The sequence below is a fragment of the Arachis stenosperma genome, chromosome 9, assembly GCF_014773155.1.
Source record: "Arachis stenosperma cultivar V10309 chromosome 9, arast.V10309.gnm1.PFL2, whole genome shotgun sequence".
Classification (NCBI taxonomy): domain Eukaryota; kingdom Viridiplantae; phylum Streptophyta; class Magnoliopsida; order Fabales; family Fabaceae; genus Arachis; species Arachis stenosperma.
In genome coordinates, this window is record NC_080385.1 from 10,598,698 (window position 1) to 10,669,729 (window position 71,032).

Genomic DNA, 71,032 nt, shown 5'->3' on the forward strand with positions numbered 1-71,032 from the left:
CACGCGTACGCATCAGCCATGCGCGCGCGTCACCTCCAACTTCTCAAATCTTCAAATTCTTGTGTTCCTTCCACTTTAGCATCCTTCATTTTCATACTCTATGCCATTCCTACTCTATAAATTCTGTAATCACTTAACGTATATATCACGACATCAAATGGTAATAACAGAGGATTAAAATTAGCGATTTAAAGGCCAGGGAAGCATGTTTTCAATTATAGCACGAAGTTAGGAAAGAAACTTAAAAATATGCAATTTACATGAATAAGTGTGAGAATAGTTGACAAAACCCACTCAATTCAGTTCAAAATATATCATAAAATAGTGGTTTATCAAAGCTCTCGTCAAGTTATTCGATTTCATCTAAACAAAGTGTTAAAGAACTTTCAATTTCTTGCCCAGTTCTTCCTTCTAAAACATATTTGAAGTTGGCTATGGTTGATGAGCGGTTCTTGTGATTTTGATTAATTAGGTACAATCTAACACCGGGTACTTAGTGAGTATTGTCCTAATCCACTGTGGGAAGGTAAACTTGCTCTCATCCCTTGTGAATTGTGTATTTAGGAACCTTAGGTATTGATTTATGGTAAATTATGTATGTCTAGCTTGAAATTGTGATTATTGGAGCATTGGTTCTTGAATTGGTGGCTTTTGGTGATTGGAGGCTTGAGTTGGATTCAATTTGGTGATTTAGTGCATATTGGGAATCGGCCAAGGTATGGTTTCATTTTCCTCTATGCAATATATAATATTTCAGGACACTTAGGCTAGTGACGCATAGGATAGGTTGGATTGAATTGGTTGTTGGATTGGATAATGCATGATGATGTTGTTAGATTGATAATGTGTGATGATGTTAATGCTTGTGATGGTTTTGATATGTTAAGATGAGAATTATGATGATGTGTGATAAATAAAGCTTATGAGTAGTGAGTTTGGTACAAGTGTTTGAAATTGAATGTTGATGTGCAAATTATGAAATTGTGGGGTTATAGAGGTAAAATTGATTGATATAAGTGTTGAATTGGTTGACGTGTGATGGAAAGGTAAAGTGTGATATTTGGTAGTGTTGTATGGTGAGATGGAATAGGCTTTGAATTGGTTGGGTTATAAATTTTAAGGTGTTGAAGATTAAGTTAACTATGGTAAAAATAGATTTTTAGTGAGCTTTGACGGATCATATCTTGAGCTACAATTTTTGAAATTTAATAAGTTTTATATCAAATTAAAAATAATTTAAAGAGCTTTAAAACGGTATAGATTTTGTTGAAATCTTAATTTTGTAGAGAAAGATATGATCGTTAGAAGTTTGTGTCAGAAATCTGAATTATGTGATGTTACAGAAATTGTGATTTCTGGTTTGTGTGCACATGCACACTGCTGTGTGCGTGCTCTAATCAGTGGCTATTTTAGACTTGTGCATACGCACACCCTGTGTATTTTTGAAAGCGTGCGTACGTACACTCTTGTGCGCACGCACAAACAGAAAGGTGCCTACTGTTAGGAGCGCTAGCACACTCAGGTGCGCACACACACCTGCGAAGTTTGCAAGCTGTGCGCACGCACATGCTGGGATGTGCATTTTGTCGAGGGCGTTCGCACGTATTTGTGCGTGTATGCAGAATGGAAATCTTTGCTCTCTGTGCGTACACACACCTTTATGCGTACGCACACTTCATGAAAATCCTTCTGAGCGTGCGTACGCACAATCCTATGCGTATGCACACTATCCTGTTTTTCAATAAACATATTGTTTTTAACTGTTTTACCTTCCTAGCAAGCTTGTAAACTTCCGTGACACTTATATAAGACTTTTTAGCTTGTTTTTAAGAGGACTCGATGTGAAATTAATTAGTTATTTTCTTGTAAAAAGTTTAGAAAACGGACGCTTAGGTTTCTGGAGTACTGAGGACAGATTTGGTTGAGTGAGAAGGCAGAGTATTGTGTTGATGATCACTGACTATGAATTGTGGAGATTATGAACTGATGGTGGTTGAGACGAGTTTGGAACTCGGAATGGAATGATGGATCCCTGATATACTGAAAAATAATTTCTAAAAACCACTGAATTACTGTTTTATACTGAGATTGTTGAGATGCTATGTGCCTGGCAGGGACGGTAGGTTAATCTCGCCTGTCGAGGTCGCGGCAGCAGCATAAGGACGGTAGGGTTATCCCGCTTACGATGAGATATGAGGTATGTGGTAAGAGTATCCCGCTCGCATCCCTTCGGATCATTAGAGTGTGCAGGCCCTATATCTTGGACCATGTTTCGGGCACGATATCTCTGCGGTTCCCATTATGATACTGAAGGGCGACATCTGCATGGAGATATGTCAGGTTGGCAGTTGAACTGATAATGTGATATCACAGCCAAATAGGACAGACATTCATCATGTGCATATTCCATCTGTTTGTTTGCTTTGCCGACTTGTATTATTTGCCTAAGTGTTTAACATGCCTAAATGCTTATTGAATTAATTGCTATATATGTTTATACTTGTGCTTTACTTGCATTGTTATCATCTGCGTATTCTACTGGGATTGAGGAGGTTCGGAAGGCGGTGGCGATGGGATTGCATGGCGGTTAGGCTGGCGAAGGCTGTGGGACAGCGGAGAATTGTTAGATTAGAAATCCACTAAGTTAGATTACCGTTGTTTCATTGTGATTTTAAAGTTAACTTTTTAAATTTACTTATGTTCTAAGCTTGAATTTCATGATGGATATGAAGCTCTAGGATTGCCTTTGGCGTCCAGGAGTCTTATATTTTATATCACTGGGCACTGTTACCATACTGAGAACCTCTGGTTCTCATTCCATACTCTGTTATTATTTTTCAGATGCAAGTCGCAACCCACCTCGGTGAGTTATTTTGATGGTGACAGAGTAGAAGATCCTTGTTATATTTTGAAGTCTTTTGATTTATTTTGTGTAGATCTCTCACTTTTGTATTTATTTTGCCTAGAGACTTACTTTGAGAGGAAGTTTGTATAAGTTGTTTTACTTTCTAAACTCTGTGTGTCTATATATAACTAGCCGGCTTAAACTCCGCAAGCCGCGGCTAGACTCTTATGAATATCATACTTTGATATATATATATATATATATATATATGTGTGTGTGTGTGTGTGTGTGTGTGTGTGTGTGTGTGTGTGTGTGTGTGTGTGTGTGTGTGATATCTGTATGTATATCTTGTGCCTTAAGTTGTAGGTTTGTGTGAATGTTTTGCGCTTTTCAAATTCTGTTTTTGAGCTTAATCCTTCATCGGGCTTCTAGAATATATTATTTCCTTCTATATAAATATGTATAAGCTTTAGAATTGTCGTAACATTTGATTAACCTTTGCTTTACAATGCGAGGTAAGGCTTATGGTAATTAGGGTGTTACAACAAATGAACTCCTTTCTTGGCTTGTACTTTCCTCTTAACTTGTTTCGACTCTCTGACTTGTCAGACCTGTAAGGTTTTCTACTTTGACTTCTCCCCCGTGACTCTGAAACAAGTGCTTCTGATTGGGAGGAGGCATTAGTCAAACCTCGCTTTCTTCTTCTGGCTTCTTCGTTTAACATGCTCTCTTTAACCATTGCTAACGTCAACTCTTTATTTGGAGCTGAGTTAGTCAGTGTTATAATCAAAACTTCTCAACTATCAGACAAAGAGTTCAAGAACAACAAGGCTTGTAACTCATCATTCAAAGTGATTTCATTATTTGTCAGTTGGTTTACCGTCTCCTGAAAGGTGCTCAAGTGCTCTGGCATTGATTTACCTTCAGTATACTTCATATTGACAAGCTTCCTAATCAATAATGCTTTGTTTTGCACATTCTTTCTCTCATATAACTCCTTCAATTTGTTCCACATCTTCTCGGCATTCGTTTCGATGTCAACATGTGGATACATGCTAAGATCAAACCATTGCCTAATCAATGCAACTGCCTTCCGATTCAACTTCTTCCATTCAGCATCGGATTTAGTACCTTTGGATTTATCTCTTTCCACAGGATCATACAAGTCCTCGCTATACAACATATCTTCCATGAGGGTCTTCAAAATTGAAAAATTTTGAGAATTCAATTTGACCATATTTGGCCCATGTGTATTTTCCTCAATTTAATCAGCACAGAGATAAACAACCAAAGCTCTAGATACCACTTTATTGGAAAAACTCAACAAAATTTCAAACAAAAACCTGTCTAACAGCGGAAGCACCAAAAATAATTTTTCCATAACCTGTGCGATTAAATAGGCAATATCAAAGCTACTCCAAACAGCATATATAAGGCAGAAATTAAATAACCAGACACTAGAATTTTAATGTGAAAAAACTCCAAAAGAGGGACAAAAAATCTACCGGACCTAGTTTAGAAAAATCTTTCACTATCAAAATAATTGATACACAATCAATCTTCCTAGTAACATTAGGGCAACTCAACAATCAACAAAATATATCATCAAAACTGATGGAATCAACATAAATCCTTCACAAAGTGGGTATCTCAAATCAGGCAAAAAAAAGGCAATACAAATAGCAAGTTATATCCTAATGTTCATCTCTACACTAGAAATAACATATTAAAATTTTATAAGAAATAGAATAAATTTACCCATTCAATGGAATAAAAAATAACTTACTCTTTTCTCCCAAATTTTCTTCTTCTCCCTCTGACATCGAAGCCCTAATTTTTCTTTTTCATTCAAAACTGAATGAATCTTCTTTCTCTTCATAGCTTAAAAGTGAATTTCTTTTTTTTTTTTATTTTTTTGTTTTTAATATATAGGACCCATTTAGTTGAAAATCTACCAACATTTTCTTCTATTTCTTTTTTCAAAAAATAAGTCAAAATGTCTAATAATAATAAATATGTAATTATAAATGTGTATCTCAATTGTCATATAAAAAATAATAACACTAGAATTATATTTAAGTGTAATAATTTTATTCTGTTGCTCATCCAACGAGTTAGCGCTAACCATCACGAGACCTTACTCCCATCCATCTTTCCCTAAAAAAACCTTACCTATAGTGATACAATCTTCCTAACAACTGCTTTAGGCATATTAAAAATGCTCAAGTAGTACATGGGTAAATTATTAAGCATCGCTTTATTGAGTACAAGTTTACCAACCTTTGTTAGATACCTACCTTTCCATGCTTTAATCCTATCTTCCACTTTAATAATAATCGGCTTCCATGTCTCCAATCTTCTTGGATTTGCACCAAGTAGTATACCGAGATACCGAATAGATAATGTACCTCTCTTACAACGCCCAGCAACCTACATGCTACGCTAACTTCCTCTTCCTCTTCAATACTATTGTCACTATAAAATAACATGTATATGTAGCCATGCACCACCAATAGATGCATAAGATGAAATTATTTCAGATAGACCATCAGTAAAAAAAAGTATACCCAAAATACTTAACTATCTTCACCATAAAGCAATTGTCATTTCCATCGTAAAAATACTCATAATCTTTAAGTTGATAAAAAAAAGTACAATTAAAACTCCTTGGGCCTTCAAGCCTAACCTATAGAAAATTAAAGATACCAAAAAAATCAATAATATTTAATTTTAAAAATATAAAAATAAATAATTATTAAATATTTAAAATTTACTAAAAAAATATATTAAACAAAAATTAAACACCAAATTATAAATACCATAAAATTCATCAACACTACTTATGCACCATAATATTATACAGCCTAATTATACATATTCTCTCCTTTCCGTATGTTTATATAGACAATAAAACAGCTGACACAGATCAGGAACATGAAAGAAACGGGAGCGGTTAACTTAAAAATGCCAAACTAATTTTCCAAATGTCCAAATCCTTTTTAACATAGTCGATAATATGATTCCAAATTTGGGATTGTCATTGTCCATTTCATTAATACAAACGCGTAATACAAAGAATTTAGACGTGGACAAAAGTATAATGGAATAAACGACTAAAGCAATAATGACTTGTATTAGATATTTGCATATATATTTATTGTACATCTTTTCTTTTTATAAAAAAATAAATAAAATTGTAGCATCAATGCACATAATAAAATTTTATTTTAAAAAAAAAATTAAAACATATACAAAGTTATACACAAAAATTTATATAAATATCATTATTTTTGTTCTAACAGCCAATTACATTTGATTTTATTTATTCACTCAAAAAAATATTTTATCTTAAAAATAAATATCAAATTAATATTCGATCAATTCTGACGTTGATAAAATAATATCTACTTTTTGTTATTGATAAAATAATCTCTAAAAAATTTTAAAATTTGACAAAAATGACTAACTTTTAATTGAGTTATCTGAAATTAAGATTTAAGAGTGACGTGCCAGTTAACAATTATCATAATTATAAAATTTATCCACTTTTAATTTTTATAATTTTAAAAACACCGCAATTTGAATTTTCAAATAATTTTAATCTTCTTTTTTTTCTGAAACTCTCATCTTGTCTTCTATATCATCATCATTTTCTAAAAATTCTAATCTCCTTTTCTTCTTCTTTTTTTTCCTCTCAATGATGTCATTTTTAAAAATTAGCTGGTGGTTAACGAGACTCTATGGTTATAGTTGTGGTTGTGGTAGTGGTGGTGGTGATAATGATAGAAGGGTGGAACCTGCTAAAGAAACATCGCATAGAAGACCCTGTGTTCTTGAGACAATAGTTCAGTTCGTAATTGAAAAGGTGTGTGAAAAGAGGTCTTCCTCTGAAACACACGTTGCCAGTTCTGATTTGGCCAAAGAGAGAGATAACTCTCTTGAACTTCGAAACGACGACGACAGCAATGGCCTTGCAATCTCTTTCGATTGATAAAGTAGCGCCATAATTAATAGAAAAAGAAAAAGTGTTTAAGTGTTGGTGCTGAGTTTGAGAGAAACACCACTTTTTGGATGGCATTCTCTTCAATCTTAGAAATGGCGAAGACGTCGTTGTTGTCATTCCTATAACCATTAATTATGAGCTCAACAGCCATAGTAACATCATAACCACTGAATCAAGAAAAAAGTGAAAAATAAAAAAGAGGTTAAGTCTTAGGAAGAAGGGATTGAGTCTCAGAAGCATATTTCATTAGAAGAGAGAGACAAAAAAGGACGGCAACGTTGTTGTCGTGAGCTAGAGCTAGAGGTTGGTCGAAAGAAGAAAATTGAGAAAGAAGAAAATTGGTGGATGATGATAAAGAAGGAGAAGAGATGAGGGTTTCAGAGAAAAGGAATTAGAGTTTTTAGAAAATTGGAATTGCAATGCTTTTAAAATTATAAAAATTGAAAATAGGTAAATTTTGTAACGATAATATTAGGGAGACAAAAAAAAAATCATAACTTGCCTTATTTATTATTAATTATTAATGAATATTAAATAAGATAAGTTATGACTGTTTTTGGCTGATTTTTTTTTGTTACCAAACATTTTTTATTTTGTAATTATGATAATTGTTACCTAACATGTCATTTCTAAACATTAACTCTAGGTAACTTAATTGATAGTTGGTCACTTTTATCAAATTTTAAAATTTTTTAAAAATTATTTTATTAATAACAAAAATTAAATATTATTTTATTAATGTCAAAATTTTTTAAATATCGATTTAGTATTTATCTATTTTCTTTATCATATAAAGAGGGATTTAAATCTAAATAGTTTTTACTAATTTTTCTTTTTGACAAATTGTACCTTCAACGCTTTAAACTTTTGGGAAGGTTTCTTACTTAACGTTTCTAATAAAAAAAACTTGTAGTTGTTAAGTGGGTAAAACTATTCTTTGCTATTACTTTTGCCATTTGGACTAGTAGAAATAAAGCTGTTTTTGAAAACTAAACTAAACAAAAGATACAGCTGAAAATGTGAACTAAGAGTCAAGAGTATGGGATATGCCTCAGTTATAATATTACTTCTCGTAAAAATATAAATTAATAATTAAAACAATAAAATAAATAATTATATTTTTAATATTTTTTTAAACAAAAAATTTTAATTTGTTTGATTTTTTTTTATTTTTTGTGGAGAGAGAGAAAGAGAATTTCACACTTTTAATAAATTTTGAACGGTCAATGTATAATAGTAGGTACTTATATAAATGTAACTAATACATTCGGCAAAACAGAGGAAAATAGAAAAAAGAGAAAAAAAGTCAAAATAAGATAGGACAAAAGCGTGTTTTGAATTTACTTGGTTTGGATGTTATACTGTCATATTATTTGACTCTAATTGAATTAATTAAACAACTAAACTTCTGAATTTTTGCCTTATTGATATGTTTTCAATTTTACAGAACCATGTTCGTATAGACAAAATATTAATTAAGATTAAGATTTTTAAATTAAGTCTTTTATTTATCTTCTTTAAAAAACCTGTCACTTATTTTATATATATATATAGGGGAGATCTGTAATAGCTTAAATTGTGGTGGCTAAAGGTAAGTGTTTGTCGAACAACAAGTACTTTGTCAACACCTGGCGCTAGTCAATGTAAGGCGCTAGTCAATGCAAGAGAAGCACTAGTCATAAAACTAATGAACGAAACTATTATATAAATCGATAACTCTTGCGCCAAGAGTAAAAACATAAGTGTATGTCTAAAAATTACTTTGTGTTGATGTGGATCATTAATTCATTATTGGATCATGGCTCTTGTTTCGATGAATTTTTTTTATTTCTTTAAAATTGTATAAAAATATGTAATTTAATGATCATTTAAAAATAATACAAAAAATTATTTGAAATTATATTTAAATTAAATATTATTTTAAAATTTTAAATTTGTTTTAAATATAATCAGTTAGATGTAGTTTGAATATATATATTTTAAATTTTAGCATTTATATTTATAATTATATTTATTAATTTAAATTAAATAGTGTATAATTTTAAATTATAAGTTAGTATAGGTAAATTATATTAATTAATTTATTATTAATTTTAAGGGTAACTAATTAAAATTAAACTCTGAAAAATTTATTTCTATTAAGCATAAAAATTCTATTAATTTTTTATGAAATATTCAAAATGTAACCGATATTAAGTTTTCAATTTTTAGTTGTCTAAAAAAAATTTATAACATTTTTACTTATCACTTTATCGATTTTTTTTAAAAAATAAATAAGTATTGATAATTTTTTGTTACTTTTATTTTATGGCACCAATAGAAAATTAATTAATTTAAATTTTTGTTAACAAAATGTTAAATAAAGGTGAATATCAAATTTTTATTTATTTAGAAAATGTTTTAATCTAATATAGTTATAGCTTAAATAAATTAGTAGATAATTGATATTAATCATGCATTACATAAATAATAAATAAATTAAAATAGTTTAAAATTTAAAGAATTTATAAATATATATTCGAGGAAAAATAGTTAAATCTATAATATATTATTAAATATAAATTTTTAATCTATTAATTTAATAAACTTTTAAAAATAAATCTTTTGTTTGGTTTTTTAGTTTAATCATATAGAAATTATTAAAAAAAATTATTATGGTTTAGGTTACATTTTGAATATTTCATAAAATATTAATGGTAGAATTTTTATGCTTAATAGAAATAAATTTTTCAGAATTTAATTTTAACTAGTTACCCTTAAAATTAATAATAAATTCACTAATATAATTTACATATACTAACTTATAATTTAAAATTATACACTATTTAATTTAAATTAATAAATATAATTCTAAATATAAATCTTAAAATTTAAAATATATATATTCAAACCACATCTTACTAATTATATTTAAAATAAATTTTAAATTTTAAAATAATATTTAATTTAAATATAATTTTAAATAATTTTTTGTATTATTTTTAAATGAAGATAAAATTACATATTATTATAAAATTTTAAAGAAATAAACAAAACTCATCAAAACAAGGGCCATGATCCAATAATGAATTAATGACTCACATAAAAAATACAGGTTTTGAGCATTCACATATGGATTTGGATTTTTTAAATTTTGAATTTCATTTTAGAAGGTAAAGTATGATTTATTACCATTTATTTTATTGGTGGGATAAAAAAAAACATGAGAGAGAAAATATTCAATGATAAGAGATTTGACTTTATCATCTGAGATAAAAAATCTAAAATTTAGAGGATTCAAATTCTCCACTTATGCTTTTGACCTTAGCGCAAGAGTTTTTGATTTACATAATAGTTTAGTTCATTAATTTTATGACTAACGCTTCTAAATGTGAACAAAGCATTGTTGATCAATAAAAAATCACCTTTAACCACCACAATTTAAGCCACAAAAAATCTCCCATATATATATATTCGATTTACATAATAGTTTAATTCATTAATTTTATTACTAACGCTTTTAAATGTGAACAAAGCATTGTTAGTCAACAAAAAATCACTTTTAACCACCACAATTTAAGCTACCGAAAATCTCCTTTTATATATATATATATATATATATATATATATATATATATATATTCCTTTTTGTTTTTTTTTTCTTAGACAAACTAATCCTTTCACTTTCTCAAATGATTTATTGAAGAACGAAAAATAACAATTTTATACAAGAATTAAGAATTTTTTTTTTAGTTTAAGAAAACGTATTTTATTTTCATTTTCAATATTTTATAAACTTAAAATTTAATAACAATGTAAAAATTTAAAATAATTAAAATAAATTTTTTTTACTCATTTAAAACACAACAATACTGAAAATAAAAAATAAAAGGAGAAATACAAACCAAACAAATTCCAAAAATATAAATAAATCAGCAAAAGAATATTTAAATAAATAGATTGGTTTTTGAATGAAGTAAAACTAAAGTAAATAACTTTGAGGAAGGAGATTAACCAATAAATATTTATATTAAAAATAATTTATAAATAAATTATTTTGTATTTGATTTTCTAATTCTAATACTATTTATTTTAAAAAAATATAATTAAAATTTTTTATTATAAAATAAATTATTTTTTTAATTAGTTTATAAATATTTAAATAATTTTAAAAAATTATAATTTAATTTTAAAAATTACACCAATAATTAATATTATTATTTTTTATAAATTAAAAACTCAAAAAATAACTTTTAAATATTTTGAAGCGGATATTTAAGGTTGGTAGAGTAGTAGTAGTTGAGTTTGAGTATGGTTAATAAGTAGGAAGAGGCACACACAATTCATCCACGTTAAGCATTTGTGAGAGAATGAATCCATTTAAACACTCGAGACAGAAACAATCAAACAAATAAGCAGCAACATCAAAACGCGCTACGCTCTTTAAATCTTTACCGAACTTAACTGTACACTGTTGACTTACAACACAAAACGACGTCGTTTCCTGATGGGGTTCATCTCTATACTCTGCCCCTGCATGGAGACTCGTCTCAGGGGATCCGCCGCACCCTCCCACGATCCCGGCGACGGAGACGCTGCAGACACCTTCGATCTCTTCTTCGGCCTCCACACACTTCAGCTCGCCACGAATTTCTTCTCTGAGCTCAACCAGCTTGGTCATGGAGGCTTTGGCCCTGTTTACAAGGTACTCAATTTTTTCTTATTAATTTCTTCTCTCTCTTTCTTTTATTATCTCTCTCACACACACAAAATGAGGTTCCACACGTGAACGGTGAACATTTTGTTTCTGTTTTCCAATTAATTATTCGGTTTGATTATTCTTTTAAATTTGATTATTTCGATTAACAATTATTTTCTTAAAATACATGTGAAATGTACAAAAAAAAATCCATTACTAAATTAGTAATATAAAATATGAATTAAATAATGCGACTAATTTTTAATATGCACTTAATAATTTTGTTTTTTGGTTAAAAACACGTGAAATATGTATAAATACAATAGCTCAATTAGGAACTAACCATCCTTTTACTAGCCAATTTTTCGAAATTATTTTTACTTTAAGTTTTAATTTCTAAAATCTAAATTCTAAATCTTATATCTTAAATTCTGAAACTGAAATTTTAACCCCTCAATTCTAACCTTATACCCTAAACCTTTCATAAAGAAGAAAAGTTGGTTTGAAACAAATAGATAGGAACTGATTTTGGTGACATATTTTTTGAATTTAGGCAGTGTTATAAACAAAATAGATGAACAAGGCAACCTTGTGTCTTTTCCTTGCTTTGTACATGGTCTTGAATTGATATTGGTGGTTGGTTATTGCAAATTTTGTTCCGGGTCCTTGAGAGCTAAATTTCATCTACTTATGCTTTCTTGCAGGGGTTGATGCCTAATGGCCAAGTAGTAGCTGTTAAGAAGCTTTCATTAGAATCAAGACAAGGTGTCAAAGAATTTACCAACGAAGTCAAGCTGTTACTAAAAATTCAGCACAAAAACTTGGTTACTCTGCTTGGCTGCTGTATAGAAGGACCTGAAAAGATGCTTGTTTACGAGTATCTGCCCAACAAAAGTCTTGATCACTTTCTGTTTGGTAACTCAATCAATGACTACTAAGCGCCGGTGAAGATGCGCTTGTTTATCCTTGTTTTTGCTTCTTGTTTTTTGGTGGTGATTTGTAGTCATAATAATTTTCAGATAAAACAAAGTCTTCATATCTGGACTGGACAACACGGTTTAGAATAGTTACAGGAGTGGCGAGAGGACTTCTCTACCTGCACGAGGAGGCTCCGGAAAGAATAATTCACAGAGACATTAAAGCTAGCAACATATTACTTGACGAGAGGTTAAATCCAAAAATATCAGATTTTGGTTTGGCGAGGCTGTTTCCTGGAGACGATACTCACGTGCAGACATTCAGGATTTCTGGTACACAGTGAGTAGATTCTATGCTCCTCTTTGTCAGTTATTCTGGTTCAGGAATCCTTATGGCTTTTACATTTGATGAATGCAGTGGTTACATGGCTCCTGAATATGCATTGCGTGGATATCTATCCGTGAAGACAGATGTTTTCAGTTTTGGGATCTTGGTGTTGGAAATAGTTAGCGGGAGGAAAAATCACGACGTGCAATTTGGTGTAGAAAAGGCTGATCTCTTGAATTATGTAAGTTAATCATATGAAACATGAATGCAAATTTAGTGTGGACTGATTATGCTCATGAACTATGATTTTTTAACAAGTCAACAATGAGCTTCAGTAAAATGCATATGTATATCAGGATATGCAAAGGATTACCGAATTGGGAAAGCGCATATGGGTTGTGATTCTTGTTCATGATGTTCACATAGAATATAGTGACCAAGCCGGAAGTTTTCTGCATAAATTCTTTTCACAGTTCTGCAGGATGATTACAATCGCTAGTTTCAAATAGCCCAATTTAACCATAAGGCTAAGGTTATCTACTCTATAATTCTAGGATTTTAGAACAACTAGACGTCCTTTATCTCAAATTTATTTAGTGAACAGAATTAAGCAGTTCATGGGGTCCAAGGAATACACAAATTTCTTATGCTAAGGCTAGTGCTCATCTTTTATATATATATATACTCCCCTTGACAAGCCAATTTGCACATTATTTTGCCATGGAAATAGTTGACTTTAAAAGTTAAAACATTACATTTGGTGTTGATTTTTTCACAATGATTCTTGTTTTACACCATATGTACTAAGTCATGAAGGTATGCCTTTTGCAGACACGAAAAAATCATGCATTGACATGGTAGCATAAAACATTGTGTTAATGTCAACTGGTCAATAGAATTTGTGCTTTATGGAATTGATATGTATATTAGATCCTTGTTTATTGGCTTATATAGGTATTTATCTAACAACAACTTCAAAGCATAATAAATACTGTCCATCTAGCAATAATACGTTACCTTTTATTTCAAACTTTTCAAATCCTTTACTGTATCTGTAGGCATGGATACTTCATCAGGGAGGAAAAGTTATGGATTTAATTGACCAAACTCTTGGTAGATACAACCCTGATGAGGCAGCAATGTGCATTCAGCTTGGATTGTTGTGCTGTCAAGCAAGTATAGTAGATAGGCCTGACATGAATTCTGTTCATCTCATGCTCTCAAGTGATTCTTTTACATTGCCAAGGCCAGGTAGACCCGGAATCCATGGCCGTGTCGGACATTGGACAACAACCACCACCTCTGCTTTTACCAATACTAATGCTAGTAGTGGAACCAAGGCTTCAGGAGGTAGTAGGGTTTCAGGAGCTAGTAGTTATGTGGAGGATTTTTCTAGGAATTCTATCTCCACTTCTTCTTTTGATGAAGGCAGATGAGTATAGTGTAATCAGTTACTTAGAGCTTATTTTTTTGTAACATGATATTTATACTATTACTAGTATAAACACAACTAAATAAGTCTGATCTTATATAAAAGAATATGAGAATTGAGACCTTCTTATATGCTGCTTTGAGCATTTTAGTGATTCATTAATAACAAGCTTGAAGGATCTTAAGGTTGTACTTACAATGAAGGGATTATTTTCATATTTTGAACTTGCATTGCATGTTTAATTGTTTATTGAACAAAGCTATTCAATCTTAACAAGGTATCCTTAGAAACAGAGTTTATGCAGTGGATTTTATGACTAGTCACTTATCCACCGAAAACTGAACTCTGACAAAACTAGAAATTAGTTGTTGGTTTCTAACCGACAAATATCTCGAGACCATAAAACAGAAAAAAACTATTAATCTTATGGAGTTTCGAAAGCATAAAGACAGATTGGAAAATAGTTGCTAAAATTTGTCATAAAAGAATTGCAAGTTTATCAATTAAAAGCTATTCAATTTTTAGCTAGTTAACATATCTTTAAAATGACTTGTATATAGATTTTGTGGTTAACCTCTTATCCACCAAAAAGTGAATTCAGACTGATCTAGAGATTAGTTTTTAGTCCCCAACCAATAGATATCCCAACACCATAAAACAGCAAAAGCTACTGAATTTTATGGATTCTCAAAAAGCATAACATTCTATAGTGGAAGATAGTTGCTGAAATTTGTCTCAAAAGATTAAGAATGTGTTTGTGGGTTTAGTAGATGTGAGATATATTTTCAGAATATGTATGAAGAGTTACATTTTTTCGTAGAATTGTGACTTATTCAAAAATTATGCCTGTTAAAAGGTTGCAACTATTTGAATAGTTATGTCTGTTGAAAGGTTGTAACTATTTGAAAAGTTGTGTCTGTTGAGTATGTAACTGCACATTGCATGTAATCTATAAATATCCCTCATTTTTTTTATTGCAATTGGATCGATCTCAACACTTGTTTCATGCACAAAAGAAAGAATATAGAATATTATTCTGTAAATTATCATTTAGTGTAAAACTTGAGTGTGTAAGTGCATAAACAAGTCTGTGCGCTATTTGATTCACTTTCCCCTTCTCTCATAACTTACAGTAGATGTATAGTTTTTTCTCTTTTTCTTTTAGGTTCCCAAATTTTTTCCATGCATATCTTTTAAAAACATTTCGTAAATGGTTTAGGTATATATACACACACGAATTTAGTTAACAAATGTTCTTAAAGTACTAATTAAGATGAGGATTTTTTTTAATAAATAAAATAAATATTTTATTTACCAAAATATATCATTTTTAGCAATTTTATAAAAATTCATTATATCTCTTATCTCGTTTACAGTGTAAACGAAATAAATACACGTAGTGTAAATAAAATAAGCCACAATCGAAAAAAATGACGTATATATTTCGTTTATAGTGTAAACGAGATAAGGGTATTCTTATTTTGTTTATACTGTAAACAAGATATATGAATAGTTATGACGTATACAGTGTAAACAAGATACGTTACAATAAAATTTCAGCAGTTATAAAAGCATGTGCAACCCTTTATTTTCTCCACAAACATTTCATTTCTTCTTCTCTTCCATTTTTCTAACAAAAAATAAGTTAAAATGTCTCGTAATAGTAGATATGAGAAATAGTAACACGGGTGATATTTGAGTGCGATAATCCCATTCTGCGGTGCATCCAGCGAGTAAACTCTTTGTCTAAAATGGAGTCTTTCGGTTTTGGTTGTTTTGACTCCATGACCACGAGCATGTGCGCCTAATATTTGAGATCCATAGGAGAATCATGATGAAATAAGTGATTGAGCTCTCAGTGGAGGTCGGTGATGTTGGTGGCGGTGGATCTGGTCACTCGGATTTTGTGCAGGATGACCCACCTCTCGCACCATCTTCAATACACATTGCTAGTTCAAAAATCTTTTCCTCCAAAATTAGTAAACCTCTTGTCTGCCTCTTTTTTTTCTTTTTTTTTTTATTCTTTTCGCTCTATATAAAATTTATATTTTATATTTTATATTAATAATTTAACAAATCAAAATAAATTATCAGATATTTTTTTATTATAATTAAAATAAAATTTTTTCTTAACTTTTAAAATTAACAAACTCTCTCATTCTTTTTCTTTATCTTTTTCTCTCTTTTAAAACTTTCAAAACTAACAAATTCCTTCTCATTCTACAAAAAATAAAATTAACATAGTATAATTTACAAAATATATATTATTATATACATATTTTTTATTTAATTTTAAATTTTTACTATTTATATTTTTAATCCATATTTTTACTTTTTTTAAATATTTATTACGGGTAATTTAAAAAAATACTAATATTATGATTAAAAATTATAATCAAAATTTAATTATTTTTTAAAAAAATAATTTTATAACTATCTGTATAAATTTTTTTATACTAGTAGCTAATTATATTTTTATATATATAAAAAAATATTATTTTTAAATAACAAATATAAAAATTAATTATTTTTATTTGTGTAACAAATCATCTAATCAAATATAAAATTATACATGTCAAATTCTTTCAACTTTTAAATAACAAATATTAAAATTAATTATTAGTAAAAAATTAAATTCTTTTATATTAAAATAATAATTAAAAAACTTATTTAATTTTTTTTAATCTATATAAACCCTCCTCGAAAATTTTTGTCTCTTACGATATTTTTGTAAAAATAATTCAATACTATAAGTTCTTAATTCAATACTATAAATTCTTATACCATAATCTATACGGTTAGTACCGACATAGTTTTAAAAAATTTATATTCCCATATGTTATTACGAATAAAAATACTAATATAAACTAAATACACTACTTATAGTTTCAAACATTTATCTACAAAAGAAATGCATAAATGCCTAAGAGAATTTTTAAAATTAGTAACTTTAAAACGAGTTAACAAAATTATATGGTGGTTAAAGACAACGGTGTCCGACTCTGGTCACCCGAGGAAATGGTGGCTTCCCACTCGTGGTCAACAAACCGATGGTGTTCAGCGGATAGCAGCCGAAAATAGTTGTAGGTAGCAGATAAAACCTACTTACAGTTACAAGTTTGCTTTCATTCCAAGACAACTAATTAAAATTATAAATTGAAGAATTGTTTTTAAATTTATAATAGAAAAAAAGTATTCAAATCCAACATTGACGAGAAACTGGTAATAGTATCTTTCTCAACAATACTAACGGAAGCCCAGCATGAAAGGCACTTGAACAAAATTTTAACCAGTATCCACCATGTAAAATTGATGACGAAATTCAAAACTACCAACAAAGGGAGAATCTAACAAAGGGAGAATCTAGGCCTCTTGTGCAGGGTAATCAAACACCACATCTTTGCCTGAAAGTTTCCTGTATACTGCAGCAAAAGTCTCCAACTTGTACTCAGTGTTGTTTCGTTCCTTGGGATCCAAGAAAACCTATCACCAAAATAGACAATTCCATGAAAATATAGATTCGTTCTTTTTCTCAAAAGATTACATTCATTCACAAGTATTAACCGTCTGATTCCCTAACACAAACTTACCTTCATGATTGTCGACCCATCAACACGATACCTAACACGCTTCCCAACAATCTCAGCAGGCAATACAATATCCTCAAGCATTGCCTCATGCACAGCAGTGAGGGTACGGTTGCGAGGGCGCTGAACTGCAGATCCTTTCTTTGGCGGCCTCACTATCCTACGGGTGGCAATCAACACTACATCCTAAAAATTTAAGAACATTCCAGAACAAATAATTATAACCCCACCTAAAAAAGGTTAATAGATAAGGGGCTATATCACAAATAGAACTAGTGGTATTATGAATACTAGAGAAAAAAGTAAACTTAATGTATCATTAAAAAAACTAGCAAGACAAATTTTGACAACTGATGATATTCTAGCTGCAATTTGGTTAAGCATAAATACAGCTTCTTAACATTAGATGACCAGAAATCTAGAACTGTTCCATGCTAAAATAATGAATAAATAGATTGCAACAAACAGAAAATTCAACAAAATTCCAAATCATTAATATTGAGTGGAGCACAGGAGAAGGTAAAGGAATGGACAATTTCATCAAGGAACAGTGGTAACAAATATCATACATCTTCCAAAACAAAGGTGTTGACTGTGTAGTGCGTACCTTGCCACTGAACTTCTTCTCAAGCTCTCTAACAAGTCTAACATGAATCTTCCGGAAACCTTTCCTTAATCTGAAGGGAACGTGGATAACAACAGCCTTTCGACCCCCAGACACATCAACTTGACTGCATATTAAAACCAGGGATACACATCAAGACTAAAACATAAATCTACCTCACAGAAAAACTACAAATAATTCACATACTTACACAGCTGAATTTATGTATAAATCTTTCAGTTCGCTTTTCAGCTCCGTATTGGTATTTTCAAGATCAAACAAAGCCTACAACAATAGAAGTTGAACAAAAGATTAATACTTGAGAAACTAAAACTGATAAGCAGCAGCACCGACAGCATATTTGTAAGCGAAATGAAACCTGTCCAATAGACTCTTCGAATTCAGTTGGCTCAACATCCTTATCTTTGTGGATCTTCTTCCTGAAAGTGTACATCTTTGCAACTGCATAAACATACAAAATAGGAACTTTGTGAAGCTGTAGCTTATAGGTTGTTAATTCTGTTTTCAATGTAAACATCTCCCAACAAGCAAGGCATAACAAGACCGCCACACAAAAAATTGCCCAACATACATACCACAAAAAAAAAATAAATAAATAAAACATAGAACTAACACATTAATCACACCTTCCATATCTATGTCGATTACATCTCCTACCATGTTCACCGGCATAACACACAGAACACAGCACAATAAAAGAGGAATAATTCCCTAATCCAACACATATTCTGCATGTCTTCAAATCTCATTCAAAGAATAAAAATCACATGTTCCATTCCCCCTCCCAAAAAGAAAGATTATCTCAAATTACATCGCCAGTATAAAACTATAAAATCCATCGCAGAGCGACGGCATTACCGACATTTCGTTAAAGTTAATGGATTATGAAACATAAAAACAAAGAAGAATTGAGATTTATATAAATGGCAAAAATTTGATTCTCAGTTACAATGGTAAAACACACTGCATAGTTACGAATCATTCAAAGAGTGAAACTTGAATCCCCAAGCCAAACCCAATTTAACAGAATAGAACCATCGATTAAGTTCCCATTACAACATTCACACAAAAGGGCATACTTTTATTTATTACAGATAAATCCTAAAAGACACAACTTTTATCACAGTTTGCACAAATCAAAGCTAAGAGAACCACAGATTGCATCAGAGGTTAATAAGGTATCAAGGTAAAGACTCGCCTCTTCGAGGGTAGAAGCTCCTCCTGATAGATCCGCTCCAAAGAGTAAGAGTATTCACGCAGCTCAGATTGTAAACCCTAGTTTGAAGAATTTAGCTTTAACTTATAAAGGTAAACCAAGGATTGAGATTGGATTTTATAGAGATGAACTGACGGCTCAGATTTAGTGAGGAAAGTATGCTTAGCCTAAATTTGAATAATCACTTTCACTTTGTATGATTAGCCTAGTCCAATTTTACACTGTTATTAACTTATTATGCATGGATTTATAAAATATTTTAAATCAATCTCCAAAAAAAGAATATTTTTTAAATAATAAATTTAAAAATTAATTATTTTTAATAATTATATAAAATAATGAAAAGAGAAGATTTTGGAGGAGAGAACAGAAAAATAATGAAAAGACCGAGGGTTTAAAATTTAAACATCACTTGTCCGTAAATTTAAAATAGATGAAGAGAAGGGGTTTGAAAGACTTATTATCCAGTTATAATTTTAGTCTTTATTTAAATATTATAAATAAAAAGTAAATAATAGTACAATAATTTTTTAAAAATAAAAAAAAGTATTTTAAATATTATAAAGCCATCCAATTTATTAAAAGTAAAGATCTTGCATTTAGTTAGAGAAAAAAAAAAAAGATGATGTATTTTTTGTCAGAACTTTTTATTATGTTCAAATTTAAAAACATCAGTTTTTCATTCTTGCTGCTAAAGATATTTATTATTTCATAATTTTAGGAACAAATTAAAATTAAAATAAAAAAATAAAAAATAAAAATAAGAAAACTGCAATCAAGCGTAGAAGAAAATTGAGCTAAAGGTGTATCTAAAATGGTTACTGTCTCCTAATAATTTAGATATTATTATTAGAAAAAAGTGCTACTCTTTCTCTTAGATATTTTTTCTTTGTGTTATGTTCAGTCACAAAAAAAAATCTACTTACTGTATGATCATATTTTCATCAATATATCATGTTAAATGACATGATGTAATTCAATAAAATATTGATGAGAAAAAAAAGATATTTTATTTTCTCAACAAAAGAAACCCCTAGAAATTATATTTTGGAATTCCAAACATTATATTAACCAAATATATTGAAAATTTTTAAAATGGTGTTACTTAATAAACACTCCTAATTCAAGGTTTGCTTAAGCGCTATTCTAAAAAAATATTTTTTTTAAATGATATTTTTTTAAAAAATTTTTTATAAAAGTAAAAATAATTTTATGTTTGAATATCTCATGTAAAAAAAATTATTTATTAATTATATTTAAATAAAATAAGATAAAAATATTTTTTTATTTATTATGTAAAAAATATCTTTTTCTTAAAAAAATATGTAAATTATAGTTTTTTAAAAAAAAATTATTTTTTTAATATTTTTATTTTTACTATTAGAAATTTGTCAAATACATTAAAAAAATATATTTTTTTTATTAATTAAATAGAGCCTAAGCAAGCATTAGATACTGAATTCTATCATTGATTCACATTGGTTGGCCTCTCAAATTTATGAATTTGTATACAAGTTACTAGAAAAAATACTCAGTTTGATCTCTAAAGATACACTCGAATCTCAATTCAGTCCTTAAAGTTTTAATTGTCTCAATTTAATCCTTAAACTTTTTAAATTTTAATCATGTTAATCCTTGCGGTAATTTTTATCACAGAATTAATTAAAAATTTAAGAACTAAATTGAGACAATAAATTAAAACTTGAGTATAATTTCAAAAACTAAACTGAATATTTTCTCTAATTATATTGGTGGTTATCTTTAAAAAAATCTTTACTGTATACTCCTAAAGTGCCACAATTTATCCTTGTTCCCACATATCTATCATTGATCCACGTTGATTGCACTCTCTCATTATTGGGAGCTCTCGACAATCGGAGAGACCATCCAACTCAAAATCTAACTCTTCCTTATTTTTTTTAATGTGTGACTAATTTTAACATTCCTCACAGTTAACAACACTAACACTTATTATATTTATATATTACATATATTACATATATCAAGTGGTTACTGTGAAGCTTCAATAAAATATGTATGAACTTTTTTTTTTTTTTTACAAGAAAATATTTGTTGGTATTGTGGTTTTTGTGTTTTACACAGTTTACACTCAATTTTCCGATACGATAAATAGACTCATGAATATTGGCTCTTCTCAACTTTTTTTTTTCTTTCTCAACTTAACATTAGGTTACAAAAATGCACTGATCCCCGAAGCAGAAAACACAGAACAATTAATTAGTAGACAAATGCAATTGTGTACAATAAGATCGTAGAAAATCTTTATTGACATAAAAAAAATTAATCATCATATATTTATCTATATTGGTATATTTTTCTTTATATATTTTTAAATAAAATAATCAAACATTAGAATAATTACAATTTTTAAAAATAATATAATTAAATTTTTTTTATAAATATTGTTAAGTTTAAAAAAATAAAAATAATAATTTAATGGTGACTAAATATTATAATTTTGGATCATCCAAAAATATGTGTGACAAGTGTGATTTTGTGCATGCCAAAATTAAATAAAATTACAATAAATAAGATCCAATAACACATATTTCATTCTCATGTGGCCCATGATAATTGTTGCTGATTTCAAACAAAAAAAAAAAATATTTTCTTCTCTAGTTTGTAACTATATACTTTATGCTCTCCTCTGATTGCAACCCATGTGATTAATCCTAAGTTAAGGAAAAAAGAGAAATTTAACAAGTAAAAAATGAGTGTTCAATAGGGTTCAAACATTTAAGAAAAAGTAAACCATAAATCTTGACATTGAAAAGAAAAGAGAGGGAAAAAAGTCAAAATTTGGAGCTAAGAAGCAAAATCAATTTTTTTAATTCAAAAACCAAATAAAAAAAATTATATTTTTGTGCTTCCATTCTAATTTATTGAAGCTGACTTCCTTTTGCATGTACCATTCAAGTAAGAGGAGGAAAATAAACTAATAAAGGTTGTCTTTTTCTACTACAAATCAAATGTCAAAAGTAAATTTAGAGCCAAAGAATGGATGAATGGTTTTGATCTTTAAAACCAAAAGAAAAAAGAGAAGCAGCTAGGCAAAAATGCATGTCAACTCTAATTATTGCTATTGTCCCATCTTTTCTCTGCGTTATTATTATGATATTTGGGAAAGAAGAACAAGTCAAATGTGTTCAACCAAACTCAAGTTTCGGAAGTTTTACTCTTCTTTAAAAAAGGTAAATAGCCAGAAATTAAAGCAAGAAGAGTAAGAACATTGTTTGGGTCTTCATAGCTTTCAAGTTTATCCTTCTTTTTCTTCATGATTTTACATTGAATTTTCTGTGCTTTAGTTTTATCTTTCTTTATTTTTTATCAATGAAAAAAAGTATTATGTGAGGTATTAGAAAAAACGATTGAGAGAAAAGACAAAGTGAGTAATCTTAAAGAAAAGTCAGAAAATTATGTAAACTCTTTTATTTGTACTTTTATTTTATATTCATGATCACGAGGGGATTTCCTTACGTGAGCACTTAGTGGTTAAAAGTATAGGCAGTGAACCTATCCAAATCAAGCTTGGGTGGAAGTTTGATTTGTTTCAGATAGAATTGGGTAGAATCTTAAAAAAATTAGTGATTATAATCTTTGTGAAAGATAGTAGAAATTCTACCACAGTTGTAGTGAAGACTAGATATAGGTCACATTATACATAATGGTTGAACCAGGATGTATGGCTAAGTCATTTTTTCCTCTATGTTCTTCTAATTCTGATTTATTTTGATATGAGACAAAATGAAATTGTCTTCTGCACAATTAATCCAGCAGACATCATAACAACTCAGTATACTCAAAAATCTTTTGTTTGCTCTACTACTGATCAATCGTTAAGAAATAAAATAAAATTGTCTTTTACATAATTAACATTAGAGACTCAATAACAATACTAAATTAAATTCAGTTTAAAGTTAAAGTATATAAATTTAAAAAAGACCATAGATTCAATCTTCTCTTTTTAAACTATCCATAACCTTCAAATATAAATATGTATTTATGTAAGATAATTGATTATTTATATTCACCTAACACTCTTAACAACAACAAAAAAATAAAGCAAACCTTAACTTTAATTAATTACTGATTTTGTATACTGCTAAAGTGTGACAATTCATCCATGTTCATGTTCCACATGGTACATACAAAATCCTTGTCTAGCCAATTGCCTTGTGACACTTGGCATTCCATATCGATGTTGAGTGCATCCATGCCATACGCATTAGTGATGTTATCTAAAGCCTCAAACTGAACCATGTTTGCCATATTTGTTGACTCTGTGAAGGACATGCATGATGATCCATTATTGTTGTTGTTGTTTTCATAATCTGAGTAATCCACACAATTTGAACTTGCACCATTCATCATACAAGAAGGTCTCTCACATGGAATTATTTGAGTTTTTGCTGGTGTTGGTGTTGCTTCTTCAATAAGTGATGGATATTGCTGCATTTGAGTGACACAATCAAGAGACATTGTTGGAATAATTAATGCTTGGTTTTGGTTTTGCTCTTGGTATGATTCTTTTGATTCATCAACAAATCTTGTCCTCCATAATGCGTCAATCTTGAAATACTTCACTTGTTTTTGGATTCTTGTTCTCCAGAAGTTCTTGATTTCATTATCTGTCCTTCCGGGCAATTGTTGTGCAATTTTTGACCACCTAATTAACAAATAATGAGCAAAGTTTAAGTGTCCAACTACAACCAAGTGTCAATTTTAAATTTTGGATAAGATTTATTACAAATACATCACGTGTAAAATCAACTATTAAATTAGTTATTTGTATATGATACAAACTGAAATATAAAATATATATTCAAAATAATAACACATAATATATTAAAACATAAAATACATATTACAAAATACAAATAAATTAAATAATATATATTTATATATAAATACATAATAAATAATTTAATAACTGATTTCCTTTTATATAACATCTTTTGTTTGTCTTTTATTATGTGAAATAAAGAAATTTATTGTTAGGGGCTTTTCATAATGACAAAATGTATGTCTTTATTTTTATTTTTATTTTTTTGACAAAAAGACTTTTCACATAAGATTAGATGCAATAATATTCGTATCCTGATAAATCATTTTATTGTCTTTAAAACTTATATTTTACTATTTTTACTTCTATCTTAAAATAAAAAGTGTTAAAATTTGTTACATTAATGATTCAATATCTCTTTAGTATAAATTAAATTATATCCAAATACAACGAAAGAAATCTACGTATAAATAATTTTACTATAAATATGATATATAATAAAACTTAATAATATCATCTAATTTATATAGTCAATCCTATGTTCTTATACAGTGGGATAAAATTTTGTTATTGTTGTTTATCAAGCCGTAAAATTAAGTTGCCAATGAACTATAATTCAAACAGTTTTTTTATATTTACTTAGAGGTCACGAGTTTGAATCTTCCTATTTTTAGTAAAAAAAATGCCGTGAAATTAAGTAGCATATTATTAGTAGTGGCATATAAGTGAGTTTTGGTTTTGGAGGAAAAGAAAAGAAAACAGAAGGTTCTTTAAACAATGGTAAATGCACCTGTTGCCCCACTTTGAGTGGAGTTCAAAAATCAAAAGCTTTTCTTGTGGGGTTAAATTTCCTCTTTTCACATCTGGCTTTAGATAATTAAGCCACCTTAATCTGCAACTCTTCCCTGTTCTTTTTAACCCTGCTTAGAAAGAAAACAATGAAACTAATATTAATTAGAGTTAATTATTTGATTAATCTAATAATATTACCTGAAGATTTGGCCAGAAAATTCCATCTTCCTTCACCATGAATGGCAATGCACATTTTGAGAAGATCATCCTCTTCATGGGTCCAAGGTCCTCTTCTAAGTTCATTATCCTTATTATTATTATCATCTTCATTAGAGCAGCTAATAATGTTTTTATTATTGCTCTTTGAAGAAAAAGACATGGTTTGTGACTTAAATAAAGCTTAGAACACTAACATGCATATATAATATATGAATAAGAGACTTTTAGAGGAATATAGAAAGAACCTAGACAGAATTATAAAGCAAATTGGCCTCTGCAAGATTAAGATTAATATTTATAGTTTTATACTGTTGTGTATGCTGATTTTAACATCTTAGTATGTAATGTATGACGTGTGTTTTTTTATTATAATAACGCCAATAAATTTTTAATTTAAATGTCATGTATATTAATATTATAACTTTTTGCTAATAATAAGGGTCTTAAGAGATAAAGATACTATAGTTAAGGATATCATAAACAAGAAAGTTTTATGAAAAATAGAAGATAAATTTTTTATTTCATTGAAAAAATAAATTTTTTTTTCATCTACTCTTTTAATTAATTCTTTTAAAAATACTCTTGAACTAAATTCAATGGATATTTATATTGAATTTTTCAAAAGCATCCTCATCTTTTATACTGCCAATGCAAAATATGTAACATTTGTCTTGTCAGATTGAGTTGGAAACAGCAAATTTAGTTTAATGTAATGTAAATTTCACATTTCATCAATATTTAATAAAAAATAAATTAATTAAAATGACATTAGAATTTGTTTAAGGTGCGTGAAAATAACACAACTCTAATTATATACAAGGTTTTAATCTCCTATTATAGTGTTTCAGCATTTTGATGGGAATCTGGTCAAAGTGAATATATATATATAACATGAACTTTAGTACTTTAATTTTATTAAAGGTAAAAGAAAACAATATACTACTGCTTTTAGAAATTCCTTGTATATGAGACAGCTTCCTGATGCATAGATTCATTGCTCAGCATCTTACCCACTAGCTAGCTACTAGAAGAGTTATAAAAATGGAACAAATGTTAATTATAAAATAAACGTGATGCTTGAACCTTCACTAAAGTTGAATCTGTCCATTGTCAAATGACAACTCAATTAATTGAATTTGCAATTTATATTGGCCACTCAATAATCAAGAAAAGTCTCCCCCTCGCTCTAGCTTGCAATCACTTCTTAAATGTACGAGACATGAATCTTTCAAATAGGGTTGGTGGGGTTAAATTGTAATGAACTAATTAATTATAGAAGGGGTATCTTTTTTTTTTTTTATAGGAAATTTTACTCTTCTTTTTTTTTTGAGAGATGATGCTAAAATGACATTCTCTTTCTTTTTCTTATAATTTTTAAGAAATTTTTTCTTTAATCTATTAAATTTTTTGTGTTAATTAATGTTAATTTTATCCATTTAAAAAAAAATTATTTTTTACAAAAATATTCTTTAACAAAAATTTTATTTTTTGTCAATAAGTTTTGTTATCAAAATATTCTTTAATAATTTGTATTTTTATTAATTAAATGATATTTTCACTAAAATATTTTAAAAAAATTTAATAATTAAATTATTTTTTCTAAGATATCCTTCAATAATTTTTTAATTATTAAATTTTTATTTTACGAAAATTTTTGTCAATAATTATTTTTATATTTTACTATTAATTTTTCGATATCAATATATATTATTTTAACATTAAATAAAAAAAATTTTACTACTGTTAATATGTATAAGAATTAATATAAATTGATATCGAAAAATAATCTTACCTAAATTTTCTTATTTAATATTAAAATAATATATATTGATATCGAAAAATTAATAGTAAAACATAAAAATAATTGTTAACAAAAATTTTGGTAAAATTATAATTTATTAATTAAAAAATTATTGAAGGATATCTTAAAAAAAATAATTTAATTATTGAATTTTTTAAAAAACTATTTTGGTAAAATACAACTTAATCAATAAAAAATAATTTATTAAAGAGTATTTAGTAAGCAAAATTTAATGACAAAAATAAAATTTTTATTAAAGGATATTTTTGTAAAAAATAATTTATTTTTGAAAAATGGATAAAGTTAATATTAGTTAACACAAAAAATTTAAAATAAATTAAAGAGGAGGTTTCCTAAAAGTTATAAAGGAGAAAAATATATATTTTACAAATAAAAGAGAGAAGAGTGTCATTTTAGCATCTCTTAAGAGAAGGGAATGGAATTTTCTCTTTCTTTTAATCATATGGAGAGTGATGGAAGAAAAAAAAAAGAGAAAAATAGTGAGAGCAGACAAAATAAGTACATAATAAGAATAGAAATTCAAAATCCATTAAAATTAGTTTTAAACGAGAGAACCTTTTTCTAGAAAACAGACAAAAAAAAATACAGAATGTATCCAAAATATAAAGATAAGAGAAAATTTCAAAAAATTAATTAAACCAAAGATTTTTTACAATGTTTGTGGATAATATTCTACAATTGGTAAATTTATAATTGCTATAAAAAAATTAATAGAGGAACAAGTTATTGATGTATTTCTATATAAAAAAAACAAGTGTATATTCCTCATAAATTTACTTTTGTTAGATACGCGATCGAGAATCACATATAGAAGACAGTCTATAACTTTTATGGCTATGAAGTAAGTATAGTATAATTATTAGTGTCAGAAACTAAACACAGGAGAAATGAAAATAAAAAATTGGAAAAAGGAAAAATTAGTTCCTGAGCTTTTATTTCGTGGATAAATTCATTCTTAAAGATCTAAAAATACAAAAACGTTTCTTACTATTCAAAACGCATGATGGATCGATCCTTCCGTACAAAATACTCCTCCAGACATAACGGAGACAGGTGATGTGTCGCTTAATTGGTGTTGTATCTATTTATGTGGCGAGATGGGATTGTTGAGGAAAGTTTGTGTGTCCGTTGGGAAAAAAAAAGTCTTGGACAAATAGATCCTTGTGACTTAAAACGACAACGTTTGATAATGTTGACTGTAGTCCTTGCGTTTAAACATAATTTCAAACAAGCCCATATGAATCTCACATAATTACTTGATGTCCTAACACACATATGTATGATCTTTTTTCTCAAAAAAAAAAAAAAAAACAACCTTTGATCTTCTCCAGTTCTTCGTTTTCTGTTAAGGTTGCACTAGTGAAACTACGCTGGTGGAGTTAATGGTGTCATCTATACTGGTAAGTACATTTATTGCGAAAGTCATTGGGTTTGTGCTTTCGAACGTTATTTGCTATGCATGTTGTAGGTTGGGGTTTCTGTACAATGTAGTTAGTGAGGGACCTGGAAGATGGGTTATCTGGGTTTTAGGGCTTAGGTATTTCTCTGATTTGCTAATGTTTAGTGCTGATCATGGTAGACAAGTTTGATAAAGTGGTCCCTATCTGAGTATTTTGTGCTGAACAATATTGCAGATAGATGATATTTTTGTGGTTCCTGTTTTTCATTACGGGGACTACTTCATAAGGATCCTTACTGGTGAGTTAGTTTACCTACAGGGTAAAGTTGAGAGGTTCCCATCGATAGACTTGGATTTTGTAAATTTTGGTAATTTGATAACATTGTTCAAAGGACTGGAATATCAAGCATACAAGGAGGCATACTGGTATGATCTAAAGAGCAAGGATATAGAGTCAAGGTTTTACAAACATTAATAGCAATGCACAACAATCACAGTAGCAATATGACAAAGTAATATAAGTGTATGTAAATGAAGTACTTGATTGATATATAAGACAAGAATCAATTAAATAGTATACCAATACCACCCTGAGCTCAAGGGAGGTCTGCATTATCAAATAGCAACATAATACCTATCCGGATAAATACCCTATCCGGTCCCTGACCTTTTTTCCAAAGGACAAAGCGCATTTTAATCATCCTGAAACCTTAACCAGGCCCCCATTTATCTATAAAATTGTACAAATCGACTCCTGTTCCTGGTTGATAAATAGTGGCCCATATGATATGTCCAGTGAGGTGCCAGGTATCAATATCAATTTGTTAAAGGGACTAAAAACCCCCTCAACAAAACTTAAAACCCTAACTATCCTTGGCTCGTGCTGCGGCTACCTTCCTCTTCTCCCTTTCTTCCCCCTTCTCTGTTTTCCAACTCCCCCTCTACCCACAACTGCTTTGTTCGCCGCCTGCGTCCCCTTCTGTTTTCACTGCTGCTGGTTGTCTTGCTCGATTTCTCCTCTGGTGTATGGTGACTATAAGGGCATGCCGAAGTTGCAGATCATAGAGTTCATGGCAAAGGTTATGATATTGTTATTAGGGTTGATATACATGGCGTGTAGATGCTGAGAAAGGTGTTGAAAAAATCGGCAGTGCTTATTTTTCTGGTGGCAGAAAGTGAGGCAGCGATGGTGGAGAGGCTGATAGATCAAAAGACGGATACAGTGGACTTGCTACTTGTGAGGATAGCGACAGCAAAGAAGGAGGTGAAATACGTGAAGAATTTTGATTATTGTGTGGTGAATGCGCACGAGAAGCTTGAGAATGTGGTGAAGCTTATAGAGTCTATTATTAATGCTAAGAAAGCTAGGGTTATACAGAGGAGTGCTATCATATAGGTATTATTACTTTTTACTAAGGAAATATGCAATGCTTGCTTTCTTGCATGTGTTTTGTGTTACTAATATTGTGATTACTATGTTATGTGAATTCCAGAATGCACCATAAAAATTTGTAGAGTTTCATCTATTGTGATTTCGCTATGTTAGGGATTGGATTTTCTATAGTGAGCTCAATGAGTTGTTTGCACAGGTTGTAAAGGTGTATGTATGATTGATTGATGGTGGTTCTAGAGATGGCATGATGGAAGAAGAAAAAAAGAAGAGGAGAAAGAAGAAAGGAAGAGGAAGAAGAAAAGAGAGGTTGGTTCGACGATGGTGGTGCTGCAGTAATGATCATGAAGGTGAAGTTTGATGATGTTAGTGATGGAGATGATGGTGGCCGAAGAGAAAGGAGAAGAAGAAGAGGAAGAAAAGGGGGAAGAAGAGGAGAGTTTTTTTTTGGCGATGGAGTTTTTAATCTCTTTAACAAATTGGTATTGATACCTGCCACTGTGACATGACACATCAGATCTCACCAGACACGTCAGATGAGCCACCATTTATCAACTGGAAACAGGGGTCAATTTGTACAATTTTTTAGATGGATGAGAGCCTGGTTGAAGTGCGCTTTGTGCCTCGAGAAAAAGATCAGGGGCCGGATAGGACATTTACCCTATCTATTCTTTTCTTACACTCTAATTCCCTTTTTATATCACAACACATATTCCAATCTGTTGTAACTAACTCTGACCTCAACACAGGCTAATAATTCTCTATGACGCACTCCTATTTACTTTTCATAGTCTTTCATCCATATAGGTGGTTTCCTTACCCTTTTGTTACTTGAGTTATTCTGCATAATGGCTTCATTAGGCCCATCCGCTTGTTTTTTTGGGCCTCATTATTGACATTACTATTATTTTTCGCATCAATTACTCCCCCTAGGATAATGATCTTGTCCTCAAGGTCCTCAGCAGGATAAATCTTCACCAACTCAAACCAACTGACCCAAGTTGCTTTTTCTCTTGGTGCACCTTGCCACTCAACTAACACTTGGACAGTTTGAAAACCATCATCGAGTAGCCTATGCTTACTATTAATGATTGTAGCTGGAAGTGGTTCAAAAGGTAGAGAGAGGGGAAGGTCAGCGGTAGTCCCAACCATAGCCAGGTCCCCTTTAAATTCCTTCAACAGCAAGACATGAAAAATTGGGTGTATAGCACTGCTGATTGGAAGTTCTAGCTTGTACGTGACAACTGCTACTCGTTGCAGCACCTTAAACAGCCCATAAAACCGCTTAGCAAGATTTAAGTTACCCTGAGCTACCACTGAGCATTGCATGTATGGTTGCAGCTTCAACAGAACCCAGTCACCAGCATTTAACAATTTCTCTCGACGATGACTATCAGCTAGGCGTTTTATTTGATTTTGTGCCTGTTGGAGGCAAAACTTCAGTTCCATATCAAGAGACTCTCCCACTTGCAGCAAGTCATCTACATCCTTAACTGAAGATGAGTGATGCACATACCTTGGAATGGTTCAGGTTGGAAACCCATATAGTGCTTCATGTGGAGACATCTCAATTATAGTGTGGAACAAGTTGTTGTAACAAAACTCAACCCAATTGAGATAAACTAACAACGAAACTCATCCCAATTGAGATAAACAGACCATTTTTCAGGGTGGGCATGGGTGAACACACGCAGGTATTGTTCCAGCATTCGGTTTACCAACCTCAGTCTCACCATCAGTATGCAGATGATACATTGTACTATAGAGCAGCTTAGTACCACAATTTATGAACAATTCCCGCTAGAAGCGACTTAACAAGAGAGGGTCTTTATCGGAGACAATAGTGGCAAGGAATCTATAATATCTTATCACTGAATTAATGAACCTCTAAGCAACAAGTTTGGTTGAGAAACCTGTCTTCAATGGAGCAACCCAGGCAATCTTGCTGAATCTATCCGCGACAACAAGTATAGTAGTAAAGCCATTAGAGTTTGGAAGCATAGTGATGAAATCCGAACTGATGTCATCTCATGGTTTTGCCAGAATAAGAAGGGGTTGAAGGAGACCTTGTGGTTTGGTAGCAATATACTTTGTACATTGACATTTGACACAACGATCGATGAAGCGGACAACATCTTGGCACATTCCAGGCCAAAAGAATAGTTCACTCAGCCCCTTGTACGTTTTCAAAATGCCGACATGATCCGCTGTTAGGGCAGAATGAAACTAGGTTAAGAGAGTAGTACACAAATCAGTAAAATTTGGCGCCTAAATTTGCCCTTTATACAGCACTAAACCATCCTTAAACACATAATCGGAAGGCAAGTCGCCATTCCTCAAGCATTCTTGAAGTTGTAACATCTCTTTCATCTCACTATTGGCTCTCAATAATTCAAAAACGAGTTGAGATTGCGCTGTTGTGAATGCTTGGAATCGTAGACAGTTGAATTCTTCCTCTTGGTGGGATAGGGTATCGGCTACCTTGTTGAACTTGCCAGGACAATACTCAATCTCAAAGTCATACCCCAATAACTTTGAGAGATAGTGCTGTTGTTCAAGGGTGAGGATGACTTGAGTCATGGGATCCCTTAACCATTGATGATCGGTCTTGATTAGGAACCTCTTATCTAGCAAATAGTGCCGCCAATTTGTGACTACTTGAGTTACGTTATAAAGTTTCCGCACATAAGCAAATACTTGTGTTAAACGCACCCCTAATTTCTTGTTAAAGTAGGCAATGAAATGACCACCTTAAGATAGAACCGCACCAATACCAGCGCTAGAAGCATCAATTTCTACCACGAAAATTCGGGAGAAGTTAGGGAGTGCCAAAACAGAGGTGTTAATTATCAGTTGCTTTAAATGGTGAAAGCCTGGTCAGCGGATATGGTCCATTGGAAGACATTCTATAATAACCCATTCAAAGGGAAGACAAGTTGAGCATAATTGGCAACGAATTTTCTATAATATCCAGTCAATTCGAGGAAGCCCCTTAATTGTTTCACTGTGGTGGAAACAGGCCAAGCTAAGACTGCATCAATCTTTGTAAGATCTACCTTCACTCCTTCCCCAGCAATTACATGTCCCAAATACTCAACATGTTGTTGTAAGAATGCACATTTTGACTATTTGGCAAAGAAATGGTTCTCCTGTAAAACTTGTAAAGTTTGAGCCAAATGCCTTATGTGCTCTTCATGGGTCTGACTATACACCAGTATATCATAAAGAAAACAGCAATACACCGTCTCAAGTAGGGTTGGAAGACTCGGTTCATGGTTGCTTGGAACGTAGAGGGCGTATTAGTGAGGCCAAACGACATGACCACAAATTCGTAGTGGCTCATATGAGTCTTGAATGCCATCTTGTATATGTCCTCTTCCTACATTCTAATCTGATGATAGCCGCTCTTCAGATCAATCTTGGAAAAGAATTCTGCCCCATATAACTCATCAAGTGTCTCTTCTATGGTTGAAATTAGAAATTTATCTTTCACAGTGATTGCATTCAGAGCTCTGTAGTCAACGTAGAAATGCCAACCCCATCCTTCTTCTTCACAAGCAAAACCAAGCTTGAAAAAAGTACTTTGACTATCACAGATTACACCGGTTTGTAACATCTCAATCACTAACTGCTCCATTTCTTCCTTCTGAAAATGTGGATATTTGTAAGGTCTAATGCTCACCGGAGTTGCACCTGGACAAGATGGATTTGATGATCAATAGTTCATTGTGATGGGAGTTGTGTGGGTTCTTCAAACACCTCAAAAAATTTCTCTAGAATTCTTTGAACATCTTCATTAATCACTGTTGGAATTGATGCTAGTGATGAACCCCTGACCTCCAATTGAAATAAAGAGGCAATATTATGACTGCTATAGAGTTTCTTCAATTCTCTGAAATTCAATTTTGCCTTTCATAATAAGCGTTCGCCTTTGAATGTGACACATCTCCCTAGTACCTTGAAATTCATGAACAAGTCGATATAATTAATATGGATAATACTAGGGGTGGAAAAAGGCCAGGCGGCCTGCCAGGGGCCTGTAGCCTGGCCTAACCTGTTATAAAATAGACACAGGCTCAGCCTCTTATAAAAATCTTATTATGTTAATAGGTTAGATCCAAACTCACTAATTAGCCTTATTGGCCTGTCAGGCCTGCCTGGCCTGTTAATACATAATTACATATATAAATAATTTTTTTATTATTAACAAAATTATGAGATATGTTAAATTTATTATATTTAATTATAAATAGTTTTGTATATGTTAAATACTTTAAAATTTAAATTTTTTATAAATATTAAATATGACATATTACATATAAATATGTTTATTAAAAAATAATTTTTTTAAATAATATTTTTATTTTTGTAAAAAAAATTATCAGACATTTTAACAGACTTCGAGTCAGGCCAGTTTGAATAACAGGCCAGGTTTAGTACTTTAAAAAAAGCCTATAGCAGGCTACTAACCAGGCTCAAGCCAATTGACTACATGATATGACAGGCCTGTTAAGAGCAAAGCCTGACTTGGCCTGGCCTGTTTTCACCCCTAGATAATACCCGGCCGCATCATCCAATGTACTCCTAGAACCACATTTGCGTCTTTCAGATCCAGTACATAAGTGTCCACAGAGAAGTTATACCCTTGTACCAATAAAGAAAAATCTTGGCATTTAGTTGCACAATTAATGGAATCACCATTGCCCATTATTACCTGAAGTGTTGGAGTCAGGGTGAGGGAAAATTGAGCTTCCTGGCAATTGACTATTTGATAAAGTTGTGGATGCTGCTACCATCAATCAAAATCAGCAAGGGTTGATTGGTGTGTGTCCCTTTCACGCGCAGAGTCTCGGGGTGGAACTCCCTGGCAAGGGCATTGAGACTGATTCATGGAGGTTGTTCCCCCTCGTTGTGTCCTGCATCCTCCAAATCAGAGTCATTCTCCTCTTCAGGTGTTCCGGCGGTGCCATGTAAGAGCTTTTAGAGTTTCTCTTCACCTACGAGGAGCTGATAAGAAACCTTGCAGCGATGTCCTTAACTGTAATGTTCATCACAATAATAACACAAGCCCTTCTCCCTTTGTGCTCAAATATCAGTGCTGGTTAGTTTCTTAAATGCCAGTAGGTTTATTTTTGGTGTTGAAAAAGAAGAGGGTGTGTTAGCAGATGCTCTGGAGCTTGTGGCAGGGGTAGTCACTGGGTGAGAACTCTTGGGGCTAAGGATGATTGGGTTCAAGGTTCTATTCGGACACAAACCGAGGTGGGTTTTAGGTTGGGCCTTATTGCTATCATTCCTAGATAAGCCTAGCATTGCTGCCTTCTTCTGCTCATGGAGTTTAGCCATGGAAACAACCTGGACATAAGATGCAGGTTGGACTAGGAGCAATTCACATTTGAGCTAGTCTTGGAGTCTAACAACAAAGAGGGAGATGATCCACTCTTCATTCTGCCCATTGACTATGTTAGTTAACTCTTCAAATTGGTTTTGGTACTTTTCTACCGATCCACTCTGCTTCAATTTTTTAATGGTGGTGAAAGGACTATAAAAGAGATTCTTTCTAAATCTGACTGTTGGTGCTTCCTGCTGGCGCTTCCAGAAATGTGTCCCAATTATAGATGATGCTGTTGTTAATACCCCATCGATACAATGCATATGTCGTCCCTACCAAATGAAATGATAACACCTGAATTCTCTACTCCACGGATATCTCGAACGTTTCTAAATATTGACGAACGTAAAAGACTCAATCTTCCACTGAGTTAACAAAATTAATTTTTTAACTGAGTTAATAAAAATTTAATAATTAGTCATTTTTCTCGAACAAAATTAATCTTTCGTAGATACAATATTAATTTTTTATTTTTTCTAATCAATTTTGTCATTGTTGGAATATTTTATAGTTAGAAATAACTATTTATACTATTGGAATGGGTAGAAATAGGTACATATTACGTTCTATCTAAAAATCTTTACGAAAAATATGCACCCAATCAAGTTGGAGTAAGGTAGGTCCTTGCAGATATGAGTAAAAACCTAAAGTTGTCAACTTGTCATCTTTTTTTTTATAAGATGAATTTAACCATTTCCGATCTACAAATTTCGGTTCATTTTTTTAGTTATTGTAAAAAACCTGGTGTAATGCCACAATATTGGAAGTGAAGGTGTTTTGCAAAACTGTGGCGGCGGGACAATTCGCACTCTGCAAATTGTCAGGAGCAGATTCTGCCTGACACAGCCATGAAGACAATACGCAAAGGGCGGATTGTATTTTTATAATATTTAAGGGACAATACACAGTCTGCGTATTGTGTTATTTAATATTAAAGGGACAATACACAGTCTGCGTATTGTCAATACAAAGACTGCGTATTGTCAATCCACAGACTGCAAATTGCAAAAACACAAATTACGTATTGTTAATCCGCAAATTGCGTATTGTATTTTCGTAAATAAAAAATTATAATTGAAGTACTATAAAAGGAGGAACGGTATTAGGTTGATTGAGTGTGAGAGTGTTTTATTTTTTTAAGAATATAAGAGTATAAAAATGGAGAGAGGTATTAGTTTGAAAATGTATTATAATGGTCAAATCTTTCCCCAAACATCTGAGGGTGTGAGTTTTGTTTGTGAGAATCCACGTAATATTGTTATTCCTTTTGCAATAACATACGAGGAATTTAAGAGTATACTTTGTCAATGTGGTGATAATCAAGTATTAAAGAGAGTCGTTAATATTTTTTATAGACAGCCTGTTTTAGTGTTCGGTGGTTTCGTTCAGTTTCAAATGATGCATGTGATTGACGAAGGAAGAATGCAAGGAATGTTTTCGATCTACCAACAAACACGGGCACAAGTGTCTATTCTCGAATTGTATGTTGAGTTTGAAGAATTAGTTGAGGTTGATTTACCGGAGGCTAACATCGACTGGACAGTTTATAACAGTGAAAGCGAAGAGGAATTTGAGGGCACTTACCATATTATTGGTCCAACTGAAGAAGTGGGTGAAGATGATATAATAGTTGAGTCTAACATAGCAGATGTGGCAAATGCACTGGCGAGCCAATATCCATCTAGAGAGCCTTCTTTCATGCACGCCTTGGATGTAGACGCTATGAATGCACCAGAATTTCCTGAATATATCAATTCAAGTAAGCAGGACCATGTTGTGAGCTTCTGCAAGCATCATCGGTTGACTAGGAACTTCCTGCTGTAAACCAAATTGTCTTTTGACCCTATCTGATGCATGCCATTCAATGCACTCAAATGATATCAGTGACACAGTTGCACTCCACATTAAGCGATGTTGCAAGATTTCATTAGGAACTACAATGTTTCCCATACGTTCATGGCTGTACGGGTTCCACACAAACTGCAAACGCATAACAAAACAAACGTATAAACATAACTACAAAACAATGCACAATAATAATAAAACTAACAAATGTAATAAAAAAAACTTACCCGATCTGCAGGAATATCATCTATTAACTGCCTAATATGCGAGATGGTCCACTTTTTATAGCCATGAAATTGCGAGCTCCAAGCAATCCAGCTAAAATAAAATGAAACTATATTATACTAAACCCATATATTTAAATCATATATTTGAACAATGCATACTAAATAATTCATAGTAACATGTTATATTAACATTAGTAACTTTACCTGCACGCAAGCGGAGAGCTTGGTTGCGATTGCACAGGTGCTAGGAACAGTAACCGTTCCCAAGCCCATACACAAAGCAGCGCCAATGGACCATCCGCATCTTTACAATTATAACGTGATACCCGACATAATGTCCTATACAAATGTGCCAGGCAAGCTGAATTCCAACTAAATTCCCTAATCTAAGCAAAATTATGGAATAGAGGAAAGAACTTCCAGTGGATTGTCATTCCGGACTTGTCACAAAATAAATTTGTGCTGAACAACAATAATATATGAATCTTTACGTACATTTGCCTGCCCAAGGCAGTATCTAACTGCATGCGTCACTTTAGGGTGCGGAGCCATGCAAGTTTGACACCGCTTCCTTTGTGATCAGCTGCAGTAGGTACTGTCGCAAATTGTATCATGAATTCATTTTCGAGGCTACTACTGCTGCTATCTGTGAATCCTGACACCGGTAAACCATCCGTCGGGAGTCCAAAAATCATTGCAACATCTTCCAAGGTAATCGTGCATTCACCGTATGGAATGTGGAATGTGTGAGTTTCCAGGCGCCATCTTTCAATCAAGGCATTGATAAGTGCATTGTGCAAAGTAAGTTTTCTTAGTATCTGAGATATGTGATAAAATCCACTATCCCGTAACTCGATTTCAACTCGGGGATCATACACATCTTGGTGGAGATATCTTGATCCCAAATCTCTTGAATTCCGAAACAAAATAAGAAATATAATGAGTATCAAAAACAAAAACAACAACAATAATAAGAACAATAATAATAACAACAATAATAATAAATGAACAAAAATAAAAAATAATTACATATGGTGGATGATCCAGATATTCAACAATATGATCTTCAGGATGCGTAATGTCACGAACCATATTCTGCATTTATTTTTTTCCTGAAAAAAATATATTATATAAACTTTATTAGTCTGAAAAAATTCATATTTAAATTAAATTTGAATTTAAAAAATTAACTCTTATTTAAATTTATTATATTTAGATATTTATAAAAAATATCAAATATGTTTAACATATTTAAAATATATTTAAATTAAAAAATATTTTAAATCAAACTTAAATATATATTTAAATACATATTAAATTAACAATTAAAAATATTTTCAATTTTAAATATATCTTATGACTATAAATGTATTCAAATTCAAAGTTAGATATATAGTTAAATTCGAAATATATTTAATTTATATTTAAATTCAAATTATTAATATATATTTACTCAATTTTAAATAAATACCGGAAACCAACCAAAATGTAATTAACGACATTTTCTGGACTGTGTTTTATTTCAAAAAATATATAATTTTAAATTATAAATATATATTTTCATATTTTTAAATTTAATTCAAATTTAAATTTAAATATTTAATTAAAATCAAAATATATTTAAAATCAGATTTTAAAGTAGATTTAAATATAGATTTAAATTTCAAATATATTCAAATTCAAATTTAAATTTATAATCAAAACCAACGTAAACTTAAAGTCAGATTTAAATACATATTTAAATTTAAAATATATTTAAATTTAAATTATAAATATATATTTACATATGTTTAAATTTAAATTTAATTTTATAAACAAAGCTAAAATATAATAACGTCAAATTTACTTATATACATCAATTCAAAATATATTTAAATTCAAATATCAATATAAAATTAAAACTGAAACATATTTAAATATTTATTTAAATTTAAACTTTTAACATATAAATTAAATTCACAATTATATTTTATTTTCTGATTTAAATAGCCTAACTAAAATATTATATTTAAATTTAAAATATATTTAATTAGTACTAATTACTATTTAACATCATCATCATTCATCTAAATATATAATAAAAGTATAATTTTTATTTATGTATTTTTTTCAACTACTAATAAATAAATACTATTTAATTTAAATAACAACTATATATATTATTATCACGTTATCTCTATTTCAAATAAAAAAAACACACAGTTAATCTACTAATTATATTAATAATATTTAAATAACTTACTTGTTAAAACTTGAAGAAACAACAAATTTGGCAAATGAAGACGAAGTCTATACAGGAGGAAGCAAGGAAGGATAGAACTGAAGAAGTATTAAAGAGTAGAAGAAAAGGAACGTCTGAAACTGTAGTTGTCTCTGAAAATGTTTGCAAATTGGAGAAGCTTGTGTACATTGGTTTGTAGGGGAATACGCACTTTGCGTATTGTGCTTCCCAAACCCAGTCTTTTTTGGTGCTTATGTTTGCACCCACATTGAGTTTATTCTTTTTCTGTTTCTTTTTTTTTTGGTTTCCACATTGAGTTTATTCTTCAGTGTACACAAATGCAACCCCAGCCCAGCCCATCCATTTTGGATATAGGACTTCCTTAATTAATTTATTAACAGTCCCGTCCGGAAAGAAAAAAAATTTATTAACGGCCAAGAAAAAAAACACTTTATTCTTTTCAATTTATTGAAAATTAAATAGAAATTTGACAAGTATAGTGCAATAAATGTCATTATTTCCAAAATAAAGTGAAAACAACTTGAATTTCCAAAACTTTTTTTTATATATATAAAGTAGATGATTCTCTAATTTTAGCATGATTTTGTTCTTGTACAGAAATATCTATTATAGACAACAAATTAGTTACTTTGACATAAAATAGACTCGGTTATTAAGCTTAACGTGGATGACAATTTCTTCAGGAACTCGGTTGGTTTTATCTTAAGAAATCAATTTTCTAAAGTGTTAAAATTTGATGCTCTTTTGTTAGGCATATACTTATGCTAGAAAAAAGGGTATATATACTTGTATCGTTATTGATACCAACCCAATTCAAGTATGAAAATATACAAGATTTAAATAGAATTATTTCTGATATTTTGATTTTGTAACGTCGGCTTTGATGGTCTCTCTTTCATATATGCCTCATTAAATAAATATAATAGTAGTTAAGGTGTTCAAGATTTAACATAATTTACAATTCGTTCCAGATTCAAGACACATTTTTTTGAGTTTGAATTTATTATTTTTATTTAGTGTTATTTTTTAGCCGAATTTAAGCTATACTTCACGTTATTAGGTCCGGCCCAAAATCGTTTTTATAAACAAAAATTATTTTTAAATGAAATTAATAATGTTATATTATATTTTTATATTTTAATTAATATTGTTATATTATATAGTTTTGTTTTTTTAAATAATTTATTTTGATATAAATATAATATAATATTTGTTAAATTTATTAATTTTTAAAAACAAAACTTTATTAATCTAGTATATAAATTTTATAAATTTATATATACTAATTTTATATTGAATCGATTCAGTTTAACTCGATCTATTTTGAATATTTGTCCGATCGAATCAAAATAAATTTAATATCTTTTTGAATTGAATTTGGATTTAATTAAACTCGGTAGGACCTAATCCATGAACACCCATAATAATAGTGAATAAATTAGTTAAATAAGTGCTTTAAAGAGTGAGTAATTGTGATACTTCGTTTTACTATTTGTGTTTTATTTGTTTTCTAAAAAAGAAAAATATATGGATTATGTGTATAGATGCCATACAATAAGATTGAGACAAATTCTGATTAGACGAGAATGAATCAAGATTGTGATTTGCGATGACAATGATAGACAAGTCGGCACAAAGATGATTATTATGATGATGATATGCTTTAAAACATGAAAGCGTGATTACCGGTGACTACTACATAATGTATAAAGCAACCAATTCAAAAATTGAGCTCTCATGACAAATACATAATTCCAAATTGATGAGCTTTGATTTCTCTAAAGATGTTTCTTTTTAGAGCAATGCTAGGACAGTAATTTTTGTGATTGTTAGCCATTAATTAGTTATTAATGATGATTTGATGATATAAGATTGGTATAAGATTTCATCCAATAGCTCATATTTTTTTACTGGTTACATACTGGTCAAAATTCAATAAAATTGCTAGTCCTCTAAATTTTCCCTTCTTTTTATTAAAGATTTATATAAATATTTATATAATTGTGTATCTTTATATTAGTAAAAGTATATAATTTTTAAATTTACCGTTTAAAAAATATCTAAGGTATAAATTTAATTAAATATATATTAAAATTAATTTCTTTTTAATAATCTTAATCTTATATGTCTGTAACTATAAACTGATTTAACCAACTTGGATTAGTTAATCGAATAATTAATTCACTCATTCACTTAAATAATTATTGAGAGTTTAAATCTTATCTTTTGTATGTAATAATTTATTGGCCAACAATAAACTTTTAAATGAAATTCAAATCCACAATAAATTAATTCTTAATTTGTCGAGTTAGAGAATATCATAAAAAACAAAAAAAAAACTATAACTGATTTGTTCTAAAAAGAACATGATACATTTTTATAAATAGTATAATTTGTTATAAAATAATTATTATTGTGAATATCATATCATTGAGCATTATCATATATATTGAAATATAGAATATTATTATACATAATAGAGTATGCAACATTATTAATTAATGAGAGATAGGTTTTGATAATGTATTTCCACTATTTAGTAAGTGAATTAAGTAAATAATACCCTATTATTATTTTATTCAAAACCTTTATTTATAAATAGATTCTAAAAAAAAGTTTTAACACACTAATAATATAACATAATAAAAAACACATGTAGTTACCTATATTGAGTAGTCTTTTAACTTCTTTAAAAAATATATAGTGTATATAATATAGTGTAAACGTGTTATGTTATTTGAATGACACATTAAAATTAATAATAAAATTCTTTTTCTCTTTCCTATAATTTTCAGCTCTATTTCTATCCATTCATCTTAATTTCACAACATAATTTTCTTTTCTTTTCTTTATTTTCAATAGAAGAAAAGCTAGTCAAACTAAAATTCTATCTTTTTTAGCCTGCTGAGTAAGCAAACGCAAGTCTATATGGCTCAAATTTTCAAAGAATATATAAGATACAAAGTAATAGGAGCGCTTAAGTTCTAGTAATAACTTTTAGTTGAGTTAGTTAGAATGCAAATAGTAAACTCTGTTTTAAGTAAATATAGTTGTGTTGAGATAACTAGTTAGCTGTTGAATTAGAATTAGTTAGTGGCTGAAAGATTTTAGAAATCCTTGCACGAAGTTGCAACTATAAGTAGCAACACTCACTATTACAGTAACTACTTTTTTATAATACAATTCACAGATTCACTTTTTTTGCTTTCTTTTTTTTTGAACCTTCTTCTTCAACTTTCTGAGTCTTAAATCTAGGTTCTTGATACCTTTCATGGTATTAAAGTCGATGGTACCACAGCTTCCGTAAAGATTCAAGAAAGCATATCTGATTCAATTGAAGTTCAACTACAATAGTGTAAGAGTTTACAGCAACACTGATTTCAATGAAATTGGATGAGGATAACTATCTACAATAGAAAGACCAGGGAGAATCGACAATTGAAGGAAATGACATGCTGAATCATATCATGGGAGAAGAAATATCCCTACAATTTCTAGTCTCAGAGAACAATAAAGCTAGTACAGTGAATTCTGAGTTTTAGAAATGGAAAAGGCAAGATGCACTCCTCAAGTCATAGTTGTTAGCTTCAATAAGTAAATTGTTCACAACAAGAATGGTTGGATGCACCTATACATGTCAAGTTTGCAAGAGGTTAGAAGATCATTTCTCCTCTCAGATTAAGGTCATAGTGATGCAGCTAAAGAACAAGTGGAGCGCCATTCAGATTGGTGCTTCTGTTACTGAGTATGTACTGTCTATAAAAAGAACCATAGATGCATTAGCTTTTGTAGGAGAGTCTATGAAGGAAAGTGACCATGTGAGTGCAATCTTGAACGGTTTGACTGAAGAATACTCTTCACTGATAACCTTTGTTCTAACCACAATAAAGTATTAAGGTATAACAGTAGGTGAGTTAGAAGCCTTACTTTTCGCACATGAAAATCTGTTAGCAAGATTTTAGAGGCCATAAATTTTTATTCAAGCTAATCTTGCTCAGCACTTTTAATCTGGACAAAATCAGAAGTCAAGAGGTGGATTTATGGGTGATTTTTGAGGCAGATGTGGCCAATTGTATAGAAGAGGCAAAAGCTCATATACAGGTGACAAAATAGTGCAAAAATCATACAATGGAGGTAGTGCAACACAAGGTCAATCTTCTTTTGGCTATGGAAGGGAGCAATAAGGAAGAGTAAACTACAGTGATTCAAGAAACTATGAGGATTCAAAAAGTTATTGTCAGGTAAGAAATTACATGGGAGAAATATCTCAATTTGATAAGCCACAATGTCATATCTGTGACAAAATAGGTCACACAGCGAAGATATGCTGGTACAGGTATAGTGAGAAATAGTATGATGCAGGCTACAATAAAGAAGACTATAACAATCAGGTATCTCAACCCAATGCCAATTATAGCAATGTGCTGGCAACTCCAGCAACCATTCAGAATCCAAATTGGTACATTGATTTAGGTGCTACACATCACATGACATATGATGAGCAAAATCTAATAAAAAAAGAGGAGTATGGAGGAGATGAGCAAGTTGTGATAGGCAACATAATAGGTTTGCAAATCAATTTGGTTGGAAATTTGTGTTTTAAGTCTGATTCGAGCTCTAGGCTGTTTTTTATGAGAAAATTATTGCTTATACCAAAAATTACTAAGAATTTTATGAGTGTGTATCAATTCTGCTGTGATAACAAAGTATTCTTTGAATTCCATGCTAATAAATGTTATATTAAATCACAAGAAAACAAGAAAGTTGTTCTTTAAAAAAATGTTGATAGGGGATTGTATAAACTTGTCAAATTCACCACTGCACACACACTAGCAGCCTATGTTTCTTGATTGAAAAGCTTGAATCAGCTTCTTCTCTGGCGTGCCAGATTAGAACACCCAAATAAAAGTGTCATGTCAAAAGTTCTTAGTGCTTGTAATCTTTCTTTTACAATTGATAAACTAGAATGTCCAGCTTATTGTATTGGCAAATCGCATCAATTATTCTTTTCTGCCTAACAAATAGTGTACACAAAATCATTGAAATTTGTATACACAGATATTTGGGTCCAACATATCTGACAATAATAAAAATTGGTATTTTGTAAATTTCATTGATGCATTCTCGAAGTTTACTTGGATATATCTTCTTAAATCTAAAGCTCAACATAAATCAGTCTTTAATAACTTTTACCAAATGATTAAATTGCAACTAAACACAAAATTAAAGATGGTACAAAGTGATAATGCGGCTGAATATGTTGGTCTGTCAAAGATTTCGCAGGAAAGAGGAGTTTGTTACAGGTTCTCTTGTCTGCATGTGCATCAGTAAAATGGCTCAGCAAAAAAGAAACACAGGCATGTAATTGAAATAGGACTAACATTGTTAGCTGGAGCTTCAATGCCTACCAAATTTTGGAGAGAGGCGTTTATAACAACAGCCAAGTTAATCAATGTATTGCCTACACCAGTTTTACATGGATAGTCACCTACAAAGAAATTATTTGGGAAGAGTCCTCCCTATGAGAACCTAAGAGTGTTTGGGTGCTTATGCTTTCGTCACCAAAGACCCTTCAACAAGCACAAATTGGATTTTAGGTCATTAACGTGTAAATTTGTTAGGTATGGGTACAGCTTAGAAAGGGTACGAATACCTCACTCAACAAGGGAAGATTATTACACTCCAAATGTAATTTTCTTTGAAGATAGATTTCCTTTTGAAAAAGCATCTAAGCAGGAACAGATCCTAAATGATCCAAGCCCAACCCCAGCGGTTTCAATGATGCCTAAAATTCCTTCTATTAATATTGATGATAGACAGTAGCAGTAGCAACCCAGTTCAGACTCAAGACAACAGCACCAGTAATTAGTAACAAGAGTTTATCAGCAGTAGCATGACATAGTCTTGAGACACCAACAGCAACAAGCAGCACAAACAAGTGAAAACAGGCAGCAACAGTAGGGTAGTTCAGTGTAAAGGTCAGTAGCTCCAATGGTTCCAAGAATTCCCTTAATAAACATTAATAGACAACAGCAACAATAGCAGCAGTTAGAAAGCATCTCTAACATCATTAGATAGCAACAGTAGCATCAATAATTGAACAATCCTACAAAATGTAGACAATAGCAGCACCGGCAACATTTCACTAATTTAGCAACTAATGTAGCAAACAATAGACAACAGCAGCACCAATAAAATTTCACTAATTCAGCAACTAATCCAACAAATAATAGACAGTAGCAGCACTAACAATGTTTCACTAATTCAACAACTAATCCAGCAAACAATAGACAGCAGTAGCACCATCAACATTTGGGAAATTTTCTGACAAAATCAGTAGTTAATATCCAACAACAGCAGCAACCACAATTGGCAAACTCAACAATTAGTGTACAACAACAACAGCAACAATAATTGAACAATTCAGCAGTCAATTCACAACAACAGCAGCCACAACAATTAATAATCAGTCCACAACAACAGTAGCAACACCAATTGAATAATTCAACAGTCAATACACAATAGAAGCAGCCATAATAATTCATCAATTCAACAATCAATCCACGACATCAGCAGCAACAACAATTGAAAAATTCAACAGTCAATACACAATAGCAGCAGCCACAACAGTTAACCAATTCAGCAATCAGTCCACAACACCAATAGCAACATCAATTGGTCAATTTAGCAAATATGCAGAAGCAGCAACAACAATTACAATTAAGGAACAATTCAAGATTTAACACACAGCTGAAGTAGTAGCATCTAAGAAGCAGTTATGAGATTACTATTCAACAGCAGCAATACAAATTAAACACCTTAGAAGTCATTAGACAACAGCTGCACCTACAACAACTAGGAAACAATTCAGAGTCCAGCAAGCAGCAACAGCAGCTGAGTAATACAAATATCAACAGGCAACAACAACTATTAAACAAGGCCAAATACCCTTATTCAGGACCAGTAAGATCAGAATATAATGAACAACAACAACAACACTATGATAGCAGAGTTAGACTTGAAGAACCAATCAGAACAGCAGCACTTCAAAGACCACCAGCAGCATCAGCAACTTCTATACCAATACATATAAATGACATTGAAATTATTTTTCCACTTGATGAAGAAGTACCTCCAGCAGCAACAATAACAATGAATACACACTCTATGGTCACCAGTAGCAAAGCTGGTATCTTCAACCCAAGAGTGTTTCTAGCCAGTGTAGAGTCAAAGAATGTACAGCAAGCACTTCAATTCCCAAAATAGAAGGTAACTATGGACTTGGAGTATGAAGCCTTGATGAAAAATAGAACTTAAAAACTAGTCACTCTCTCTTCTAACAAAGAAGCAATACAAGGGTATTCATAATTAAATACAATTTTGATGGGTCGTTGCAAAAATACAAGGCAAGACTTGTAGCACAAGGGTATTCACAGAGATCAGGGTTTGACTTCACTGAGACATACAGTTCAGTGGTCAAGCCTACTTCAATTAGAATTCTGTTATCAATTGCCCTAGCTGAATCATAGACAATTAGGCAATTGGATGTAAATAATGCCTTTCTACATGGAAATTTGATGAAAGAAGTGTATATGAAATAGTCAAAGGGGTATGAAAACAGGAATTCCTCACTAGTCTATAGATTAACCAAGGCTCTCTATGGATTAAAGCAGGCTCCTAGAGAGTGGTATGACAAGCTTGCCAATGGATTGACAGAAATTAGATTCAAAGCAACAAAATCAGATGTGTCAGCATTTCTAAAGGTGATAAATGGAGAGAAAACCTTTATGTTGGTGTATGTTGATGATATAATCATCACAAGAGAGTCTGAAATACAAGTACAATAAGTGATTGAAAAACTGAATGCAAAGTTTACACTCAAAGATATGGGCAATCTTCACTACTTTCTTGGAATTCAGGTAACTAAGATAAGTGATGGAGGACTGCTTCTCTCTCAATAGAAGTATATCAATGAGGTATTGAAGAAAGCAAATATGAAAGGTTGCTCAAGCTGTGTCACACCCCTCTGCCCTCAACAGTGAAATTATCAGCCTTTAATGATTCTAACTTTAGTGACTCTCAACTTTATAGGTCAATTATTGGCAGCTTGTAATATCTAACAGTGACCATACCTAAAATTTCATACAGTGTACACAAGATGTCACAATTTGTACAAACTCCTTTAGATACTCATTGGAAGATGGTGAAGAGAATACTCAGGTACCTCAGTGGTACAATAAATTATGAATTGCACTTGAAAAAAGTTAACTCTATGAAAGTCACAGCCTACAGTGACTCAGATTGGGCTAGACTTTTGATAGGAAGTCTACAAGTGAGTATTGTGTATTTCTTGGTTCAAATCTGATTTCTTGGGCTTCAAGGAAGCAGACAACAGGAGCAAGATCAAGCACAGAAGCTGAATATAGGAGTATAACAAACTTGGTAGCTGAGCTAATTTAAGTGAAAGTCTTAATGTTTGAGCTGCAATTTCACCATAAAAGATATCTATGGTCTATTATGATAATTTAAGTACAGTCCTACTTGCTGCCAATCCAATCCTACATTCAAAATTCAAACACTTTGAGATAGACGTTCATTTTGTTAGAGACCATGTGAATAGTAAAGACATTAGAATAAGTCACATTCCAGGAACCATGCAGGTGGCTGATATTCTAACAATGGTTGTGTCTTTCGACAATTTTCTTTGCTTCAGGACTAAATTAAATATTGAGGAGTTAGACAGTACAATTGAAGAAATGAAAAGAAGAGGGATCAGAAGCAATGATCAGCAAAAACAGCAGAGTAAAACAACTAGAAGTGACGATACATGATGATTGAAGTAAAGCAAGAAAAAAGAAAAAAAATAGAGATGATAATAAGAGTGTTTAAATTTCAGTAACATCTTTTAGCTGAGTTAGTTAGAATGCAATTAGTAAGCTTTGTTTTAAGTAAATACAGTTAGCCTTGTGTTAAGATAGTTAGTTAACTGCTGAATTGAAATTAGTTAGTGATTAGAGAATTCTAAAGATTCTTACACTAAATTATTGCAACTATAAGTAGTAATACTCACTGTTACAATAACTACTTTTTTATAATACAATTTATAGATTCACTTTTTTTATTCTCTTCTTTTTTGAATTTTCTTATTTAACTATCTAAGTCTTAAATCTAAGTTCTTAATACCTTTCACAAAGTATGAAAGAGTTATTTGAGACATATAAAAAAATTTTACAACACAATTCTAAATTAATTTGTGGCATTTTAGTTGGGCTTTCACTCTCTTTAAATAATACTAATATTTTTGTTAATCTATTCTTTTATTTATTAAATATATAAAATTACAACAAAATATAAGATCAGTTAAATTGATAAATGCATTATTCTTTAAGAAAAAATTGTTACGTTCAATTATTATAAATAACAAAAAGTATCTTTTAAATGAAAGATATTTTAAGAATATAAGTTTGTGCATCAATATATATATGTAAAGTAGATTAGTGTATTAATAAGTACAAACAAGCTTATTAAATTACTTTTTATTTATTTAATGTGTATAAAAAGAACAAATGTAAGATTAATCGATAGAATGTGTTTTTATTGAAAAGAGACTTTTTATTGAAAATATCTTTTGTGCATCATATTGGCACACATTTTTTTATATAATTAATTAATTTTACTTTTTATTTTTTGTTAAAACCCTTACCCAAAGATTCAGTACTTTAAGGTAGCGTTTGTTTTCAGGTACTGAGACAGAGACTGAGAGACTGAGACTCAGTATTGTGTTTGTTAGTTCAGAGACTGGTACTAAAATTTCTGTCTCTGTCTCCAAAATTTCAGTATTTCAGTACCTCCAAAAAGTAGGGACACAGGAGACTGAAATTTTTAGAGATGAAGACTGAAACTTTAATAACATTTTATACCTAAAATACTTTCATTTCAATTAATTAATTCCAATTTTACCCTTTGTGCAAATTAAATTAGAGTTTCATTCCTATTTCAATTCCTGTCTCCCATTTTGCACCAAACAGAATACTGAGATTTGTTTCAATCCCTGTCTCTTAGTCTATGTCTCTCAGTCTCAGTCTTTCTGTCTCTATCTCTCCACCAAACGCTACCTAAGCGATTTTCGAGTTGGATTTGATATTTCAAATCATATTTTAAAGGAAAAGTATAGGAACCAAATGTGTAATCAGCCAAAAATTGAACAACTCAATTAATTATAATTATTAATAATTAATTTGAAATTTTTTAAATTTAAAATTTAAATAATTAGAAACTGGTTAAGTAAACCTAATTAAAAACTATAAAAACTTTTTCCATCTCTTCTATATTAACCTGCACACCCCAACAACAACACACATAGATTCTCTCTCTCACTGTCACGCCCTGAGCGAATGTATTAAAGAAATTTCAAAAAGAGGTTCCGTTAGTGACGGCATGGTTGACGGAAATTCCGATAAAGAAGTTGTCGGCGAGCTCGGTTACCGGCCATAATCGGAAAGTAATGACCATTATAACTAACCTTTTTATTGAAGGTGAAGAATTCTTTAAAAGATTTATGGACGTCAAGGGGAGAAAGAAGATCGAGAACATTGAGAGCGGGTGCGGCGGCATGGAGGAAGTGGACGCCGGCGTCGTTACAGGAAATATAGGCATAACCGTGGGAGTCAGTGGTTAAACGACCAAAGAGAGGGGGAAAGAGGGAGAGGGTTCGTGAGAGGGCGGATTTCAAGAGTGGAATTAGTTGGTTAGAAGAGAGGGAAGTTGGTTGGGTGAAGACTCTTGCCGGTTGTTTAAGGAAGAAGAAGTGATGGAATACAGGCTGTTTTTGAACCATTGCAAAAATATATAAAAAAAAACATCTATTTAATATAAAAAAACATCCTAATGCTTAAGAAAAGAAATGTCCAGCTATAGAATTTAAAAAAAACTCATATAATTCTAAAAAAATAGAAATATCCATATCTATAATAAAAAAAATTCGAAAAATACATTAAAAAACATCTATTTAGTATGAAAAAAATATATATCATAATGCTTAGTAGAAAAAACATCCATATATATTAACTTATCTTTATCGATTGGTGTTGAAGTGTATTGGACTTTTGGATCCAGTCCAAATATATTTGACTAGTTTTTGGTTAACATACTTTTAGTTTTCTAGCATTGTTGTATTTTAAAATGGGTAATGATATAGAATCGGTACTTTAATTAGCAAAATTTAAAAATATTGACTAAAATATAATACTAAATTATTAGATTAATAGTATTAAATTGCTAACTAAAAGATATTAGTCAATATAAATTAAAATTATTTGTTGTTAATTTCCTTTTAAAATAAGATACAATGGAGCTCTCTTTTTATCCCCACCTTTTCTTCTCCATTTATAGTTGATTTCATAGACAACCATCCACTATAGTTCAATTTTTCTTCTTCTAAATGTTTCCTTCGGTGCCACGAAGGATGTATTTAGACATAGCAGCATAAATTATAAGTGGGCATCATATCATATCGTATCATCTATCTTTTTTGGGCCAAATTATATTAGCCAGATTCTAGTAATTCAATTTGGAATATTTCCGAGGTAGTTCAAGTATATATATGATTGCATAATAGGTTTTCCCCTTATAAAGTTTGTCAGGACAATTTAAATAATATATATATATGAACTATTGAAATCTTATCGAGTATGGCGACTGCTAATGGATATCATCATATTTGTATGATCTTATTCAGGTGAATGCAATTGAGCCACGTGTATCTTATCTTCAGCAACATGCTGCTACTGTTCTGACTTCATAGTGATACATGTACAGTGAAAGAAAAAATTATAATATAAAAGAAATTAAAGAATGTTCATTATCTATTTTAAAAGAAAACAAAGTATATATCAATTCCATACATTAGTTTATGTCGTTAAATAGGGTTAAGTATGATTTTAGTCTTTAAAAAAGGTTAAAAAAATTTTTATTTTTGACCTTTTTTAAGTTACAAAATGATTTTAAAGGTTTATTAATTTAATTTTAAAATCGTCCTTCGAACGAAAATATTTTTTTCCCTTTTTTTTCTAAAATCAACCAAAAATAGGACAGAAGCTGAAATTGAACCAGAATCCACCACCATTACCATCATCTTCATCGAAGCATCAGTAACAACAACAATGCAACAATGTAATAAACATTAAAAAAAAAAAGAAACAGAAGCAAAAACAATGAAATTAGAAGCACAACCAAAACCAAAACCAAAAGCAGAAACAACTAAAAAGAAGAGCAGAATAAAATTGAATTAGAAGCAAAACCAGAACCAGAAGCACAAACAATCAGAACCAGAAACACAAGCAACCAGAAGCAGAACCAGAACCAGAAACAGAGCAACCAGAAGAGTAGAATGAAATTAGAAACATAATCAGCAAAAATTAACAAAATCAACAAACGGCGAGGAGCATAATAAAAATTAATGTAATTAACAAAATCAACAAATCCACGAATCAAACAAATTCAACAACATAAATAACAGAAACGGCAAGTAGCAAAAACGACAAAGAGCAGAAACAGCCGAGGAGAAGAAACGGCCGATGAGGAGCAGCGACGACCAGTGACTGAGCGAGGAGGAACAGCAAAAATGGCGAGCGGCGGGCGACATCCACCCTCTCGGATCCGCTGGTGTCGATGTCGAACAAGGAAGAGGAACAGCGACAAAATCTGACGACAAGATCCAACGGCGAGGACCGAATGACGAAGAATAGCGACGACAGCGAGGAGCAGCGACGGCGGCGAGGATTCCCCTTCCCATCCCCACCTTCCATCCCCCGCTTCTTCTCTAACCCCCTCCCGAAAGCGTGATTCCCTTTAATCATTTTTTATATTTTTTTAGTTAGAGTCAGTTTAATAAAAAAAATATTTTAAAATTAAGTTAAATTTTTAAAATTATTTTATAACAAAAAAAAAAGTCAAAAACAAAAAAAAAATTTTAACCTTATTTTAGAAACTAAAATTATATTTAACTCTACTTATAGAAGTCACGTTTATAGTGGAAGTTTGAGATTCATGATGATCCCATTAATGAATCTTATATCATATATCTATTTTGGTTTTCTTTTCTAATTAATTAAGAGGCTTTTGTATGTATGTATAAATATTCACAATTCTTAGTTTGGACTTTCACTAATTAAACGTTATGATCTGGTGATCAGAATATAATATCGTATAAGCTTGATACATTTTGGGAGACTTGAATTAACACTAATAATTCTCTTCATTTTTTTTTAGAGATAAAATTTTGAGAGTTGTACAATATTATAACTAATATTTAAAATAAGAAAAAAAATATTTAAAATTTTTAAAAATATAAATATTCAAAATTCAATTAAAAAAAACATCCAAAATCAAAATTCGATAAAAACTCATTTTTAGTACACATCATGTTAGACTTATTTGATAACACCTGTTATAATGTTGGTTGAGATTAGTTAATATAGTGTTAGTTCCTATTATTACTCATCTTAAAAGTATTTGCTTCCTAATATTATTATTTAATCTTGAAAGTAGTATTATTTTATATAGAAAAGTTTTCTTAATTGATGGAGTAATATAATTAAACAGACTATAAACTCTCTCTTAGAAGGAACACTTCTACAAAATAAATAAATTAACAAAAAGTATGAAAAATTAATTTTTTATTTATTTAATATTAGTCAAATTAATGTTTAGATTTCTAATTTAAAATTTAGAATTAAGAATTTATGATTTAAGATAGAGAATTTAATATAAATAAAAAATTAGTTAATATTAATTAAAAAAAATTGATTCTCTAGTATTACTTAATAAATAATGACATTGGAGAGAAAGAGGAAGAGATTACTTACATGAAGTTATAATTTGGTATCAACAAAGATCATGATGAGTTTAGAGAAAATTAATGCAATTAATTAATGATGATAAATATTAGCGGGATCCTTTTGTTATATATTGTCCAGCAAAATAAACAAGTCCAAAACTCCTTTAGCAACATATTTATTCTCTTCTGTCTTCTAATCTGTTACTCATGTAATTATTCTTAAATTATGGATGAAAAGTTTTATAAGGTATGTTTAGATTAGGATTTCGTTAAAGTGAAAAAAGTAATCACCAAATTTAAACATCAAAAATAAAATGGAGAAAAAAAGTTAAAAGTTAGAATCAAAAGGTAAAATCAACTCTGATTTGATTTAGAGGCAAATTAAAAAAAAAGTTATTATTTTTGTGCAACTATTTTAACTTATTGAAGTTGCCTTTTATCTGCTACACACTTTTGGCTAAAAAGAAAAAAATTGAGATTGTTTTTTTCTACTATAAATCAAATGTCACAATTGAAATTTGATAGATCAATAATTTAGATTTTTAAAGTAAAAAAAAAGGAAAAAAAAGAAGCAATTGGATAAGGATTCAAGCTAACTCTATTATCTATCTCTCCTTTGCGTCTCTACTCTGAATTTTGGAGAAAAAGAATAAAATCAAAGGTATTCAACCAAACCCAAATTTTAAAAACTTTGATTTATTTTTATTTAAAATGGTAAACAGCCAGAAATTGAAGTAAGGAGAATGGGCATACTATTTGAGTCTTCATAATTTTTTAATTTAACATTTTTTTTCTTTATAATTTTACATTGAATTTTCTGTTCTTTAATTTTATGCTTTTTTATTTTTCAATCAATAAAAAAAATAAATATGTGAGATATTAGTAAAAATTATTAAAAAAAAATTTAAAAAAAATTATTTTAAACTCTTTTATATATGTTTTTGTTTTGTTAAAAATTATCAATAATCTAAATAAAAAAAATTGAATCCAACTTCTTTTAAATTTGTCGATTTTAACTCTAGCAAAACACACAAACTAGCTAGCAGAGAACGTTAAATATAGGCTCTATATCTATATATGTAGACCTTTTTATTGCTACATACTTGCATCCCTCTTCAAGCATTAGAGGTTTTTGAGGCTGTAGGCCTTTTATTTATACTAAGGTTTAAATAGAATTGCATGGGCAAATTCACTATTTACACGTTTATAATATGCAATGATATTTTCCATTGAGGTGCCTGAAATGACAAACCAAATCTCTTCTAGTCCAGTTAGTCAGTGTCTCACGTTAACTTCTCAAATTACCAACTATATATGCTTTTGTCAAACGGGTAGTTTTCAATTCAACCTGTTATACTATGCAAATCAAAATTAGTTATTAAAAGAATTAAATTATATATATAATAATTGATTTTAATAATTAATTTAAACGTGTATATAATATTTTTATTTTGCATTATAAAGTGCGTGAATAATTATGTACACCTTGTTATTATATATCAACTATGTTATATATAACTCAAAAATCTGCTATATATATATCCAATTAACTATTCATATAAAAATACATATTATTAGAATATAAAATATATATTAAAAATAAATTAAATACTACAAACATATATTTATATATAAATATATAATGATTAATTTTTTATGAACACATACATAACATTTTTGGTGATATAATTATAATAACTAATAAATATAATATGAGATAGTTTTTGAAATACACTAATAAAATGTACAACTCCAATACACTTATTTATTTGTGATATAGTTATATAAGTAGTTATACACATTAGTTATATATATAACAGTACTTTTATTGTAAAACGAATTTTAAAATATATTTATTAATCATAAAAAATATTTTTTAAAACTGTATAAATTATCGATAAAAAAATTAGACATCACTTTTTTTTTTCTCAAGTTTCAACAACAAATAGCCATCATAAAAAAGTTCTGCAAAATATTCTCACTTTTTATATGATTTATGCACTGTGATAATAATAATAATAATAATAATAATAATAATAATAATAATAATAATAATAATAGGGTTAAGTACGATTTTTTATTCCTAAGGTCTAGGTTGAAAACTTTTTTTTTTTTATCTTTTTTGTATATAAAATCGTCTCTAAAATTTAATTTGGTTTTAAAATTGGCCTTTTTACTTAAATTTAAAAATTTTGGACCAAATTACTCCTAAAATTTTATAAAATAAAAAGAGAAACAAAATTAAGAGAAATGGGGTGTTTGAAGTTGCAAGAGAGAAAGAGAACTACAGAGAAGAAAAAGAAGGGGGAAGAGGAAGGTGGCAACGACATCGGCAAGGGAGGACGGATGTCGCACGCTGTGTCGCCATTTCTGTTCCTTCGCCAGTGTCCAACGTTGACGCCAGCGGATCATGGCAAGGGAGGACGTTGTGCGCTGAGTCGTCGTTTCTGCTCTTGTGCCAGTGTCCGACGTCAACGGCAACAGATTGGCGAGGAAGGACGTCGTGCGCCGCATCGCCATTTCTTCTCTTACTCCTCACTCGCTAGCTGTTTGCTGCTGCTCCTACGCCAGTGTCTGACGTCGATGCCAGCAGATTGACGAGAGAGGACGTCGTGCGCCGCATTGCCGTTTATTCTCCTACTCCTCGCTACTCCTCGCGTGCTCGCCGTTATTCCGTAGGGTTTCAATTCTTTTTTAAAAAAAAAAATTTGTTGATTTTTTTATATTTGAAATGCAGATTTGTTAATTTTTTGGTACTGATTTCTGCTTCTGTTTCTTGTTTGTTACATTGTTGATTCTTCTATTTCTGATTTTTTGATATTTGTTGATTTGTTAATTACATTGTTGATTCATCCGCTTTTTTTTTGTTTATTACATTATTGTTTCTGCTTCTGATTCTATTATTGTTGTTACTGATGTTGTAATGAAAAAAAAAAGAAAAGGAAGAAGTGAAATTGAGTATTTTGTTAAAAAAGGTTTGTTGGAGAAGGATATTTTAGTTCAAATGATGATTTTAAAACTAGTCACAAAAAAATGATGATTTTAAAACTAAACTGAATCTTAAAAACGATTTTATATGTAAAAAAAGATTGAAAACAAAAAAAATTCAGCCAATATTTTAGAGACCGAAACCATACTTAATAATAATAATAATAATAATAATAATAATAATAATAATAATATCCATTATGACCGAATTATTATTTCGAATCACAGTTTAGTAATTTACAACTATATATGCAAATGAAGAAGCTATATAGAGGTAGAGAAAAGTTGTCCGAAAGTGAAAACTATATATTTTGTCTTTAATTATTTATACGTGAGCCCTAAATGCCTAGAAGCAAAATTTTCAAACAATATCCAAATTTAGTAAGTGCTAAACTTTTGAAGAATACATATATATGGAAATTAACTCCTAGTACTTTTATTTTTTCAATGCCCATAATAATTAATTTCTTCTTTTATACTATTAATTAATTGAGAGAGCTTGTGGTATTGTGTCCCTTTATGAGAATTGAATGAACTGTTTTGTATGCCAAACACACACCCCACATGTCTGAAGCTAAGGGCTTTTGATATATAAAGTGTTTGGTTCATTCATTTTCTCTAATATCAGTCTAAATCATGAGGCAATGGTGAGCAAACAAAGGGAATAAGTGTGTGGCAAAACAGTGTATAGTGTACTTCTCTTTTATCTCAAACCTTTCAATAGGTTATTAATAATTCAACTTGCTCACTAAGAAACTAACATCATGCTCTATTTTCTTTCATTCACATTATTATTATTATTATTATTATTATATGAATTTAATTTTAATATATCGTTACTATAAAATAATTTTATATATACAATTAATTACATAATATTATATCAATAAAAATAATTATTTTTTATATTAACCGTATATATAATTATATAAAAAAATAAATATAATTATATAACTGTATAAAATATTTTATACTATCAGAATATTAAAATTAAATTCTTATTATCTATATCTATGTATACATCAATAAACTGTATGTTTTTCAACATTTAACAAACGCTTTTTTATTGGTGCGGATCGGAGGAAATAAGGTTCATGGTATTCAACATAAAAGCACCATAATATGCTAAGATGGCACATCATCAAGTGTGGACAAACAATAATTAGAACATCAACTTGAAGAAAGAAAGTATCTCATCATAAAAAATGGATATATATTGCTTTACCAGAAGAGTAATAGTTAAGAGTCCTATCTAATTTATCGTTTTAATTATTTTTCAATATTTAAATACATATGTTAATTTTTGAAAACATTAAAATTAAATGGTAAAAAATTTAAAATTTTTTATTTAAAAATTAAAAATAATTAAGAGGGTGAGTTAGAATTTCAAATTATATATTTTTATTAGAAGTATATCATTGTTATATCATATTAAATTTTAATAATATTTTTATTTGTTTAGGTTGATTGAATTAAAAATGTTGACTAATTCGGCTTGACATAAATGAGGTGTTACTTTGTTATATGAACAATTTCTCATTGATAATTTAAAGAGCAATGTCAAAATAAGAGTATATGGAATGAACAAATTTAATAATAAAAAATCATACATAAAAAGTTTATTGAAAAGTTAACATGGGATGAATTGTTCCCATATAAATATCGGGTAAAGCTTGTAACGGAGGCAAAAGAAAATGACAATTTTCAACACTATTTAATGACTTGGTTATCGCACGTTTTACAAATTAATAAATACTTTTATTAATAATATTTAAAAAATAATAAAAAATTAATTAAAACAACTCAAAATTATCTTATTTAATATTTATTAATTATCATAAAATAATTATATAATTTTATATATAATAAATATATAATTATAAATATTATTTATATAAAATTATAAATATTATATTATATTATATAAAATAACTTTTAGATTTTTTCTCAATCATTACCGTATTTTTATATATATACGTACGTGGTAATCATGAAGCTGTCAACCCATGCAATTTGATTGGTGCAATATAATTTTTTCATATTTACATAAGAGTAAAGATACCGTTTTGTATTTTTAATATGGAAGTAGAAGATAATATTTTTAAATAAGGTGAAAGTTGGTGTATTTTTTATTTATATAAATATTACAAATTTGAGAATTAGATTTGTGGTATTTTATTTTAAATTTTTTTGAATATACAAATCTATCTTATGAAATCTGACCCTCAAATTTTTCTATTTTCTTAAATTTGAGGGTCCTATTTATTATTTAAAATTAAAAAAAAATTAATTCATATATAAGAAAAACACACTAATTATCTATAATGATGAATTACACACAATTTTTTTTATATAAAAAAAATTAGCCGAAAGATACATGATTAATAAATATTATTATTTTTTATTAATATTTAATTAATAATAATTTACATCATATTTATAAAAGTTTTATATATAATAAAAAGTATATAATTTACATTTATAGATGTTATTTGTATAAAATATAAATGTTATGTTGTAAAATTATGAATTATAAGTTAAAGATGTTTATTTAAATTTTACTATTCAATTCATATTTTTATAAATTGTCTGTTATCAAATAAAAAATAGAAAATAAAATATATAAAAAGATTATTAAACAAGTTTTTAAATAAAATTTTTAAACTTTCATATTAGAATTAATAAAGATTGAATAATAATTACAAATATGAAAAAAAATTGAGGGTAATGCTTATAGAAAAAAAATTATTGCATCTAATAAGAATTGAACACTTGTAAAATAGAAATGAATGAGAAATTTTTCTATAAAAATAGTGTATGTTCTTCAAAAATTTTACTGTTACAAAACAATTTTTTTATCGAGTAAATTATTATTTATACCCACAAAAGTTAAATACGCTGACACATCTACTCATAAAAAATGAGAAATTATTATTTGTATCCATAAAACATGAGTTGCATACAATAAAATTATCCAAATACTAAAAAATCATATAAAAACTCCAAATTACCTTTATCATCATCTGCATCATCTTCCTCCTCCCCCCACCTAACTACTCTATCATCCTCATCTACTCATCACCTTACTACCACTACTAACCCCAAATTGCCTTTGTTTCTGTTCTTGCAGCTTTCAATGTCAGCGTCAGCGACCACCCCTCTTTCTTTCCTTCCCTGTCTCGTCCTTGTCGACCAGAGGACCTTCGCACCAGCCCCTGCTTCGCTATCGCCAGCAACCCTAGAGTCACAGTGCTCCCGTCTCCTCTCTTCATTGCTGACCACCCTCACCTACCATGGCTACTTTCTCCTCATCATCGAACCAGCGCCTCCAACGGACCCCCGCGCCAGCCACCAACACCACAGTCTCGTTTGCGAACCAAAATCGCAGCGAGTTCTCTCTCTCTCTCTCTTTCTGTATCTTTCGTCATTTTTTTCTCCTAGAAAAAGTGAATCCAAATATATGAGACTTCTGTGTTTGGTTGTTTAGATTTGATCATTTCTCTTTACTCTCTTCACACCTTGAATCTATGTCTTTTTTCGTTCTATTTCTGTCAGTTTTCTCCATGACACCCTTTTCACTGTTTTATTCCCTCAAACAGCTTCACACTCAGTTGAAACCAAGATCCAATTTTGACTCTCATTCATCATCATCCATTTTAAATCCTTTTTTGGGTTGATTTTGATTCCTCCAAAAGTGCTTTTTTTTCAAGTTAATTCACGAGGTCACTATTTTTTAATGCATTTTGTTTTACTTGAGGTGATGAAGGTTATGGTGATGAAAGAGCGGCAATGAGGTAATTTGTGGTAGAAAAATGAAGATTAGATAGAAGGGTGTTCAGATGATGCGAAGAGAGAGATGTGGGATGATGGTAGTAGTGGTAATGATAAGGATAATTTGTAATTTTTAGATAATTTTTTAGTGTTTGAATAATTTTGTTGTGCAAAACTCATGTTTCATGAGTATAAATGATAATTTTTTTTTTATAAATTTATTAATATTTTTAACTTTTGTAGGTAGAAATGATAGTTTACTCTTTTTTATCACAAAAGTTACATACTATCTTCAAAAATACTAATTTTATATTTGGTAAAAAGACATTATTTATAGGATATGCATTGATTGCTATTAATATCTACTTTTAATGTAATAAAATATTTTAAATATAATTATCAACATAAATTTCAGTATAAAGAATCAAAAGGCGCGTGAGAAGGTAGAAACTAATTAAATGTAGTTAATTACATTAACCAATGTGCAAAAAGAATATTTTTAGTTGCTTCTGATTCTCTAACAGTGTCACAAATTCACATTTCCTTTGAAAATAATGCATGGTTTGAAATGAGAATTCAGGAAATTAATAACACTCACCAATGAAAGTGTCAATGAAATAGTTGAATGCCTAAATAACAGAATCCATCTTCCTACTCTAAATAAATATAGGGCTAGGAAAGGGGCATTAGGGAATGGTTATTAGGTTTCACTGCATCTTTTTTGGTAGAGAATTTCATTACATCTATTCTATACTCACTCAATATATATCTCTTTCTAGTTAAAGTAACTAAAGTTTTAGTGCTCATAGACACACACAAAATGAGGGAAAAACGGAGGGAAAAAACTCATCACCTTATACAGTTGACAAGGGAGGTAAAAAATCAAAACATCTTTTATAAAGACAAGTAACTTTTGTTATTTAGAAAATAATATTTAAAAAAAAAGTTATGAGTACTCTAATTTTTTCCTGCAAGTGATTGTAATGTATACATCTTCGGACAAGTGTTTATTAAACTTAAAATATATCTTTCTTTATCTCAGAATGTTAATGAGTAAGATTAGATCAGATTAATTTTAAATAAATTTAGACTCGATCTATATTTAAAATTTTAAATAATATCAAATTAGATATTAGTGTGTGTTCTAACTAGTAAATTTTTAAAAAATCTCTATTTTAGTTTTTATTATTAATTTGTTTTGATAAGTATGACATTATAAATTACGGGCCTGCTACACATACAAGTTTACAAGCTTACAAGTTGGTCCAACCCAAATAGAACTCACGCGCATGAAGAGAGATAACATGGCGCGTCAAAATCACGCGCTCAACACTCAAACGGTTACGTATGGCAGACTCTTCCACTTCTTCCACTTCTCAAGGCGCTTTGAAAACAAGGAAACTCTCCCATTTTCGAGCGAAAATCAAAGTTCAAAATATACAAATCGTTGTTCGAAACCTCCATCAAAACACCATCAAACTCTCCGTGAAGAATCTGAAGAGAAAACAAAGCAACAATACTCAACGTAAGTTCATTAAAATTCCTGTATATTTTACTTTTCTTCTACATCGTTCTTCTAGGGTTTACTATTATTCTTGCTTTTTTGTTACACTGTTCTAAGTTCTACGTCGTTCTTCTAAGTTCTACGTTGTTCTACGTTGTTGTTCTAAGTTCTCCTGCTATTGTTGTTGATTTTTGGGGGTTTATTCCGTAGATTGGGGGTGTATACTGCTTAACCTTGTAATGTGGCTTGATATTGAAGCATGGTTGAGTGATATCTGACTAATATCTATATGCATGCATCTGAATAATATCTATGGGTGTATCTCACTGTTATCAATGGGTGTATCTTGCTGATATCTTTGGGTGTATCTGACTCATATATATGGGTGTATCTTACTGTTATCAATGGGTGTATCTTATTGTTATTAATGGGTGTATCTGACTCATATATATGGGTGTATCTTACTGATATCTTTGGGTGTATTTTTCGTTTCAGAGAAAATGGCAGCAAGAAACCAAACAAAAGACCTTAAGTGTGCCACACATCTCCTGAGTGATAAGTTCAGAAACATGACTGAGGAGAAGAAGGCGATTGTGAGGGATCTCGGATTTGGTGGGTTGATGCACATCCCACCACTAAGGGTGGATCACCAACTCTTAAGGGAGCTGGCAAATAACTTCAAACTTGGGGAGAACAAACTGAAGATAGGATATGGTTCTTTCCAAATAACCCAAAAAAAAATAGGTCATGCGCTTGGCATCAATGCAACAGGTAACTGGCTTAAAATTATAGGTGTATATTAAGTTGTTGCTTGGGTGAATTTAAGTTGATGCTTGGGTGTATCTGAACCGACTTGGATACTTTTTTGTCTTCCTTTTTGTAGGAGATCTATTTCCTGAGAAAGTTGAGTATAAGAAACTTTCTGATGATGACAAAATAATTTATAGAAGATTCCAGGGTAAGACCCTCAAAAGTCTTACCGATGAAATAATGGAAATCGGCATTGGCAACGAAGAGGAACGCCTGATGTTCAAGAGGATATTCATCCTCTACATACAGATGGCGTTCCTTTTGCCAACGACGATAAACAAAATATCGCTCGTGCACCTAACCCCAATTTTTAAGATGGACGGCATATCAGAGAGAAACTGGGGGGGGCATGTTTTGACCTTCATGGTAAAGGGCATCACAGACTACCAGGAGAAGAAGAAGAAGGCAATTAATGGCTGCCTTTTCGCCCTGATGATAATCTACTTTCATCTTTCAAAAAATAAAGGTAAGAACAGGGCTGAAAGACCACCAAAGCCCTGGATTGCCAACTGGATTAAAGAGCAGTTGGTGGAAAGAATGACTGCAGAAAGAGAGAAAATTTTGGTAAGTAAACATAATAAGTTGGTGTATTTTATTTACCTGAATGCTGCTAACTAAAATATCTCATGTTTCAGGGGATTGTGAAGATGGCAGAGACAAGAGAAAAAATGAAAAAAAAAAAGAAAAAAACAAGAAAAAAACAAGAAATAAAAAAAAACAAAAAAAAGGAAGGCGAGTCCAACATCGTCTTCGGAGACAGAAACTACTGACAGTGACACTTCTACCTCTGAGTCTGAGGCTCAAGAAGACTCAGAGGATTCAGGAAGAAAACACCCCAGCAAAAATGGGAAAAAGTAAGTACCATACTTGGGTGTAATTTCTTTTTCGAGTTGGGTGTATTTTGTTTGATCACGTTGAGTGTATGTAGTTTATTAAGCAGGGTGTGTTTCGTTTGCTGCGTTGGGTGTATATTGTATATTCAATTGGGTGTATCTCGTGAATTCATTTGGGTGTATTATTAGTATGTTAAAAAATGATGATTGTTTGCCTTCCAGAATGGACTCCAAAAAAAGAAAGCAGAGGCAAGAGGACTCAGATTCTGATTCAGAATCTGAATCTGAACCAAGTGATGAGTAATGTCCTGAAATTATTACTCCTTTCTTTTGGCTTCATTATAAAGATTTCGTGTATTAACTGAAGTGTCTATTATTAACTTATAGGAGCGAAGAATCATCACCTGCGGAGAAGGAGAAGAAAAAGAAAAAAACAAAAACAACACCAAAAAAATAAGCAATTCTTTGGATAATATTCTGTGATAAAATTAATTTTTTATTTCTGATTGGTACTCTTTTTTTTCCACCCAGAACACAACAAAAAAAGAAAAAAGTTGTTGTGGAGGATTCACCTCCTGAAGAAGATCAATACTTTGACGAGTACAGTACCTCGTAAGCTATATTACGGTCTATCATCGTAATTATTTTTGTTAACATCTTATTTCATGAATGTAGTGAGAGATATGAAATATCAAGTGACGAACTCGATGAATGGCTAAGGGAAAACGTTGATAAATCTGCTGCAGAGGGGTATGTCTTGCTGGGCTGTGTATTTGAGATTTTGGTGTCTTTTATTTGCTAATAATTGTATCTTGTTTCGCAGGGAGAACCAAGTTGACCTGCGATCGACAGAAGGTCGCTATGTGTCCTCTGAAACGTAAGAAGCTTTATTATTTAATAAAATCTTGTTATCATGATTTGGATGTATTTTGTGGAACCATTTAGGTGTATTTTGTGGATCAAGTTGGGTGTATGTTGTTTATTAAGTTGGGATATTTCGTTTGTTTTGTTGGGTGTATATTGTCCATTCGGTTGGTTGTATCTTGTGCATTCATTTGGGTGTATTTTATACCTGTATCTTATTTTGTCTGAATAACATGAAATCTATTTAGACTACCGGCTGTGAACTTGGGAAGTGATGATCCTTCCTCTCAAGGACGCACAGAACAGAGTAGTGTAAACCAGCCGTCACAGAGCATGTAATTTCTCTTTCAAATAACCGTTACTTTTGTTCTTCTATTACCTTCTACTTCTAATTCTGTATATATTTTTTTTAGAAAAAAAACCCTTTATTATTTTATTCAAGAAAAAAAAGGCAGGAAAAAAAAGCAAAAACTGCAAGTATGTAAGTTCTCAAAAAACAAAGCCTGTCTTCTTTTTGAATTGTTCGGGTGTATTTTTTGACCTTCTTTGGGTGTATTTTAGGTTGAGTCCGACTGATTCGAATATGATGGTTGTGAGGGAACAAACACCGTCGGAAGCGCTTGCAGTGTGAGTTTTCCCAAGAATATTTCAAACTTATAACCTTATTATTTTCAAATACGTTGTTAACCTTTCATTTTTCTTCTTGTTTAGAGTCTCGATCCAGGTTTTTGTGCCGGCATTCCAAACAACCACTGACACAGATTTCGAACCAACCCCTATGCTACGGATTGAAGGGACTACAGAAACGTAAGAAATAGTATTGCGTGTATATTTGTTTAGGGTTTGGGTGTATATTTGCTAACAGTTTGGGTGTATATTGTTCCTGATCAATTTTTTTTACGCCATGATTAATTTTGTGTAACTGTGCAGCACTTCTGAACCCCCCAAACAACTTCAAGAAACCACACCCACGTTTCCCCCCAGCTCCAACTAAAATGTAAGTTCATCAGACTAAAATCAATCTTTGCTTATCATCCGTATATTCTTATTCTTACTCTTATTCTTATACATCATGATGCAGTCATCCAGCCGCAGAAGACGCTGCTGCCCTGTTGATGATGGCACGGACAGCAACCTATGTTCCTAAAACAGATCCAGGGATGCCATCATTCAGCCTTGGATTGACTGATTCAAGCCAGGAGGGGGCGTCAACGCAGGAGACAGAAAGGAAAAAATCTCCAGAAACTGCAAGTATGCTAGAACAATTAGACAGTTTGGTCCAAAAATTAGCAAGCAATGCGGCGAAGGGAAAAGACGAAAGTCCACAAATTCAGAGGGAGATTGGGGGAGAAAGTTCTGCAAAGTTTGAAACTCCTGGGGGAATAAATCAAATTCCAGATGATATGAAACAAAAGTGCTACATCTGGGGGACGAGACTGAAGGAAGACGCAGATGGCAATACTAACGAGTATGAGGAGATGTGCACTCTGATTGGCCAAGGAGAATACATTTTGATGAGAATGCACCTTGCATCCCTCCAGGCAAAAAGTGATATAGAATCTCAGGTAATATTAGACTAACATTAATGTTTTTACACCAAAGTCAACTGCAATTTTTATTAATGTAAAATTAATTTTGGCATATATTTCTAGATTGTATATGCCATCTGCCTCATCCTAAACCAGAAAAATGCAAAGAGGTTTCAGGAACAAATATACTGTCTGCCCCCCGATAGTGTGGTAAGTGTTACTTCTACGAACTTTGGGTGTATTTTCTGTATTAATTTGGGTGTATTTTTTAGGTTCGATTGGGTGTAAGTTGTGTATTTTCAGTATTTCATTTCTTGTTTCGCAATTCTTGCAGAGCATGGCACTTTCGGATCACCCAAAGGGGGAATTCATATCACCGAAAATGAAAAAGAAATTCAGGGTGGAAGCCTACCCGAGTTTCATTCCCTTCATAGATAGAAAAAAATTAACTTCGCATCCATATGTAAGTTTTCGTTTGCTAAATTTGTTAGTACGCTTATTTACTTATATGCCAAATAAAATAACACACTGTTGAAATGTGGCAATCCTTCAGATTTTTGCTCCTGTTTGCCACTCGGGGCATTGGTGGTTATGGCTGATAAATACAACAAAGCGGAAATGTCAAATACTTGACCCGCTACACAAAAAAGCTCCAAGCGATGAGAGAAAGGACATTAATAAATTCACTGTAAGTTGCCTCTGTCTTCTTTACTTTAATAGATAGGTCTATTTCGTTAGTTGTGTTGGGTGTATATTGTCCATTCAGTTGGGTGTATCTTGTCCATTCATTCGGGTGTATTTTCTGATTTGTTTTGGTATTTAAGGGATATGTATTTTCAAGATTGATAACATATGCCGGCGGAGAACCTCTGCAGAAAGGGGAGAACGAGAAGAAAATTAAAGCATCATATGTTAAAATATCAGGCCAAAAAATAAGGTATAAATTTGTGACTCTGAACATTAAACTTTCCTAAATGAGATTTGTAATTTATTTTCTTCGTTTTCAGCTACGACTGCGCTATCTACGTTATGAAGTGGCTTGAGTTAATTGAGCCGGAAAATATCAAAAAGAGGAAGTATGAATGGGATAATTGGCCACAGGTAACTGTCTTTAGAACTATATAACTCTGTATTACTTTACTGAATTAATATTGCTGTTTAAACAGAATATACTTTTTAATTGTAAGAGGAGGTGGACCACTATAGAGTGGAGTATGCTTCCCAGATACTATTCAGTGAGATGAATAAACAGAGAGATCGGGCAATTAGAGAGAGTAGTGCTATAAGGCTGTCGAAGCCATCCTCTGTATTATTGAGTCCGTTTTGTCAGATTAATTCTGCTGATATAGAAACTGGGTAATCCAACTGCTGGGTAGTATGTAAATTGAACAAATGATGTAAATATTTGCCATTTATCAACAACTTCTATTCCATGTATATTTTTTCCCATAGTTAAACTATCTGTGCTGGTAAACTGTCTGTGATGTATTCAAAAACTGTATTACAGGTGGTAAAATATGAAGCAAAAAATCAAGGCATATATAAACACAAATTATAAACTGTTACACCCAACGCAAGTCTAATAATACACCCAAGATTGCATAAAATATACACCCAACTGTCTGTGCTGTATTCAAAATGTATGAATTACATGTACTAAAATATGAAGAAAAACATCAAATGAAATATACACCCATAACCTGCGAATTTTTACAGCTTTTGTTCTATATGTATCTATATATGTGTCTATATGTAAATTGTGAATTAACAAAAATACACCCAAAAGAAAGAGTGCTTTTACACCCATATTCTATAAAACTATACACCCAAAGAGTTATCCCCTGCTGCTGGTACCCTGAGCTGATAATTCATAACGTGTCCTTGATATTGGCTGGAATTTGAATGCGCCGCTGATGCAGCATCAAACAGGTTTATTTGAATATAACACTCACACATTAGCTAAACTATTAACGAGAAAAATAAACTCAATCGCCACAAATTTAAAGAACATTACTTTTACCTCGCTTAAAACTTTCGTCTTCTTCTTCTTTGTGGCATTTGCAATCTGTTTCTCCAGCTTTGAACCTAGCCTGTTTTTTGGACGTCCTCTTGTTCGAATCCTTGGCGGGCTTTGAAGCTCGTTAACGGATTCCAAGTTGGCGTCTTCGTGGGATAAAGAAGATGTCCCCTTCCTTTTGGCTTTTAATGCTTCCATCTCGGCCATGGCGTTATCGTACGCACGGTGTAGAATTGCAGTCAGCTCCTCCGATTCGGAGGCAAATTCGCAAATATTTTGCGAACAAAAAACTAATTGGTTGAACCTCTTACTTCTTGGCTCCATTAGTGGCTCGTCGTGGCTGCTCTTGATGTGTGTGTGTCGCCTCTTTACCTTCTTGCTCCATCGTTCCAGTATATATCTAGGGGACACTTGGCTTACTTGTTCGAAGCTTAACACGCTTAGTGCGTGATGGCACAGTATCCCTCTCGACTCGAATAATAAGCATTGGCATTTTACCTCGGCTGCAACTGAGTCGTAGGTAACCGCGAACTTGTTGAATATTGAGCTAGAAACTTGTTCTCCGACTTCGTATATTGAATAGCCTAGAGCGGAATTCTTTAATCTGGTGATGCAATTCGCCTTTCCTCTGAATTGTGCTTGGACTTCCCTAAACTTTGCATGAGTGTACGCATCTTGAAACTGAGCTTCAATGGAGGATTTGGTTGCACACGGTATGACCGTATGAAAATCTGCAGCATCTGATTCTCTCTCTGCTTGCTCCCTGCTTCCGAGGCAATTATCGTATTGTTTGACGAACTGAATAAGCGAGCTATTCCGGGTGATGTACTTGTTAAAAAATGAATGCATGCTCTCGCTCCTTTGTGTGCTTCTCATCCCTGCCTAAAAGTGGTGATCCAGATATATAGGAACCCATATGTGACGGTCTTCGTACAGATCTGCATAATACACCCAAACACAGACTGTAAAATACACCCGAGAGAACATACAATTTACACATCTGCTGCAGATTTTAAAAACACATTACCTGAAAGCCACTTGTTGTCCGCAAGACCAAAATTCAGCAGAAAATCGTTCCAATTCCTATCGAATGAGTCTTTGCTATGAGAGTTCCAAACAACATGGCTCATTTCTTGTTCGATATTGGCATGTCCCTTGTACCCGTTTAATTTGCTTGGAATCTTCTTCATGATGTGCCAAATACACTAGCGGTGAACTGTTGTTGGCATACAGGCCTCTAAAGCCCTTTTCATTGATGCGCACTGATTGGTGAGAAACCCTTTCGGAGCGTTTCCTCCCATGCAACGAAGCCAGCATTGAAATAACCATTCGAATGATTCAATTTCTTCGTTCTTCATCAAAGAGCATCCGAGAAGTGTTGACTGACCGTGGTGATTCACCCCAACAAAAGAACTACAGACCAAATTATACCTGAAACAAATTACCATGGTCCAGAATGCAAAATCATTAGGTACACCCCAACAAATGCTTCGAATACACCCAATGAAACAGCCAATATACACCTCTGCTGCGGATTCGTAAAAATAAATTAATTTAGCATCATAAACAGGGACAGTTTGTTACCTGTTTGTATTGTAGGTGGTGTCGAATGAAATGACGTCTCCGAAATACTCAAAGGCGGCTCTGCTTCTTGCATCGGCCCAAAAAGCCAGCTTAATCGATTGATCCTCCTCGAGTTCAAGCTCAAAAAAGAAATTCAGATTCTTCTCTTTCATTCTTAAGAAATATTTCCCGAATTCCTTTGCATCTTCTTGTTCGGAAACATTCCGCACTTCCCTGGTAATGTAATTCCTCACGTCCTTTTTGATAAAATTTAACTCGCGGTGACCCCCGGCAGCCGCAACAAATGATTGGTAGGTTTTGCTTGGTCTGATACCGGCCTCCTCATTATTCTCTATCGTACGACGAATGGACATGCTTAGTTCCCTGTGCTGTTTGAGCATCTCTGCTTTGCTTGGACAGCAGGGGTGTGAATGATCCAGCACAACCTTTGAAATGATCCAAGCACCGACATCCTTCAATGTGTGTATATAAATTCTTGCAGGACAGTTTAAACCGGCTGTCGGATTGGTCTTCTCGGTCGGAGATATTTTAGATTTCCATTTTCCCTCTCTGCTACATGTAATCAGTTGATTCTTAATCTCGTTTCCCTTCCTATTTGTGCACCGAACTCTTGTAGAGAAACCTGCAGCATTGGCGTAGTTCCTGTAAAATTTTCCAGCATCTTCAAGGGTGGTAAAGGTCTTTCCGACCTTCGGAACAAGCTCGTCATCAACAACTGAGAAAGGCTGCACAATACACCGTGTCAGAACTGTGAATACACCCATAGATATGATTCAAATACACCCAATCATGTCTAATATGATACACCCGAACCGCAACAACTCAACTACGGAATGACCTTTAAAGCCATAAACTGTAAATACACAGGCTGCAGAATACGCCATGTTAAAAACTAAAAACACACACAATCATGTCTAATATAATACACCTGAACAACAACAACTCAATTAAAATAACAAAAAACCAGTAAAGTGTAGATACACCCACACTTCTAGCTAAAATACACCCAAAGAAGAATTGATCTACACCCGAGCATCTGCTATAAATTCTAGGTAAATAATCACAACTAATACATTGAATCGACAGATTCATGTTAACGTGTTATTTTCACAGTCAATGTTCAGCAATTTTTCAACTACACAATGCTATACAAATTACTGAAAGGAAATTCATACTAATCCTATGTAAATCAAACCTCAGGAACTTCGTTAGATTCAAATTCATAATCCACTTCGCCTAGATTCAGCTGACAATCTGAGGTTGAATGATCCATTATCTTCAAAACGAGTTCAAATTTTGATTTCAGAAAACAACAAATCAAAATAGAAAACGAAGCTCGAGTTGCAGAGAGAGAAAAAGGTAACGTAAACGAAGAACATACCAGTGAGAAAAGGAGAGGAAAAGAACGATGGAGAAGAAGGAGGAAAGACGCGCGAGAAGAAGAACAACCAAATTTCAAAATAACGAAAACGAAGAAGGAAACAAATATTTTATATTTGGTAGTTAGATATACGCAGGATGTTATATAGTGCGTG

The 71,032-nt window shown here is 31.1% G+C and overlaps 4 protein-coding genes across 5 annotated transcripts; 2 read left to right on the forward strand and 2 right to left on the reverse strand.

Moving 5' to 3' along the window:
- The first annotated feature begins 11,145 nt into the window (after window positions 1-11,145).
- On the forward strand, window positions 11,146-14,409 carry LOC130947327 (cysteine-rich receptor-like protein kinase 44). The gene is made up of 5 exons (XM_057875995.1): window positions 11,146-11,532; window positions 12,231-12,441; window positions 12,546-12,783; window positions 12,862-13,012; window positions 13,830-14,409. Exons 1-5 carry the CDS (start codon window positions 11,335-11,337, stop codon window positions 14,205-14,207), a joined length of 1,176 nt encoding a protein of 391 aa, XP_057731978.1. The 5' UTR covers window positions 11,146-11,334; the 3' UTR covers window positions 14,208-14,409.
- Window positions 14,410-17,346: 2,937 nt separating this feature from the next.
- Window positions 17,347-19,702, reverse strand: LOC130947347 (40S ribosomal protein S7-like). Its single transcript, XM_057876025.1, has 6 exons — window positions 19,614-19,702; window positions 18,774-18,856; window positions 18,606-18,679; window positions 18,398-18,521; window positions 17,794-17,976; window positions 17,347-17,686 (listed from the first exon to the last, which is right to left on the reverse strand). The coding sequence occupies exons 2-6, from the start codon at window positions 18,846-18,848 to the stop codon at window positions 17,567-17,569; spliced, it is 576 nt and encodes a 191-aa protein (XP_057732008.1). The 5' UTR covers window positions 18,849-18,856; window positions 19,614-19,702; the 3' UTR covers window positions 17,347-17,566.
- A 3,936-nt stretch (window positions 19,703-23,638) lies between these two features.
- Window positions 23,639-25,679, reverse strand: LOC130951457 (MYB-like transcription factor EOBI). 2 transcript variants are annotated; one of them, XM_057880105.1, is made up of 3 exons: window positions 25,426-25,679; window positions 25,226-25,355; window positions 23,639-24,318 (listed from the first exon to the last, which is right to left on the reverse strand). In XM_057880105.1, the coding sequence occupies exons 1-3, from the start codon at window positions 25,604-25,606 to the stop codon at window positions 23,736-23,738; spliced, it is 894 nt and encodes a 297-aa protein (XP_057736088.1). In that variant the 5' UTR covers window positions 25,607-25,679; the 3' UTR covers window positions 23,639-23,735. The 2 variants fall into 2 exon arrangements, with proteins under 2 accessions (XP_057736088.1, XP_057736089.1); XM_057880106.1 differs by having other exon boundaries at window positions 25,462-25,607.
- Window positions 25,680-29,710: 4,031 nt separating this feature from the next.
- On the forward strand, window positions 29,711-30,063 carry LOC130949039 (guanylate kinase 3, chloroplastic-like). The gene is made up of 2 exons (XM_057877874.1): window positions 29,711-29,746; window positions 29,788-30,063. The coding sequence occupies exons 1-2, from the start codon at window positions 29,711-29,713 to the stop codon at window positions 30,061-30,063; spliced, it is 312 nt and encodes a 103-aa protein (XP_057733857.1).
- The last annotated feature ends 40,969 nt before the right edge of the window (window positions 30,064-71,032 follow it).

Coding starts and splice junctions, on each gene's coding strand:
- LOC130947327 (XM_057875995.1), top strand. CDS start 11,335: ATGGGGTTCATCTCTATACTCTGCCCCTGCATGGAGACTCGTCTCAGG. Junction 11,533..12,230: donor GCTTTGGCCCTGTTTACAAG/GTACTCAATTTT, acceptor GCTTTCTTGCAG/GGGTTGATGCCTAATGGCCA. Junction 13,013..13,829: donor AGGCTGATCTCTTGAATTAT/GTAAGTTAATCA, acceptor CTGTATCTGTAG/GCATGGATACTTCATCAGGG.
- LOC130947347 (XM_057876025.1), bottom strand. CDS start 18,848: ATGTACACTTTCAGGAAGAAGATCCACAAAGATAAGGATGTTGAGCCA. Junction 18,522..18,605: donor TTATACATAAATTCAGCTGT/GTAAGTATGTGA, acceptor TTTAATATGCAG/TCAAGTTGATGTGTCTGGGG. Junction 17,687..17,793: donor ATGGGTCGACAATCATGAAG/GTAAGTTTGTGT, acceptor TTTTGGTGATAG/GTTTTCTTGGATCCCAAGGA.
- LOC130951457 (XM_057880105.1), bottom strand. CDS start 25,606: ATGTCTTTTTCTTCAAAGAGCAATAATAAAAACATTATTAGCTGCTCT. Junction 25,356..25,425: donor TTTTCTGGCCAAATCTTCAG/GTAATATTATTA, acceptor CTTTCTAAGCAG/GGTTAAAAAGAACAGGGAAG. Junction 24,319..25,225: donor CACTCAAAGTGGGGCAACAG/GTGCATTTACCA, acceptor TTTGTTAATTAG/GTGGTCAAAAATTGCACAAC.
- LOC130949039 (XM_057877874.1), top strand. CDS start 29,711: ATGCCGAAGTTGCAGATCATAGAGTTCATGGCAAAG. Junction 29,747..29,787: donor TCATAGAGTTCATGGCAAAG/GTTATGATATTG, acceptor CATGGCGTGTAG/ATGCTGAGAAAGGTGTTGAA.